At 39.5% G+C, this 72,089-nt stretch overlaps 1 protein-coding gene and 1 gene segment (V, D, J or C); both read right to left on the minus strand.

The window, feature by feature from the left end:
* Positions 1-40,283: 40,283 nt before the first annotated feature.
* Positions 40,284-41,510, minus strand: LOC128514875 (T cell receptor beta variable 7-9-like; the record flags this gene model as incomplete). The annotated part of the segment is given in 4 exon segments: positions 40,284-40,387; positions 40,778-40,870; positions 41,022-41,360; positions 41,459-41,510. Coding segments are annotated over 4 exon segments (588 nt in total), but the record flags the coding sequence as incomplete, so codon positions are not given.
* A 15,325-nt stretch (positions 41,511-56,835) lies between these two features.
* LOC128514854 (uncharacterized) lies at positions 56,836-58,345 on the minus strand. Its single transcript, XM_053488749.1, has 5 exons — positions 58,294-58,345; positions 57,855-58,199; positions 57,611-57,703; positions 57,121-57,158; positions 56,836-56,955 (listed from the first exon to the last, which is right to left on the minus strand). Exons 1-5 carry the CDS (start codon positions 58,343-58,345, stop codon positions 56,836-56,838), a joined length of 648 nt encoding a protein of 215 aa, XP_053344724.1.
* Between the last annotated feature and the right edge of the window lie 13,744 nt (positions 58,346-72,089).

Below are 72,089 nucleotides of genomic sequence, written 5' to 3' on the forward strand. Positions count from 1 at the left end.
TAGATCACTTAAAGGAAAACGCTCTCCTGGCACAAGGATTATTTTGTAGAATCGAATCTTTATCTTTTTTAGATCTATAAGTCTTAAATGTCCAGTGACAATGAGCTTAAGCAACAGAAGAGAGGCGCATCAGAGATAGTCAGGAAACCCTGAGAGATTGCTATAACAAAATGGCTTTACAACAATAAAGGTCCTTTGGCATCTTCCATCCATTGAATAGAGCCTCAGGATATCTGCCCAAGTCAACAAAAGACAAGCGCCTTGTTACTGCATCTATACCTGTTGTTGTATCAAAGTTTAATAAAAACATGGGCGGAGTGGACCACATGTTCAGCCTCTATCCAAGGTCAAGCCACACAAGGAAATAGACCATCCGCACCATCCTATGCTGCTTTGATCTGCCTGCCACAAACAGTTGGATCCATAGCAGATCAGACCACCAGGCCTCTGCTAAACTAGCAAAAGACAAGCTTTTTTGTATACATAAGTATCTTATTAGGGCCCAAGCACTATGACATCAGCACTATTTACATTTAGTCATTAGGCAGATGCCCTTATCCAGAGTGACTTACATTTTTTAAATCTGATTATACATCTAAGCAGTTGACGGTTAAGGGCCTTGCTCAAGGGCCCAACAGGAACAACTTGGTGGTCGTTGGATTTGAACTCGGGACCTTCTGAACTGTACTTCAATGCCTTAACCACTGAGCTACCCCTGGCCTTCATAGTGTGTGAAGAGCCCTAATTTTTTTTCTAGGAATAATTATTTTTTACCATTTTGGGCTAATTGGGGGTATCAACATGCTCAAAAACATATGAAAATTGGCAGACGTTAAAATCTGCTGCTACTAGGATGGCAAAAAGTCTGGGCCCTGGTCGTGGCTCGGGGCCCTCACACGAGATTTTGCTGCATACAAGATGGCGCTGGTGAGGTCGGCTGCCATCACGACTGCTCCGACCACCTTTTCTTTGTGTTTTAAGTTAGTTTTCAGCGTTTTAAAACCAGTCAAATCACCACCATTGAGTACATTAGGTATAATAGAGACACTCTTGTTTCTATTGGTATACAATGTACTCACAATTTAGCGTTTTTAACTCTGGATCAAAGCTGGCTGAGTGAGATCCTGAGGGAGAACAAAGGACCGAGGGAAAAGAGCCGGCATCAGGAACAGGCTGAGAGCCCGTGCACACCGCACACCTCTACCTAGCATCCTGCTCGCCAATGTCCAGTCACTGGAGAACAAGCTTGATGACCTCAGGGCCAGGGTAAAGTTCCAAAGAGACATTTAGGACTGCTATCTCCTCTGCTTCTCCAAGAAATGGCTGAACCCAGAGGTGCCGGACACGCCATCCAGCCGGCCGAGCTCTTCTCGGTTCACCGCATGGACAGGACACGGAACTCGGAAAAGTCAAGGGGAGGCGGCACACTGCCTTATGCGAGCTGCATGAGGCATTCACACAGCAGGGTTAGGGTTAGGCCCACTAAGACAGTGTCGTCAGCAAACTTGACGACGGCGGTGGAGTTGGTAGTGGCCACGCAGTCGTCAAGTGCGTGGCCACTACCAACTCCACTGCCGTCGTCAAGTTTGCTGACAACACTGTCTTAGTGGGCCTCATCACAAACAACGATGACACGGCCTACCTAGAGGCCTACCCAGAATCTCCGATCTGGAGATTGGAAATCTGGAGAAATGGTGCCAGAGGAACAATCTCCTCCTGAACGTCAGCAAGACAAAGAAGCTGATAGTGGACTTTTGTAAAAAGCAGAAGAGGAACTAACAGACCCCATCAACAGGAGCCCAGTGGAGAGAGGACAGCTTTCGATACCTCGGTGTTCACATCAGGCAGGACCTGTCATGGTCCTGTCACATCAACACCGTGGTGAAAAAGGCCCGGCAGCATCTCTACCACCTCAGACACTTGAGAGACTTCAGACTGTCCTCCAAGGTGCTCTGGAATTTCTACTCCTGCAAAATAGAGAGCATCCTGACGGAAACATCGCGACCTGGTTTGGTAACAGCACCATGCAGGACAGCAAGTGGTGCTGGACCAAGGCCAGGAAGATCGTGAAGGACCTCAGCCATCCCAACAATGGTCTGTTCTCTCTGTTGCGGTCTGGGAAGCGATTCCGCTCCCTGAAGGCCAACACAGAGAGACTGAGAAGGAGCTTCTTCCTGCAGGCGATAAGGTCTTTTAACCACAAGATAACACAGGACTAATACCATATTTTTTAAATCCAACACTGACTGGGCATTCATGACCACTATGGACACATTTATGCACACTTGCACTACATATTTATATTTGCATTTATGGACCACTGCACAAATCACTTTAATAAGACACTTAAAAAAAGTTACTTTTTATGCATATTTGCACACCCCAGCCAGACAAATTTCTATTTTCTTCTTCTATATTTGCTATATTGATATTTTGTCCTTATTTGTTCAGTATATTTTACTTTGTACAGTATATTTTACTAGTTAATTTTTTTTTTTTTTTTTTTTTATAAATTTAGTCCTGTCCAATTCTTTTTTCCCCGATTTTCTCCCCAATCTAGTCGTGGCCAATTACTCCCCGTCACTAGGGGGCTCCCACACACATCGAGGCTACTACAACCACTCAGTCGGGAGGACGAAAGCTATCCCGTGTTTCCTCCGAACCACGTGACGCGAGCCGACCGCATCTTTTCGAACTGCTCGCTCATGCACCGTTAGGGGCGGAGTAACACACTCGGAGGAAAGCGCTAGCCGCTCCTTCCGTGTGCGCGAGCTCACAGACGCCCCTGATTGGCTGTAGCGCCGTGACTAATGTGGGAGCGCAAGTACCTCTCATCCCTCCCCCCTGAGAGAGCTCGGCCAATCAGCTCTCTCTGTGCCTCCGGCTGTGAGAGGAAAACAGCATCACCCGGGGTTCGAACCAGCGACCTCCGGATGATAGGGCGAGCGCTTTACCACTGCGCCACTCGGAGGCGTGTTAATTTTTTTTTCTAACATTTCTTTTATTCTAGTTAATTTCTTATGTACATTTATTTGTTAAGGTCACTGGCAGTCCTATAAGTCCTATATATATTTCACTGCATATCGTACTGTGTATGACTGTGTATGTGACAAATAAAATATGAATTTGAATTTGCATAGCTCATTTAGACTCACACGAATGCACGCAAAACCTGGTACACATTAGCAGCTCATTGATCTTAACAAATTTCACATGCATGTCATAGGCTCAACTTAACAGGAAGTCATGTTGAGAGACGTAATAAATAAATGACAGTTTAAAAAAAAAATCTGTGTTTCTGACATCTCACAGACTTTTGTTATATTAAAGAAATGTAAATATGAAAACCTTTTTACTTTCAGGTCTCAGGAGGATATTTAGCTGACTTCAACATCAATCACAGTATTCAACACACTATTCAATCTGCTGACCGTTAATAAGACTCGTTGAGAATGATTCCAAATGAGCCCAAATATTTAAAAACAATATTGATTTGCTAATAACAAAAGTGGGAGGGTTCGGGGCGCACAGTGCTGCACCCCAAGGATGATTAGAAAAAATCCGATTAGTGCTCAGCCTCAAGTTACATGCTTTTCAAAAATGTACATGCCTACATAGACATTCATTTGTCTGGTGCCCCGCATACACGAAAAACAAATAAACGTAATACAGTTTAGATTTTTTTTTATTAGTGTAAATAAATTATATTAAGAAATACAGCGGTATATTGTGACTAAATGACTTTATTTCATTATTAAAATAAATAATTATAATGGTAAATAATTACATGTTAAAGTAGCCTTCTTCCCTGCCTAACTTTAAGGGGGCCGCATCCCAGCGCCCCTTATTGATCAGTCTCTACTGATCCCCAGGCATCTGGAGATTGTGCCAACTCTAGTATTCAGAGGCCAATCTTGTGAGGATCTTGAGAATTCCTAGAAAGAGAATTCATAGAAAGACCACCTCCAGCTGGATTCTGCTTCATGATGGTTTAGATCTACACATGCTGCTCCTGAGCATCTCCAGGACATTACGAACCATCTGACTTGCGGTAAGTCATACCTCAGATTCTTTAGATATCAGCCACAATACAACTCACCATACTAATAGACGCACACACATAGCTTGTACTATAGAAACTGTGTCTATTCCCCGATTAGTAAGAAAAAAGAATAAATTCGTTAAATCCAGCCGAAACAATCTGGTAACCATTAAACCAGAAAAAGGCCAAATAAGTAATCGAAGTCTACCTCTAAAGTTTGGACTTCTCAACATTAGATCCCTTACGCCTAAAGCACTTATCGTTAATGAAATGGTATCAGATTATTGCCTTGACGCACTCTGCCTCACTGAAACCTGGCTTAAACCAAATGAATATATTGGTCTGAATGAGTCTACTCCGTCAGGATATTTTTATAAGCACGAGCCCCGTCTAATTGGTCGCGGTGGTGGTGTCGCCACTATCTACAAAGATGTACTCACTGTTACTCAGAAAATAAGGCCCAGGTTTAACTCATTTGAAGTGCTCGTCATTAATGTTGCACTTAATGAAATACATAATAAACCCGCGCTATATTTTACTCTGGCCACCGTGTACAGACCCCCAGGGCCATATGCCGATTTTCTAAAAGAATTTGGACATCTGCTATCAGACCTAATTGTTAACTCTGACAAAGTGTTGATAGTAGGTGACTTTAACATTCATGTAGATGATGCTAATGACACTTTAGCCCTCGCATTTATGGACTTACTAAATTCCTTTGGGGTTAAACAAAATATAAATAGATCAACTCACCGCTGTAATCATACACTAGATTTAATTATATCTCATGGTATAGATGTCACTAATATAGAGATTTTAACTCAAAGTGATGATATAACTGATCATCACCTCCTGATATATACTCTACCCGTAGAACAGATTAGCTGTGTCTCTCCACGTCGATTTGTTAGAAATATGAATCCGACTACTAAAGACAGATTCACAAGTAATCTACCGGATCTGTCCCAAATTCTTATTAGACCCCTAAATGCAGACGATCTAGACGAAGTGACCAGCAGCATGGGTACTATTTTTACCAGTACATTAGACACTGTTGCTCCCATCAGATTAAAAAAAGTCAGAGATAAAACACTTGCTCCTTGGTACAATAGTCATACTCGCGCCCTAAAGAGAGCAACCCGTAACCTTGAGCGAAAATGGAGAAAAACTAAATTAGAAGTTTTTCGAATTGCGTTTAAAGACAGTATGTGCAGCTATAGACGGGCTCTAAAAACCGCTAGGACCGAGCATCTTAGCCAACTGATAGCAAGAAACCAAAACAATCCCAAGTTCTTATTTAGTACAGTAGCCTGCCTAACAAAACCTAAGATGCCTGCAGAGAGTACTCCACAACATTTTAGTAGTGAAGATTTTATGGACTTCTTTAATGAAAAAATCGATAGCATAAGGAAGAAAATAACAGAGGTTCAACCTCTAATAGCATCTCATGATCTAGTTCAGCCAAGAGCTTCACATTTAGATTTTCAGTGCTTTACAGGTATAGGACAGGAAGAGCTGTATAAACTTATCACCTCAGCTAAATCAACAACGTGCCTGTTAGACCCAATACCAACCAGATTTTTAAAAGAAGTGATGCTTACAGTTGGAGAGCCAATTCTAAACATTATTAATTCTTCATTATATCTAGGTCACGTCCCTAAACCTTTGAAGCTGGCAGTTATTAAGCCGCTTCTTAAAAAATCTAATTTGGACGCGAATGAAATAACAAATTATAGACCGATTTCAAACCTTCCGTTCATATAAAAAATATTAGAAAAAGTAGTATCAGCTCAAATATGCACATTCTTGCAGGAAAACAACATCCTAGAAGAATTTCAGTCAGGTTTCAGGCCACATCATAGTACAGAAACTGCATTAGTTAAGATTGCAAACGACTTGTTTTTAGCTTCAGACCAAGGCTGCATCTCAATATTAGTCTTACTTGATCTAAGTGCTGCATTCGACACCATAGATCATAATATTCTCATAGACCGCCTACAAAATCATATAGGTATTCAGGGGCAGGCATTAAAATGGTTTAGATCATACCTGTCTGATCGATACCATTTTGTAGATCTAAATGGAGTACCGTCTGATGTAATGCCAGTGAAATATGGTGTCCCACAAGGGTCAGTTTTAGGACCTCTCCTGTTCTCAATTTACATGCTTCCCCTGGGAAACATCATTAGAAGGCATGGGATTAGTTTCCATTGTTATGCTGATGATACCCAATTATACATCTCAACAAAACCAGATGAAATACCCAAGTTGTCTAGATTAACAGAGTGTGTCCAGGACATAAAAGATTGGATGACCAATAACTTTCTTTTACTAAATTCAGATAAGACAGAGATATTGCTCATCGGCCCAAAAACCAGCACACAACAGCTTTCACAATTCAGCCTGCGTTTAGAAGGATGTACTGTTACTACTAGCTCAACAGTAAAAGACCTGGGCGTGATATTAGACAGCAACTTGTCTTTTGAAAATCATATTTCCAATATCACAAAAACTGCCTTTTTCCATCTTAGAAATATTGCCAAACTTAGGAGTATCCTATCCGTATCTGATGCAGAAAAGCTAGTTCATGCATTCATGACCTCCAGACTGGACTATTGTAATGCATTACTAGGTGGTTGTCCTGCATCCTCAATAAACAAGCTACAGTTAGTCCAAAATGCAGCCGCCAGGGTTCTCACTAGATCCAGAAAATATGATCATATAACACCTATATTATCATCCTTGCACTGGCTACCTGTTCAATTTAGAATTAATTACAAAATAGTACTACTTACATACAAGGCTTTAAATGGTTTAGCTCCCTCATACCTAACCAGTCTTTTGATACGCTATAATCCACCACGTCCCTTAAGATCACAAAACTCCGGACTTCTGGTAATTCCCAGAATTTTAAAATCTACAAAAGGGGGCAGGGCATTTTCATATTTGGCTCCAAAGCTTTGGCATAGCCTTCCAGACACTGTTCGGGGAGCAGACACGGTTTCCCAATTCAAAAGTAGGCTCAAGACGCATCTCTTTAATCTGGCATACGCGTAACTCAACCCATAACCTCATACTCCATTACACTTATCCTGAATGGCAACTACGCTAATTCTCTCCATCTTTTCTGTATTTTTCTACCCATCCTGAGACATCTGGAGATTGTGCCAGCTTCAGTAGACAAAGGCCAACCCTGCGAGGTTTCTAAAGCATCTTGAGAAGGACCTGCTCCAGCTAGATTCTGCTTTATGATGGCTGGAGCTACACATCCTGCTCCTGTGCTTCCATTGATCTGACCCCATCTGCCCTCTGCACCTACTGCTGAACTGAATCTACACAACTTCTGATATATTGAACTTTCACCTGCACAACACACTTGATGTTATTTCTATCTGTTATCACCCAGATGAGGATGGGTTCCCTGTTGAGTCTGGTTCCTCTCAAGGTTTCTTCCTATTGCCATCTCAGGGAGTTTTTCCTTGCCACTGTCGCCGTCACCCTTGGCTTGCTCATCAGAGACATTTCATTCATCATTCATTCATTTAATTATTATCTAGACACATTTTTCTCACACATACACACTTCCAAATATTTTCTTTTCTTTTCTTTCTTAAAAAAAAAAAAAAAAAATCTTTCATTTTTTTCTTGTGAAGCTGCTTTGGGACAATGACCATTGTTAAAAGCGCTATATAAATAAAATTGAATTGAAAAATTGAATTGAATTGAGCTCCCAGTGATCCAAACCCCCTCTTTCCTTTGCACCTGCTGACTCATCCCTGTGCTGAACTTGACTTCATGTTAACTTCTGTTATATTGAACTTCTAACAGCCTAACACACATGATAATGTTCCTGTTATCTGTTACTGTATCACCCAAATGAGGATGGGTTCCCTGTTGAGTCTGATTCCTCTCAAGGTTTCTTTCTATTGTTATTTCAGGGAGTTTTTCCTTGCCACCATTGCCGGAACCCTTGGTTTGTTTATCAAGCACAATCTCATTATTATCTAAACACATTTTTTTCTCACTCACACATTTTTTCACACTCTTTTCATACACACTTCCATTTTTTTTTTCATTTTGTGAAGCTGCTTTAAAACAATGACCGTTGTTAAAAGAGATATAAATAAAATGAAATTGAATTGAAAGGGGCTGAGACTTGAATAAGAGTGGCAGTGCATGTGTAAGCTGGCACACCAACCGCGTAGCATGCATAACGAGCACTGACTGGTGCATAACAGCATAGCGAGCCCTGACTGGTGCATAACAGTGTTACTGTACATGTGTAGCTTGCTTAGGAAAGCCCTTTCCCCGTCATTAGGTCACGATGTGACCACCCTCATTAATTAGTCAAATAATATATCATCTCACTATCCTCACTATCCCTACAGTGGATAGCGAGGACAGCTGAGAAGATCATCGGGGTCTCCTCCCCTCTATCACAGACATCTACACCACACGCTGCATCCGCAAAGCCACCAGCATTGTGGCTGATCAGACACCCCCAGACATCCCCCCACACCCCCCCACACCTCTCACACTCACTCTTCACCCTCCTGCCATCTGGATAAAGGTACCGAAGCATTCGGGCCTCACATCCGTCTCCTCAATACATAGGGACTGGACTGATAAACACACACACACACACACACACACACACACACACACACACACATCACTCAAACAATCTAAAAACCATTAGGACTAAACTGATAAACACACATATGCACAAACACTCTGATCTACAACCATCTCACAATTTGTTCATACATACTTACCTACCTACCTGATCTTCTCGTTTTGTACTATATTGCACAATATTTATTTTCTTGCTATTTGCACAAAGTATTTTTTAATTATTGCTGCTACTCAGGAATGTCGAATGTTACTGTTTCTCCTCCCACTACCTCAACTCATACCTCATTACTACAGTACAAAAGTACTGAAACGTGTTACGTTGTTGTGTTTGTGACTCTGTAGCTCTTTGTTTGCACATTTTGCATGTGCACTTTGTTGTCTGTTGTCTATTGTCGTCTCTTTTTTGTATAGAAATAGTTTTAGGTTAACTTAAAAAATGTAAATCTGTCATATCTAAACTAGTCAGCTAATTAGGTTTCTTAGTTACCTAGCTGGTTCCAGTAGAGTTGTGTTAATTTATGTTGTTGCATTTATGTAGCACCTTGGTCCTGAAGGAACATTGTTTCATTACACTGTGTACTGAACTGTATACAATAAAAACCTACTTGACTTCACGTGAATATCTCAACACAATACTAGAGACTGATAAGTGAGTTGGATCAACAATAAAGAGAAGTTAGAAATAGAATCTTCCACTTATTCAAATTCTTTTTAAATGTGAACTATTGTCACTGTTTTGTCACAACTATTGTATGATGTCACTGTTCATGGGCCCTTAGCTCTTAATTTACTGTGGCTTCTTCACCAGTTTTATATGCAACATGCCCTGTCAGATAACCATTAATTACCTTCAATTACTTATTCACAGTCATGATTGGGTCATAATTCATTGAATCTAACAATTCATGGATGTAAATATATCCTAGGAGACGTAGGGCACAAGGCGGGCTACGCACACACACATACTACGGGCAATTTGGGAACGTTAATTTACCTAACCTATGTCTTTGGAATGTGGGAGGAAACCGGAGTACTGGGAGGAAACCCACTAAGCACAGGGAGAACATGCAAACTCCATGCACACAGAGACGGGAATCGAACCCGGACCCTGGAGGTCTTCTTATAGTCATGTGACAATTTGTAAAAATGTAAATGCAGATTTGCAGTGCATACTGGAGAGGACAGGATCACAGGAATATTGTATGTCTCTGTGTGTGAAACAGGGAAAGAGTGTCATTTCATCTATCTGTCACCTTGTCTGTCCCTGTGGGTTTAATCATTATGCACACTATTTTTACCTGTTTTCCACCATTTATTACCAGTCTTTCAAATTGACCCAAACGGTGTCAAATTGACCCTAAAGGGTGTGCAAATAGTTAGGTGGTGTAGGATGAGGCAAGGTCATTAACACAGTAATGCTTTCATCCAAGATATTCAGCAAAGGACACCAGGAAATATATTTAGGCTGCCAATCCATTGCAGGGCACGCGCACACACACACACACACACACCTACACACACACACACACACAAACACAGACGAATACTACAGGCAATTTGGGGAATCCAGAGTAACTTAATCTGCATGTCTTTGGACTGTGGAAGAAAACCAGAGTACTTGGAGGAAACCCACCAAACACTAACACATAGGCAGCTATATCACAAACGAACATGGATGTTTGCTTTCTACTTAAATAAAGCCTGATGTTCTGGTAATCCTCCAAAAAAGTGTTTAACTGATTGGTAGTAACCTGGATTATTGTAAATTGCTCTGGGTAAGAGTACCCTAAATGTTAGCTATAAAGAAATTAACTTCCACGTGTTTGTAATATCAGACATGAGAAATGCTAATGTGGGTGTTAGCTTCTTTTAAACATGTGTCAGGAGCTGCCAGCTATGTTCTTGAGCTTGCTTCATTTAGGTTGTGATAAATACTGCACCATACAGGTACGGGTAAAATGGTGGCGCCTCAAAATATCTATGCACAGCTCTGTCTAAAAGCTAGCCCTGTTCAAAAGATACATTGTTAACCATAACATTAAAATCACATTTAAAATGTACTTTTATTATTAGCAGATGTCATGCTTTGAATACATTTTACTTGCACTTTGTTACATGTATGGTTGTTCTTTACATAATGCAGTGTCATTAAAAAAAAAAAAAAATGAATAAAGCACATGTATCCTGCAGCTATACAGAGCTGTTATTAAATGCACAGTACTTAAATGTTATAATAAACAGTAAAGTGGAACCTCAGATTACGAGTAACGCGGTTTACGAGTGTTCCGCAAGACGAGCAAAGAAATTTAATACATTTTAACTTGAAAAACAAGTATTGTCCTGGTTTAAGAGCACCGAGTAACATGTTTCACGCATGCACTTCTTGTTTTGACGCAGAGCGTCACGTGATCACAACTGAGCCAACGGTTTTTATTTCTCTTGAGCTGCGGAATTGTGGGTAAGCGTCTCCCCTGCTGGGTCTTAGTGCGTGTCTCTCACTGGTATAATTAACATCCGTGCACGCGTACTGTTACTGTTTACTATAACACTGTGACCCCTTGTGTGTGTAAAACATATTTAATTTTGTGTTTGGAAGCACGTGTACTGTTTCTTATAACACACGTGTGTGCGCGCAAGTAAAGCAAAAGAAATACTTTGACCCCGATTCGCAGTATCTCATGCAAACTGTGTGTGTGCTTGTGAGCACTTATGCGTATACAGATTTTGGACAAGAGTTTTTTGCTGGCACGTGCAGGCATTCACTCTCTGCCGGATTAACGCTCCAAACGCTCTTTTGGAGATCCCCTCTCGCGCTCTATTTGAGCCCTGTCTCGTCACAGGGGATTCTCCTATTTAGCCTGTTTACTCACACGCCCAGCTTTTCTTCTCCGCACCTACACACTGAAACTCCTTTGTGCCTTTTTTTTTTTTTTAAAGCTGTCTGTCAGCAATTGGGTTCACTCCCGTTCAGTCCCGCCCCATGACACCATAAATGAATGTGGAATGAAATATAATTGTGTAACTTTAACAACTTACTGATGCCTTGGTATCTATTTTTCAGTTTCACTCCTTTCCTGCAAATTAAACACGTCAACATCACATTGTGGTTCAGGGGTCACTGTGTGGAGGAGTTGGACTTACTCGATAGCTGAGTGAAGTAGCCAGTGAAACCAGTACACTTCCAGTTTTCTGATGTTGGAAAGGGTTGTTACTGGCAGTGGAGGACATAGAATGCCTTAATGATAAATAAAACTATTGCACTTTGCTAAGAATGGAGCAATTTTAATTTCAGACATCATGTTAGTCTCTTAGGCTTATATCTTCTTACACAGCCCTTTATTTGTAGGTATTCCCCCAAGATGACATGCTGCTTCATCAAACTTAAATCAACCTTAAAAAATAATTCGAATTAAAAATAAACAATAAGAATAACAAAATGATAAAACCCCAGCAATGCTACATACACATAAGTGATGTATGGAATTGCAGAAATGACCCATGGCTCAGGATTAACTCAGTTATTATAAGCCTCGCCCCCAAACAAGCCTAGAAGCAGGTATGAGAGTGGACTCACATGTTCAGGCCAAGTGTAAAAAACACTCTTAACACATATGTAGATATGCGCTCTCTCACATTATGCAGTTGTTTTAGTTAAACAGAAATAGACAATAAAAAAGTGTTTAAACAGCAGCTCACACTGACTTATCTTGGGTCACTTCACCCTCTGAATGTTTTAAAATACAAAAAGAGAATAATAATTGACTAAAATACAAAAGGAGCATTAATAAAACTGTCTCTGTACCTTCCGATAGAATGTTAAGAGCACAGTGTGAGTCCTGTTATCCACCCACAGAGACAGAACTATTATCAAAGTATATTCTCACTCTTTAGCTATGAATTATTTAATAATTAACCTGTATAAAACATATTCAACATTATTTATATAAAGTGTTTATACAAAGTGCTGCTGCAGTCTATGAGTCCGACAGTTTCAGCTCCTTTGATGTGGTAAAAACCTTAATGTCCTCACACTGCTGTTTGGTTTGAGACGTGTGTCCTCTAGTTTCCATCTCACCCCAGAGAGTGTGTGTCAGTGTTAATGGAAACAGCACTGTGGTTTAAAGTGAGAGATATAAACTAAAGAGTTTGATTCTTTCTTTATCAGGGCTGTAAGTAATGTTACACATTTATATAATCCAGTGATTAGATAATTTCTGGTAAAAGGTGAAGTGTGTTTAAGTTTAATGATGCTTCAGAATTAATGAAATTTATCACCTCATAATAATAAATGTTCATATCAAGATTTGAAATTGTCAGTTTGGAGTTAAAGCACAGATAGTGTCTGTCGATTTCTCTTTTACAACATCAGAAGAATTTGCCCTATTCTTCCAACATGCGCTACTCAGGTGCTTCCTCAGACTTTTGATATTTTAAGACAGATATTTGAGTTAATCCCTCCCATACACACAAAAAAAACCCTTCCCAACAGTGTTTGACTGATGGCACTAAGGATCAATCCAATGACGGAAACTTCACAGCACTTTTGTAAGTCGCCTCTGGATAAGAGTGTTTGCCAAATGCCTAAATGTAAATGGAATGCCCTGCACAAGTCTAATTCAGGACAGAACACATTCTCTTGCACATTTTACTGTATATTAATCTTTTATTTATTTCTGTCTTGATTAAATTTCTTATAACCTGCACAAGAAGATGATGTCTGGATTTTGCAGAATGTCCTGCAGCAGTTCCTGGTCCAGACAGGTTTGGCTTTTAGACAGAAATGTGCACAGACATTTCGAGGCCCCACCCACCTGTGCCTGTCCCCGAATCATGTCAAATATTGTCATGTAACTAAACACAAATAAATTATAAATGAGCAGGTACTACATTAGATTGAGGAAAAAACTTCATTCCAAACATTGATTGGTGCATTGCAGATTAACTTTAATCTTTCAAGACAATGACTTTTATTTTTGTTAAAATTAAAATTTTAACAAAAAAATTAAACATTTTTGATAAAATTAATCATTATAAAGTTAATAATTTAAAAAGTGGCAGATTCATACTTATATATATTTTTTGAATATGTGTGGTTATCACACAAGTATAACATCTCTGGGCAAAGATCAATGATGAGCAATTAATTAATTAATAAGCAAGTAGAGAACGATCAGTGCATTACACCAACAGCAGAGAGAACTTAGACGTACAATCTAACACTCCTTATGATAAGTCTGCAACTCACTCCTGGCAGGTCTGCCTCTGTCCACGATTCATCCTCTGCAACTGATCCAGAATGCGGCACGTCTCGTTTTTAACCTTCCCAAGACCGAGCCCCAAAGCCTGCACAGGCTTCCTGTAGCTGCCCATGTCAAATTCAAAACGCCAATGCTTGCCCAGCACACACTAACCTCTCTGCTCTAATCACACCATGCACTGCACCACGTTCCCTCCGATCCTCCAGCACTGCTCGCTTCCTCCCACCATCTCTCAGGGATCGAGGACGACATTTATTCAGGCTCTTTTCTGTTCTGGCACCAAGGTGGTGGAACAAACTTCCTCAAGATGTCTGTACAGCAGAGACTTTGGCGATCTTTAAATGACGACTCAAGACGTATCTGTTTAGTTATTAACCTAGTTAACCTAGTGTAAGTATGTATTCAGTGTTGTAAACTTTAAAGCACTTTTTGTATGTTGTAAATGTAAACTACTTGTATGATGTCACTGTGCATGGGAGCTTTGCCCCTTCTTCCACTGTGGCTTTTCACTACTGTTGTATACAACACATGTAATTATTCCTAACAATATCAGATAAAAGCAGGTTAAACCGGTCATAATAATATCTAAATAGGACATCATATCAATATTATTTATTGTTAAATGTTCAGAGATGTTTTCCAGACAGTTCACAGCTGAAAATTAAAAGGTATATGAGCATTTCCTAGCAATTGAATCCTGTCGTGGCAAATTTGTTGTATTTTCAAAACAAAATCAATAACTACTCAAGCACTGAAATAGCAAAAGAGTTTATTGCAGCCAAAAGTAAATGGACAGCACTGGACCAGCCAGACAAAAGACAAACCGACAAACTGCGAAGCTGTCTATCTCTCACCTCCTCTAACTTCCCTAATTTTACATGGTTTATATACCTTCATTTAACACTTACATCATTGTTTGCTCCTCCTTAAGTCAAGAAATCACTTAATATTTATTAGATGTAAGCCAATTTTGCCTAGGTTAGGTTGGTTAGGTTGATGTAGCGCCTCCCAATTGCATAATCTCCTTTTTTCCTTTTTTTCATCTCATATTTATTTAAGTCTGGGCCTACGAAGTCTTATGCTTTCCCTTTTTTGGAGAAAATTTGGTTTGTTCCTGTTTCTTGACCAGAGCATTGACCACCGCTGGTGACTTGAGGTTTTGTTGAAGCCGCAATCAATTTTTCTGAAATTTCCTCATCAAGATGTGTAAGTGTTTTATTTTCATAATTACATTTAATTTTTTATTATTCTCATTACAGTATATTTTGTCTTATTTATTTTTAACTGTCCATTATATATTTTTGAGATTTTAGCTATTCTAGAGACATTTATAGAAATTATTTGTCTATTGGTACTTTAACATATGTTCTGGTTATTCATTTAGATTATGCTTATACTAATTAATTTAACAGATTATTTTAATGATTTTTTCCCTTATATTTTAACTGAGATAAGCATTGAGGTATATTTAATCAGCTTAAATCTGATTAAAGTATTGAAATGACTTTAATCAGATTAATTCAATCAATTGATCATGTTTGTTAGTTAGTATTTAATTTTTGTTTACTTACTATTCCCATATTACGTGGGAATATAAGGTTAGTTTAAACAATTACATTACTCTGATCATTGCATGATTCTTTGTGATTATTATTTGCCAGTTTTGAACTTACACTACTAAAATCAAGATTACGTGATTACATGTATACATATATGTAGATATTACAATATTAGTTTAATTTGGTTACTGGTTGGTAAAGAGATAATTAATTTTTTAGTTGTGCATGTTGCTTTCTTTCTGTATGCTTTGTTTTGTTATATTTCTTTTAATATGTGCAAAGTGCATTTGTTTCAGATTTTCTTATTTAATATATATATATTTTTATTATTTATTGTTCTAAAATATTTATTGTTCTAGTTCGCAGGCAGCGCTCTTCTCGTCCCTCTTCTCGTCTAAGATTCCTTCTGGGAGCAGGTGGCTACTCCTTCCCTTACCCAAATCGTCACAATTTGCGTCTGATTCGAGCTCTGATGGGCCTAGTTCGCCACCTGGAAATTGTGATTGCCGAGATTGAGGTCCTCTCTCCACCACGACATTCCCCAGTGGGACCTTACTACAGGTCCACCGGTGTCCCACCATCTGGTGATTTCACCCCTGCCTCTCCTCCATCTTCACCTACCGTCAGCCTCAATCCCACCTCTCCAGTTCGCTATCCTCATTCTTCTGAGGATGAGGATACCGCTGAAGATCATTAATTTACTTTTTACTTCACCTGATATACTTCTTATATTTTCTTAACAATTTGATAAATCTGATCTTGTTTATCTGTTTTTCAAAGCAGAAGTCTGGCTTTTTTGCACTTTGTCCCAATTAAAGCAGAACCGAAAGTTTATTTTTATATTTTGGATTACTGCCTGCACTTTCTGAATTTTCCATTCCAATAAAGTTGCACAACTTTTTTGCACTCTGTGTGTACGGGTTGTTCTTGGGTCACACTTTGCACATTTTCTTTAATTTACATTACCCAACCATCGTTAATCGTCTTAAGCGTAAACGTAGTAAATATTATTAGTATTATTATTAAAGATCACAGGTTATTATTTTTCCTGATGTTAGTTTTCTTATCTTATTGCTCTATTATCTAACTCCTGCCTTCTGCCTGCATGTTTTTCTCACTTCCTAAATTTGTCGTGCAGGCTGTGAGGATTAAGGCCTCTTGAACTAAGGCCTTCTGGGTATTTGGTACCTTCCACTCAACTTCAATTATAGTTCAATAATTTTTTTCCACATTCCCCCCTGAAAGCCATGAATATGGCTTTACTCAAATTTTCCACATTCCCGCCTATTCCATGATTAAGGAGGAGCTCTAGTGACAAGTTCTAGATTATAAACACATTTATGATAGAATTGATACCTTTAATAATTGCTACTTTTTCTTCCCTTTCTCGGATAGACCTTGTGGTCTCTACCTTGTAATCAGGAGAAATTATAGCTAATTTTAGGTTCTCTGCTCAGGGGTAGGCGAAAAAACCTCATGGGCTACATTTGAGGAAAAATTCCTACCCTGCCAGTGGCTTAGCACTCGACAATGCATTGGCATCTGGTCAGAGGACTCAACAGTAATAACCACTACAGATCAATCATTGTAGCACTTAATCATTTGTAAAACGAAATATCAGATATCAAATATTCAAAATAAAATATTAAGACAAAAATAAAACATTAAGACAAAAATCAAAATAAAGTATCTGACTAATGTGTTGCATAACAAAAATGTTAATCAATACTAGACAACTCTAAATTTTTAGAATATTTTAATATTTTAATAATATTTATAAAGATTTGAGTAGCTTAGCAACAGCTACAGAACAGGTGAGAAAGAACCATCATATACCTGGGGAAATCTAAGAGATGGCCTACAACATATTTAGTTAATTTTAATTACTTTACTCAACTGATTTAGTAATTTGAAATTATTATTATTATACATTATTTGATAAATTTATCATGGTAGCAGTCACCATGGAAACAACAAAACAGCAATAAAAGCTGGGCTGATTAAAATATAACAATTTGAGTAAATACATTTTTGATGTGTTTCGATTTTGACTTTATTCCTCTTTATCTATTTTATTTTAACTTGTGCATAAACGTCTTGATGGTTCTTCGTGTCTCTGGAAGTTCTGGAGGATGAAGGTTTCTTAGCAAAACTCACAGCTGCATAGTTCAAGACATTTTCATCATCAGCCTGATAAAGAACAAGAGACATTTATAAACCAGAGCGGATTAAAAGAGTAAATATAATGATAACATTGATATTTTGTAAATACTTTTCTATTAAAATTCTCTGTACATTGTGGATTGTAGGTCAGATGTGTTTTTATTTAACAGAACAGAATCACAATGAATAGAAGACTGGATTACCTGATTGGTGGGAGTTTGATGGTTGTTTGATGAAGAACCTGAACAATAATACACACAAGTAAAGTTTAAATGGAGAAAGGATTCACATTTTAGTGACAACTTTATAAAATAACTATTAATAATAATAATTTATTAAAAAAAAACCAACATCATCATCATCATTATTATCATAAGAGTAAACTGACCTTTTCTTAGATGTTTGAATAAAACTGTAACCAGAACCAGGATAACGATAACAGATAATATATTGGAGGCTATTAGGGGAATAATCGGAGATTTGGAATTTTCATTTCCTGAAACAATAAAAATGTACAACTTGTATGAATATTGGACGATTTATTAACGGAAAAAATGTTTCAAGTTCAGGAAATTCTGTTATAGAAAGTTGAAGGAAGTTATATTTTAAAACTCTGACCTTCTTCATCTCTGCTGTTTGAACCCTGGTGTGTAACAGAGTGTGTGTTCTTGTTAAGTGTTCCAGGTGTAGGACAGGGTTTCATCTTTTCACCTTTACAAATAAATTGGAAAAGCAGCAAAATAACAGAAATTATACTAAATATGAATAATGTGAAATATTCAACATTTAATCCACATGTACACATAATTCTGGTTAAAGTGTTGATCTGGAATTAGCAGGTTATCAGAGTAAAACTGTTTACCTTCAAACTGCAGACGTGTTCCAGACAGCTTTGGTGTATTTCCGTCAAGATTTACACAAAGATAGTCTCCTCTGTCACTTTCTTTTGTTCCATTAATATTGAGATCAAACCTTTTGTCATTTAAAGTAATACTGAAGCGTCTATCAGTAAATTCCCCAACAAATGTGTAGCCCAAAGTGTTACTGTATGTTCTTGCCATAAACTGAGGCATTTCTCCGAATCTCTGTCTGTACCAAAATACATTATCTTTATTCCCAGTAACGTTACACTCTATTGTTACATTTTCTCCCAGCTTTACTGTTTTTACGTGAGACTCCTTGATGTCAGAAGTGTTTCCTGTAATAAGGTGTTTCATATTCAATGTTTAGTGATGTCACTAATTATTAAAATATAAAAAAAAACTATTTAAATGAAAGTTTAAAATGTTCCTCACCAGTTGTGCAGAGACAAAGCAGAGAGTAAAGAGCCACAAAGAGTGTGATCATCGTTCCTGTTTAGACAAAGTGATAGTGAGGTAATGAACTTGTGTGTTCAGTAGAAAACCAGGTCCAGACTCACGCCTGATTGGATGTTTTGAAGCTGTGGACTGATTTGATTGGTCCATTAGCTGTAATGAGATGTGAAGCTCACAGTGAATTCTTGTCTATTCTGATGCTGTGATTAGTCACATGACTTTACAGATATGATCTACTGGAGCTCTATCAGTCCTGTGTGCTGGAACCTCTCTGATAGAAGAAGGTTAATGAAGTGCTTTTAGGTCAGCAGATCTAACAACCCCGAAGAGAAACAATTTTTATCTTGCTTTGGGTGAGGGGGACACATTATAGTTTCACTATGGTCATTTCAATGATCATTTGTTGGAGCATACTCAGATACAATGCAAACAAGAACTAAAACTAAACAGACAGGGAGACTAAACACACAAGGGACTTGACCTACAAAGGACTAAACACACGAGACAGACTTGGCTAGGCCTACTAGCTGTTATACACACTAGCTGCTTAGCTAGATGTTAGCTAAACAGACTAGGAGCCAGAGACCCAATGGAAAAACAGACTAGATGCACGGCAGACTAGGTATAAAAGACTAAGAACTTGACAGGTTAGTAACTAAACAAACTAGGAGACTAAACAGACTAAGATCTAAGCAGGGGTCCTTTCTTCGTACGTTGCTTGACACATCCGAGATGAAGTGACACATCTAAGATGAGATCATCGTGCTAATTCCGATCTGGCTAAGTTGGTTCTTTGAGCTCACCTGTTGTTGATGATTAGTATAGCTGGACTGAGTTGTCTAGGATTATTGTGCGTTGGTTTAAAAGGCGATATGCATTGACAGTAGAAACACTGATGACAAGCCCTCCGATTGGTTGACGAAATGGAAAAGAAGCGGCTCAACTTTTTTTTGTAACACGTGTTATGCGCTGAAATGCCCCCCCCCCCCCCTGCCATGGATTGCCCCCCTACATAATCGCTATCAAATATTATATTAGAACATAAATTCATAAGTTAATGGTTTACAAATTACATAAGACAATAAAATAAAATAAGCAATATGAAAATAAATATGTTGTATATGAAAAAATAGAAATATTATGTATACTTTTATATTGTTTATTTTATAATAAAATTTGTTTTGTTCATATATTTGCATATTTTTATGACAAACCCTTGAAAAATAAATGTGTTATAAAATAAACATTATACAAAAATTTGTATTAATGGTCTTGACGGCTGTCTCGTGCCTAGGGCTTAATATAATAGTAATATCATATTTGATAACAATAAACCTATGAATTTATGGTCATATATAATATTTGATAGCGATTATATGTGTGTGTGTGGGGGGGGGGGCATGGCAGGGGGCATATACTTTTCTTTTTCCATGTGAGTCAGTCGTGCTCTTTAACCAATTAGATGTGACCTCGACATTTTAACCAATCATAACCCGCCAGGACGCAGGCTTAATCCCGTTTACATGAAATAAACCTGCTCCCGAGCTTACGGATATGTTGCTATGACAACAAATGCGAGAAGCGCATCGAAAAACGAAACAATCCAAGATCAGGACAAATCCACAACAATTAAATCCAGCTAACTGTGAAAAACAGACCCCAGGTTAGCAGGGCAATGGTTAGTATTTATACAGACTAAGAACTAAACATCCAAGAGAGGTTACTTACACACAAGGGGAGACACACAAAAGGCTAATCCTTCTAGGAGACAAAGAGACATACTAACAATACATACCAAATTAAAACAGATGTTAACGTAACCCTTAGGAGTCTGACTTGCCGCTGGCGGCAAAAAGTGCATTTTTTTTCTGGTAACCGTGAAAAGAGTTTAAAATGCTCCGTCATGATTAATCATACACATTAGTGTAGTACATCATTTAAATCTGTAAAGAGTCTACTTTTTATCATGTATACTCACAATATCCACAAAACATTGTGCTTTTGTAAAATAAAGAAAATAAACAGGGTGCGCTTTCAGCCGTCTCAGTCTCCGCCAAAATCTTTTTGAAACACTTCACTAAAATGAACTGAAACTCCGTGAATACACACACAGTGACATGAGAAATATATCTATAGAGGGCTTAAAGGGTCTACTTTTAAATGATGCAATTTACATTGAAAACAAATATTCTCAGCTTATGTAATCCGTATAAAACCATGGAGAGGCACTGAATTTCTGTCGCACTTCGCTATCTGCTAATGACCCGAGGCAGGACACGCCCACACGTCAATCACACGAAAAACAGTCCTGGGGTAATCTACATATGAGGTCACGCCCCCCAGACAACGGCGTGAAAACACACACACAGACCGGCTTAAACACACTCAGATTCAGTGATTTTTATGCCCGGCTGGAAGATGGCACGCGCTGTACAGCCGAGGAAACTATTTTGGACGGTGAGGAGGAGTTTACATTTACCTCAGGAGAAGACTGTGTGACTCCGACGACGAACGGGAGCATTTTGAGGAGAGAACAGATCCAGCAGAGGACATTGAAGCAAACTGCCATGACACTGGGTAAGTTATTAAGTCTTTTATAACTCCTATTCTGATAATATTAAACTAATATTAGTAAATATTTCCCTAACTTCAGCTAGCTCGTGTCAGCTTGTGTGACACATTGGCTTTCAATACCATTTATATAGTTTAGTGTAGCATGTAGATAACACTGCTAACAGGCTGCCTTATGTAGCAAACATGTTATTTCCCGGTGGCTAAGCTAATATCTTATGGAGTTTACAGATGTTTGTAAATGTTCTAATGTATTTCACCTCGTTTTGGGTAGCTTTAGATTATGGTTGCTAATATATATTTGGATCCGTTTTGGTTAGCTTATAACACTGCTATGTTAATTAGCACAAACAAGCTAGCTCCAGTTGGCTAAAATACTGCCTTATGCAGCTAAGAGATGTTTATGAATATTTCTGTGGTGTAAATGTCTTTATAATGCCTTTTGTTTAGCTTGTATTTATAAATACCTGTTTAAGTGTAAATGTTTAGAATGTGTTAAATATGTGTGTAAATCATGTCCAGTGGATGGTGTTTGCTAATGACTCTGGTGTAAATGTTTGAAATGCACTACATGGTCTATGGGCCATCAACAGATATTTGTCCAGCCTATTGTCCATAAACAGACACAGAGGGGCACAAAATGTATACACTTCATACCTATTAATTGCATATGCATTTACTTTGAACAGTATAGGCTAACTTTTTTTATTTATTTATTTGTTTGTTTTTAGGAATGTGTCTGCATCACCCTTGCCTTCACCAGCACCTCACATCAGGACACGCAAGTGCCGTTCAGTTTTGAGCTCAATTGAGAATCATACTGAGTAAGTGCACATATGTGTCTATATCTATATGATGATAATGTACATTAGTTTATTTTGTGTTATCAGCATGCTAATTGTTTTTTTGTTTGCTTTTTTTTATAGTGAAAATGATCAGCCACTTGTCCCCAAAAAAAGCAAAGGCAAACGAGCAAACAAGATGCAGTCAACGTCTTGGAAAACGCAGATTGATGATGACACGGTTCCACAGACTCTGCGATTCATGCCCAAACGGAAACCTGGACCACAATTGCCATCTGCAAAATCACATTTTCATGTCCTGCACCTGTGACTCCATACAACCAGCACATGGGTGGCGTTGATCTCTCTGATCAGCTGTTACAGTACTACAATGCACAGCACAAAACAATGAAGTGGTACAGAAAGATTTTTCTACACTTCTTGAACATTGCTGCCACCAATGCTTTCATTGTGCATAAAGAACTATATGGTAACCTGTACCGTAAAGAGTTTATGGAACAACTCATCAAAGAGCTTTGTGATGTCTCTCAGGAAGTAGCACCAAAACGGACAAGTAGTGACCATGTACCAGTTCCAGGAGCTGAATTGACCAGAGATGTTGCCACTGCTGGTCGCAGGTTATGTGCTCATTGTAAAGCAGTGTGTGGCAAGTGGCAAAAAACACCTTGGAAATGCCAAGCATGCAACGTTCCAAAACAAAGAAATATGTTTCTGTCTTCTAATTATTTTCTTGTAATACTTTCCTCTGTGTAACACTTTCCACAAACCTGACTGAAAGGGGTAATTATACAGCTCATTATGCGGGTCTTTGTCTTCTCTGGTGTGAATTACAGCATTATTCAAGATCATTCACGCCTCCTCGCATACGGCCTTTCTAAACAAAAAGTGTCTTAGAACATTTAAATGAATGTAGTGTTTTCTGTAAATGAGTGAGGGAGGTGATTGTCACATCATTTTGAAGTAAAACCTCTACATTATAAGATCCAGGTCACAAAACTCTGACTCCTAAGGGTTAAATCGCTCCATAAAACAAATTGCCCACGTAACATACCCATAAATAATGCTCAACCCAGTTTCCCAAAACCAACAGCTATTTACAGTAGTTGATCAATTGGAATGGTTATTACCGTCGCGCTCACCGCCGCGTAAAAACGTCAGCGGCCAAAATAAATCAGTTGCATTTCAAAGTCATTCGTAAAATGGCCGCCAGGTGGCGCAAAGTGACATTTTCGCTCGTTGCCGTAAATACAACAGTGATCGTTATACAGCGTATCTCTGTATCGGTTTATTGTTATTTAAGTTCTGGATTATTTCAGGTACTTTAAACACATTGTTGGGTTGCTCATGTTGGCTCATATGAGATGTAGTTTACAAATAAACACCTGGTTGGGTTATTTTGACCCAACAACTGGTTTATTCATTATTCTTTCCTTTCTCCAAACATCAGCCTGCAGAATGTTTGAAATATTACTGTTATTGTGTCACAGGTGTAGTTTTAAGAGTTGTTTAGGCAGGAATGCGTGTGTATACAGCTCAAAACCTCCATCAGTTATTAAAGATAGCGGCTATTTAGAAAACATGCCCAGTGATTTCTGAGCTTCAGGAAATCTCCCGGCGCTCTGCGCATAACACCGGGCCAACTCATGTTGGAAAGAATTTATAAACGGTTTCTAAATGTGCGCTATTGTTTTTTTACTTATAATATTTGTTAAATTTAATTTAAATGAGGTTTGGGCTCAGGACTTTGATTCGGCATCGTGATTCTTCTCTTTAATTTACTCCATAGTTTTAATCAGCGCTCAGCCGCATGCATGAAGTTTTCCAGAGCGCACCAGCAGGAGTAAACTAATGATTATGAACGCGTCGGGAAAACAGCAAGCAGACTGACTCTGACCATTTAAAAAAACGTTTGCGTTCATTTTCTGACGCGCTCAAGTTCACCAAAAACAATACAGAACAGCGCAGCTTACAACACTTACAAAATCACAACACTTACAAAATCACATCGTTTTTTCGTTATTGTGAGTGCGCTTAAATAAAAGTTGAGTCTTATAAAGGCATGTAGTCTTATATAGTTTTATTATATAGTTTTTTCACATTAATCTGACACAGTTTTTTCAGCCTGTCACGGTGTGCGCCCAAATCAATATCGCTCCTCGCTCACTAGTTAGGCGGCCTCCCCTTCAGACATGCGAAGCAGCGGGACCGCAGAATTACACATGACTGGTGAGCTATCGTTGCTATCGTTGCCCAGGCTTGCACCCCGCGCTATAAAATACTCGGGGTTTGTTGGGCTACAGTGGATTTTACTACGCGCTGTGTATGCAGCGCGCGTGCAACAACGCGGAAGTGCGGCAAATGGAACGCGCCCCAGGGACTTCAAAGGAGCGAGAGGTGGGAGGGGGGCGGTACGGCCATCCGCGGAGAGCAGAGTCAGCGCGAGCAGACGGATGGCCATTGCACTCACACCGCGTAGTAAAATCCACTGTAACCCAACAAACCCCAATCATCACCAGCCGTGCCTTATTCCATCATGTCATGTGGGCATTATAAGCTTTGTATTGAAAACTTCCAACTAAAAAGTGGCAGCTGGCACGCCTAAAAATAGACGCAGGTTATTTTTTTAATAGTCTAAATAAAAACCCTCCGATTTAATTTCCTATAGTCTAACCAGCGCTCAACCGCACGCATAGTTTTCCCGAGCGTGAGGAATTTTTTTGTGCTAAATAATGTTTATGCAAGTATAAGAATTCCTATTAATCCTGGGTTGTTCTTTTAGTGTCACTATAGTGCTTTACAATGCCAGACAACATTCAAATACAAATTATTCACCCTCCCCAAGTGTGAATCGGCTGTTCTCACCTATACATTCAGAGGAACTGAAATGCACTTCACCCCACTTTAAAAACCTCTTGAATCTGAGGCTCTTCTGGAGACTTTCAGTGATTTCAATTTGTGTAATTTTAATCTCCTGGATTCTAGATTCTAAAGTTGACATTGTTACCTTTTTTAATCATTGGAATGAAATAACTTATTTTCCTTATGATAGCATAAATTGCATTGTTTTTAATCAGTCTATACACAATAATATTCTTTGGTATTTATTTATTTATTTATTTTTTAAACGGGTATGGGGGCTATCTTGGTTCATTAATCTCCGTGCCTGGTTTAGTATTCAGTGCGCATCTGTTATATTACAACTATCATAACACTCAAATACCTTTTATTGGGGGTTAAGTGACTGATGTGCCTAACATTTTTCAGCTGAGCCTTTGTTTCACTGAAAACGACCGCGACACCCCCCTCTCTCTCACACACACACACACACACACACAGAGCCGACCAAATCATTAGCACGTCCCTCCCCCAAACAGCACAGACATTTACTTTCTATCCATTAACTTAAACCTGAACTGAGTTGTTTGAGTAACATGGGTCGAACCCGTTACAAATCATAACAGTCTACTGCATTTCATTCTTATAATAACGCAAAAACACAAGCGGGGCTGAAAGACCGACATCTGCTGACGCAGTAGAACGTCCTAACACTGTTTTAATTTTATGGTCATTTATTTCAGTTAATAAATCTACTATAAATTTAAAGAACACAAGAAATAAGATGACACAAATCCATACACGCTTTTTTTTCTAATTACAAGTGATAAAATCTAAAGGCTCACTGTGTTAACATTTATTGTGCTTAAATTTGATCCTAATAAGATTTGATTTAATTTGAATTCTAGAACAGTGGCAGCTGGAACACCTAAAATAGATGCAGGATTATTTTTTTATAATCTAAATAAAAATGCTTTTTTAAACGTGGGCTATTGTTATTTACATGCAATATTTGTTAATTTAATTTAAATGGGGTTTGGTCTCCGGAATGTTGAGCATCAGGATCCTCTTCTTTACTTTCCTACGTAGAATCAGCGCTTAATCGCACGCATTAAGTTTTGTAAATTCGTTTAATGTTTAATAGTAAATAATGACCCCCGTTGCGCTGTACCACCGCTCGGAAAACCTTATGAAATACAAGTTTAGGACAATTATGATGATCTGCCACGGCATGCGCGTGTGATGAGTGTATGCCCAAATCTACTATAACTACTCCCTCACTCCGTTGGCTCCCTGAATAGGCAGCAAAGGGGACGGGAGCCGCCTATTTGTGCTGGCTGGCGATAATTAACGTTAATATGATCTCGGGCTTGCTCCGCATTATAAAAGCAAGGCGCGGAGGTTTGTCTGAGGTCTGGGAAGTACGTGATGTAATGGAGAATATAAAAAAAAAAGCATGTCAGTGGGGAGATGTGATGCGGCCCAGGCGCTTTAAACAAGGACACTAGAATTCCGCCCTTTGATCTCCGCGCTGAGGACAGCGCGAGAAAGAGCTGCGCGAGCTCCCGCGGCACCTTCACTCCCGCACCGTGCCCGCCCTCGCAGCCCCGCTGCCGAAGAGGAAAAGTGTGGTTAGGTTTTTGCGTCAGCGAGAACTCGCGCCGGCCATCGACAGCGGGAGAAGCGCCGTCACGAGAGAGCGTGCAGGAGCGCTGCCTCCGCGTGCTCAGTTCTGCCACTCGCACCAACACTTATCGTCAGCTGTGTGCCCGCATGCCAGTGTGGCACAGCCCCCGGAACTGCACATGCACAATCTTTATCCCTTTCTTTCCTTTCTCCCTCCTTTAACACTTTCCTTCCCCACTTTGCCTAAATAAATTACCCTTTTTCCGTAAGACCTCGCCTCGTGTCCGTGCTTTATGGTGCCGCCCGTGCAACATGGGTCGAACCCGTTTACAGGTCATAACAGTCTACTGCATTTCATTCTTCTAATAACGCACAAACACAAGCGGGGCTGAATGACCAACATCAGCTGACGTAGTAGAACGTCCTGACAATGTTATAATTTTTATGGTCATTTATTTTAGTTAATAAATCTACTATAAATTTAAAGAACACAAGATATAAGACGACACAAAACCCTACACGCGTCTTTTCTAATTACACGTGATAAAATTTAAAGGCTCACTGTGTTAACATTTATTTTGTTTAAATTTGATCCTAATAAGATTTAATTTAATTAAAATTCTACATTTGTATCGTCATTTTAGTTCTGTGATTATAAATTTGTTTAACTACAATGTTTTACTTGATTTTATCCGCTACTACGTGCAGTTCTAAAACTCTGTGTCTCATTAATCCAGCAGAGAATGAACTAAGGCACGAGGCGTCAGCCTGTAGTTATATAGCGCCACTCAACGGTAAAAGCCAGCAAACGCACAAAGCCAAACGGTACCGCCGAGCGCGGCGACGGTAGGACCTACAGTCCGATTGATTAACCACTGTAAAACGGAACTAACGAGCTACCTCGGCTCAGGTGCGCAATCTCATACTCTTACCTGACTGGTCGGTCTGGAGCGCGTCTTTAAATGCGCTCTTTCCTGTTGTTATAAGGCACATTGTCAAAAGTAGTAGCCAAAAGTCAACCATGACGAAATACACTTCCCTGCATTAACGCTGGCAGTTACAACGGGTGTTGCTGTTAGAAAATCATGCAGGTGTGCACTCCAGTGCGGCCATAACACACACACAGTTGTTAAAAACAGTGTATTGTATGATAGAAACAGAATTAACTCAGTGTTTGTGCATGAGATTGTATTTTGTAGGTATTTGTGTATTTGTAGAGCATTTCATGTATTGAGATGAATTTAAGTTACAGAATTAATACACTTCCTCATCTTTAACTAGAAAAGTGATGTCAGGTTCACCGTGCAATGTCTGCAATGTCTCTGTTTTGGGGAGAGTCAAGCATTCTCCTTGCTGCTAGCAAGCTATGATGTTGGCAGAGTAGCTGACTGGACTTGCAATGACATCGGCTCTCGCATGCTTCTCAAGGCTACATTTTGCTGTCACAGCTAGTAGGCTACATTCAGCTCTCTTTCAGCATGGCCACAGGCATGAGCCAATGGGACAATCCAAAGTCTGGGCGGCTACTGACTGGGAACAGGGGGCCGTAACATTAATGCAGCAGCCTTTTTCCTTTTTGTGGCAGTGTCTCCTCTTGCTTTCACTCCACTTAATGCCTGAGATGTATTGTTCAAGGCAAGACAAATGTAAATAAGAAAAGTCATGTGACTGATCTGCTTGTTTCTCCCTTGATGCAATAAATAGTTTATTTTTGCACCTGTTCGCTACATGCAGTGTTTATATAAGGTAATGAGTTTCCAAGAAGAAAATGTCGTTCCATCCCTGATTAGTAAGGTTGGTAAAAATCCTTTTGAAAGGATGTTAGGTTTGTAAAAGCCCACTTTTTTACAAACCGAATCCAGACCCCAATGGTGATCCAGGTTGCCATGTGGACAGGAAGCGAGTCTGTGTTTTCCATGACATAGTGATGTACTGGCTGTGTCTTGCCTGCTGGTGGCTGATCATTTTCATGGTCACCTTTATAACTGTTTATAAAAAAAAAAAACCACCATGAGCAAGATAACAAAAAAATTACTGTGTATTATAATCAATCACTATTGACCATGCATAAAGACAAGACAAGCTTTTGCAATGTTATACAACGATTTATACTTTTTGCATTACGATTTACATTTACACCTTAATATTACAAATATCTGTGAGCTACATAAGGCAGTATTTTAGACACCGGGATCTAAAGTGTTTGTGCTAAATAATATTATAGAAAGCAGTGTCATAAGCTAACCAAAAACTGAACCAAATAGCTACCATAACCTAAACCGGGGAAGAAGTACATTATAAACATTTACACCACAGCTGATACTGACAACCATCTGTAATCTACAAAAGACATTAGCTTAGCCACCATTAGCTAAGATGCTTGTGCTAAGCTACATAAGAAGTATGTTAGCATGATTTAGCAGCGATATCTACATGCTAACCTAAACTATGTAAGTGACATTAAATGACAATTGTTCTATATATGAGTTTTATATTATCAGAATTAGGATTAGATAAGATTCAATAACTATAATTCTCCTCCTCTATTCTCTGTCCAAGTCTCAGTGTGGTTCTGAGGTAAATCTAAACTCCTCCCACTGTCCAGAACATTCTGTAAAGCTTCGGAAACCTGTACAGCGCATAACATTTTCCGCACACGCAGGAAACATATTGGATCTCTTTGTGTGTGTGTGCGTGTGTGTGTGTTTAGGGGTGTGGCCTTGTATGTAGTTTACCCTGACTGTTTCCCTGTGAATAGCGTGTGGGCGTGTCCTGTCTCAGGTCATTATCAGATAATGAAGTGCATCAGAAAGACTGTACTTCTCCTTACATTCATACGAATTACATAAACTAAGAATATTTATATATGTTCTAATAAATTGATCATTTCTGTCTCTTGTATGTAAATGCACTTAAAGATAACACTTCATGGTCCATTTATTTACATAACACTCTATTTTCAGTACTAGCTATTAAAATACAAAATACTGAGCTAAAATGGTGGCCCAGTAAAAGTAGCTATACCTTGTTGGTAAACTTATCAGCACAGTTAGGTTGGTTCACCAGCCAAACCAGAACCAGATCTTCACTACCCAGCAAGACCAATGCTGGTGGTAAGGTTTCATTAGCGTAGATATGCTGGTCTTCCATCAGTTATGCTGGTTTACCAGCTAAACCAGCATCAGACCAGCACTAACCAGTATTAACCAACATAGACCAGCATATAAATATTCCCCAGAACCAGCATCTCAGTCAGTTTTGCCTTCTCTGGCTCTCCTCAGCTTACATCACTGAGATGTGTTTACCAATAGATTCACTTGGAGAATATTAGTCATTTAAATGCCTGATCTTATTGTTTCTCTCTTGTTCCTAGAAGCAGCCTATTTTTGCACCTGATTGCTCCGTGAGGAGCTTAAATAATGTAAAGAGTTTCCAAGAGGACAATGTTTCTTCCACTCCTGATGGGTAAACTTGGTGATAACAATTCTATTAGACTTCCATCCATTGGCTCCTGGTCTTTGGCAGAAGAAGTGGCACTGATTAGATCACATTTCATGCGCAGTGTTCTAACATTTTCTGGGCATCATTATTAAGTGCTAAATATGGCTAGGCTAGCAGGTGGTGGCTAGCTGTTAACCGCTAATGACTAACATAAACTCTTAATAATAGCTAATAACAGCTAAGTTAGCTAGTTGTTGTATGGTATAAAGAGAATAGTAAAACGATGCACATGAATGTTAGCAAGTAGTAGCTAACTGGTAACAGCTAACCTAGCTGTAATTAGTTTTTAAGAAGGGCTGGGTTAGTCCTTAGGGGTTATCAGCGAACATCTAAAAGCTAACATGTTGATCTTAAGCTGCTAAGAGCAGCTAGATTTGTTATTAGTGTTCAGCAGCTAAATATTAAAGAATAACCTACCTGTCTTTAGCTCTAAAGAAGGGGTAGTTTAGCTGTTAGTGGTAAGCAGGTAGCAGCCAACATCAAAACAATAACCTGGTAATCTTAAGTTATTAAAAAGGGCTAGCTTAGCTGATACTGATTACCAGTTAGGCCAAATAGCCTAACAATGGCCAACCAAGCCTTCTTTATTTCTTAATCCATTTAATAGAGGCAGTACCAACTTTTTGAAGATATCAACAGCCTGGTAGGAGCTAAAGAACAGCCAAGAGCCATCCTAGTTCTAGCCTGTGGGCAGCTGAGAGATACTACTGTTTCCTTACGATTACAAGACGTAAGTTTATCATCATTTACCAATACACATTTCTATTGTAAAATTTAATTTCAGGCAAATCTCATCAAATGCCCTCATTATTTCTTGAAAATTGTTAAAATGCAAAAAAAAAAAAAAAAATGCATTTGCAGATGTACTGAGCACAAAATATTTTATCTAGATAATAGTCATTGCAATACCCAACAGATTTAGTCTCCTTATAAAGTTATTTATTTAAAAATAAATTATATAACAGATGTTTAGGCAAAGTAATGAAGAATGACCTCAGCAGCAAATTGGTTCATTTCTGATGCTAGCAATCATCATCAAAACAGTAATAATTCTTACATCAATAAAGTCCTGGACCTTTGCAAGGCACTATATGTACACTCACAGATAGGGACAAGTTAAAAGTACCTGGAGGTTTTTGGCCAGCGGTAGGGATCTAAAAAACCTAAATGAAGCACACATGAACTAGGGATACTGGGAGAATTTTAATTTTAATTTTATGTAATTCAATTCAGTTTAATTCAATTTTATTTGTATAGCGCTTTTAGCAATTTTCATTGCCGCAAAGCAGCTTTACACAATCAAAAGAATTATTTAGGTTTGTATGAAATGTGAATTGGAATGAATCAAAATGGTCAGTTTGTCCCTGGTGAGCAAGCCGAGGGCGACAGTGGCAAGGAAAAACTCCGAGATGGTAATAGGAAAAAACCTTGAGAGGAACCAGACTCAACAGGGAACCCATCCTCATTTGGGTGAAACAGAAAGCAGTAAATGATCTGCATTTATACAGTGTTTAGGGTGGTAGGCAGTTCAGCTATAATAGCTGATGTTAATTGATGTTAATATGGAGTCCAGGGAGTTATTGAAGACCCAGGTAGACTTGTAAGAAGTTTCAGTGCTGAATTATCGAACTGTCAAGTCCCCAGAGAAACAGTTGTCAACACCAGTTAAGGCCAAAACCATTTTCTAGGTAGAGAGAATCATCCCCAGACACCAGACGCATCCCAGAGAGACACACGGGGCATTCATGTGACGAAATCTTCAGCCAGAAGTGGAGCACCAGGATGGGTCAGACAGGTCTGGAGGGCAGAGGGAGTCTGGATCACTGGCAGCTCAGGAACGACATGTGTAGCTCGACAGAGAGAGAGAGAGAAAGAGTGAAAGGGGGAGACAGGAGAAGAGAGGAAAGAGAAAGAGGGGGGGGAAAGAGAAGAAGAGGAGAGATGGCAGTTAGGTCTGGTCACAGTCACACAATGTATAATGTAAATGTATATTAACTGTAGAGTGCAAGCAGAGACTCTGGCAGGGCTAACTATGACAGCATAACTAAAAGGGAGAGCCAGAAGGAAACACAAACATGAGGGAGAACTGAGATGTAAAGCAAACAATCACCTCACCATCAGCAAACCTGAGTGATTAATGAGACTGAGGAAGACAGCATCTAAACATACCAGTTCACCATAATACTCTACGTCCATGAGTCCCCCAGATCTGCTCCTTTACCTAAGGCTAATCTATTTATAAAAATGCTTGGCTAAATAAATAGGTTTTTAGCCTGGACTTAAACACTGAGACTGTGTCTGAGTCCCAAACACTATTTGGAAGACTATTCCATAATTTTGGGGCTTTGTAAGAAAAAGCTCTGCCCCCAGCGGTATTTTTCATAATACGCGGTACTGACAAGCAGCCTGCATCCTTTGATCGAAGTAGGCGTGGCGGATTGTAAGACACTAGCAGTTCGCTCAGGTACTGCGGCGCGAGACCATTTAATGCTTTATATGTCAAGAGTAGTATTTTAAAATCAATGCGAAATTTCACAGGGAGCCAATGGAGTGAAGATAAGATAGGGGTGATGTGCTCATATCTTCTGGTTCTAGTGAGGACTCTCGCTGCTGCATTCTGGACTAGCTGAAGCTTATTTATGCATCTAGCCGAACAACCAGACAGTAAGGCGTTACAATAGTCCAACCTAGAGGTGATAAAAGCATGAACTAGTTTTTCTGCATCGTTTAGCGACAATAAATTACTTATCCTGGCAATATTTCTGAGGTGAAAGAATGCTATCCTGGTAATATTATCTACATTAACTTCAAATGAAAGGCTGAAATCAATAATCACACCAAGGTCTTTCACTGTTGTATTTGATGGAACAGAAAGGCCATCTAAAGTTACGGTGTGATCTAAAATTTTACTCCTAGCTGTATGCGGTCCTATGACTAGAACTTCTGTCATATCCGGATTTAGCAGAAGGAAGTTAATTAGCATCCAATTTCTTATGTCCTGCACACATTGCTCAATTTTAGTAAGCTGTTTTTTCTCATCAGGTTTTGCTGAGACATACAGTATAACTGTGTATCGTCAGCATAACTATGAAAACTAATACCATGCTTACGGATTATGTTTCCCAGAGGAAGCATGTAAAGGGAAAAAGCAGTGGGCCTAAAACTGAACCCTGCGGAACGCCAAACTCCACTAGAGAACATGCAGAATAATCACCATTTAAGTCTACATACTGATAACGATGGGTCAGATAGGATCTGAGCCAGGAGAGGGCTGTACCCTTAATTCCTACTACATTTTCTAATCTGTGAAGAAGAATAGCGTGATCAATGGTGTCAAAAGCTGCACTGAGGTCGAGTAATACAAGCATAGTTACACAGCCCTGATCAGAGGCCAATAGGATGTCATTTACTACTTTAACGAGTGCTGTCTCTGTACTGTGATGAGGCCTAAATCCTGAATTATACAGTTTGTGTATGCCATTTCTATGTAGATATGAGCATAGCTGCTCCGCTACTATCTTTTCCAGAATCTTAGAGATAAAGGGGAGGTTTGATATTGGCCTGTAACTGGACAGCTGACAGGGGTCGAGCTCAGGTTTCTTAATTATTGGTTTGATAACTGCTAATTTAAAAGATTTGGAAAACAGATGTAAGAAATGTAAGATGTAAGAAAACAGTATTTGGAGTGTAGCGCATGGGAAGAAAATAGTGGTCAGTTCAGCATTGCAAGTTCAGTGATGGTGTTGATGTGGTGCAGTGGTGTGGGAAGTGGTGACCACCTCTTAGGTGAAGACATCCTGGAAGAAACGCTGCTGTGTTGGAGAGTGACAAAGAGCACTGTCAGTAAAACAGACACAGCACTTTCTACCCGGCGAGATGTGTGTACAATGTCGTGTGTATTGCTCTGATACTCCCTGATAGGTGGTGACACTTCTTTGCGTTCACTCTACTGGCTGACCAATGCTGTGTGTCTGTGCGCATGTCAGAAAGTATCATTACTTTCCATGTGTGAATAACGTGAACAAGGACTGACATTGCTTTTGTTGAGGATTGCTAGCTATTTGTAAGTATAATTCTGTTTCCTAAATGTTGCCTATAGAACTATCCCAAATAGCAATACTTTATTGGCAGAAAAGTTTTACTAACCTTTTGTCAGTGCTCCGACATCACCCCAACGTTGGGCCAATAGCAGTGCATACATTGGGACCATATTGGGACCATCGTCATTTTGTCCATTGGCCCACTGTTGGCCTATTGGAGCCATAGAGAGGTTAGAACCATAGTGATTGTTGCCATAGTAAGTTAAAGGGCTAATATATAGTACATATTATATTGCAGATGAAGAGCCACCTGATATAAAAGACAGTCTGAGGCAATGGGTACTTTATTTTTATCCATTTATTATCATCCACCTTGCTGAGAGAAAATGATTTTGTATTATGTATTTATTTTACTGTATAGTTTATCTTCATTATGGTTACATATATTTTCTTGGTTTGTGATCATTTTATGAGATTGGGCCAACCATGACCGTGCATATGTTGATGCCAACATTGGCTCAACATATGCACTGCCTAACGTTGGCCTTTCTGTGGTGTGTTATGTGGGCTGCTGTGTCCATTCACATGTCTGTTGTTTTTGTTTAAATGATAATGTAAATGGTGATGCCTGGACAAAGTCCCTTGTGATACTCTCTTGTGATACCATCTCTTGTGGGGTGCAGGTTCCCCCGTTACTTAAATCTATATTGCATGTAGGAAATGTGCTAATGTGCTGCACAGTCTTCTATAACTATAATTTCATAAATTCAGTCAAAATTTGAATATAGAGTATATACACAAACACACTGTTACAGTAGCTGTTCACATCCTGCATTTCACTGGCTACGGCATGCACACTGCTGTGCAAGGACGTGTGCTCTGTGGTGTACTAACCCTGACTGTGTCATGTGCTTATATATTGTGTTAAACTCCCTTTCTTCAAGTAGAAAAAAAAATCCACCAATTCTTGGTCTAAATTACAGTAACCCATTACTAAATTTAGGAACTTGAAAAACAGCATCAAACATGAGATTTTACTGGGGCACAGTAGATTAATACTGGGTAATTGGGCCTAATAAGAGGATTTAGTGATGCCTGAATGTAGTACACAAATGCCCTTGTAGTATTACTAGATTACCACCACATTTTGCTCTTACTGTGTTTTGCTCTCCACTGTGTGTAGTGAGATCATCAAGTCCAGATCTCACTCCATATGAGGAGGAGGTTTACAGGACAAAGCCTCGCACACTAGAGGACTTAGATGCAAAGATCCAGGAGGTTGTCAGCAATATCCAAAACGACTTCCTTCAGAAGACCGTGAATTCCATCCTCAGCCATTTGAGGAAACTGGTTGATGCCACCGGTGCTTATTTTAAAATGTAAAGATTTGCTTTTATGTACAGATGTTTCCATTAAAAATGCACATTTTTTTCCTGCAAACACCATTTTAGAATTTAAATTTAAAGTGTTGTGATGGCGCATGGAAGGGCTTTATAAGTCATGCTTTAAAATTCATAATTCATACGTTTGTTATATGGTGTTTGTAATGTCTTAACAGGGACATGAAACATAAAAGACATCGCAATTGTCTAAAAATTTATTTCATTTTCTGATAGTAGGTGTTGGGAACGTTTTTCCCTTGTCAAAGCAGAGACCAGGAGACGTTGGGATTTCTTTCAAGCAGAAGTTACTCTTTATTGAGAACTCGTTGTGCGTTCCTGTAGGCATCCAAGTCTAACTAAAACTCAGCTCTGGAGAGTTTATGCTTTTCAAGGGGGAGGGATACAAAGAGGTTGAGACAATATAAACAAAGCATAGTCTAGTACCGGAATCAGCCTGGTAACGGAAGTTCCCCAGCCCTGAGCTCATCAGCATAACAGTGGCTTTTAAATGCATAGGTGCTAATCTAATCTTACAGTATCAGACCTTCACATTATTATAGAGACAAAGAGAGACTAGCATTCACATTTACCTTGGGACTCAACCTAGTGGTCAGAAAGTACAAAAAAGACATAAGGTTAATGTCTGAGATACCTGGGCTACCAGACTTGATCTTTTTAGAATGTCATCATCTTTACTTTAAAATGCAAAACCCAAATGTGCATTAATCAGTTTATATACCATTATGTTGGAAGCTAGATTCAACATTTTATAAATTTGTAGCCCTACATAGGCTATCTGATAGTGTTAACTATGCTAATATCATAATTCGTGAATCTCAAAAACAACATACATGTTAAAATATTAAAATGTGTCGATATTAAGCACCACCAGAAAACATGAATAAAAATTTTTTTTAAAAAGACTTAAAAAATTTTTAAACAATATTTTTGCACATAAGAATCTTTCCCAGTGAAAATGTAATCTATCTGAGTAAAAAAGAGATGCAATGTTATGGTTGCCTTAATTTTTTTGTCGGTTTTGTCATATTTGTATACTGACTGGGCAGGTCCACATTGGCCAGCAGCTCCCAGCGTCTTTGGATGGCGGGAGAAAACCAGAGTACCCAGAGGAAACCCATAAAGAACGGGGAAAACTTTATGCACACAGAGACGGGAATCGAGCCTGGCCGGGAATCGAACCTGATGATGAAAGTGCTAACCACTACACCACTGTGCTGCTTGAAGTTAAAATAAATAAACTAAAATATTATCTTCTTTGTCTTTCGGCTGTTCCCTTTCAGGGGTCGCCACAGCGAATCATCTGCCTCCATCTAACCCTATCCTCTGCATCCTCTTCTCTCACACCAACTAACTTCATGTCCTCTCTCACTGCATCCATAAATCTCCTCTTTGGTCTTCCTCTAGACCTCCTGCCTGGCAGTTCCAACCTCAGCATCCTTCTACCGATATATTCACAATCTCTCCTCTGAACATGCCCAAACCACCTCAATCTGGCCTCTCTGACTTTATCTCCAAAACATCTAACGTGGGTTGTCCCTCTGATGAACTCATTCTTAATCCTATCCATCCTTGTCATTCCCAAAGAGAACCTCAACATCTTCAGCTCTGCTACCTCCAACTCTGCCTCCTGTCTTTTCTTCAGCGCCACTGTCTCTAAGCCGTAGAGCATCGCTGGTCTCACCACTGTCCTGTACACCTTTCCTTTCATTCTCGCTGATGCTCTTTTATCGCACAAAACACCTGACACTTTTCTCCACCCATTCCAACCTGCCTGTACCCGCCTCTTCACCTCCTTTCCACACTCTCCGTTGCTCTGGACCGTTGACCCCAAGTACTTAAAATCCTGCACCTTCTTTACCTCTGCTCCCTGTAGCCTCACCGATCCTCCTGGGTCCCTCTCATTCACACACATGTATTCCGTCTTGCTGCGGCTAACCTTCATTCCTCTGCTTTCCAGAGCATACCTCCACCTCTCCAAATTTTCCTCCACCTGTTACCTGCTCTCGCTACAGAGCACAATGTCATCTGCAAACATCATAGTCCATGGGGACTCCTGTCTTACCTCATCTGTCATCCTGTCCATCACCAGAGCAAACAAAAAGGGGCTTAGAGCCGATCCTTGATGCAGACCCACCTCCACCTTAAACTCTTCAGTCACACCTACAGCACATCTTACCACTGTCTTACAGCTCTCATACATGTCCTGCACCACTCTAACATACTTCTCTGCCACTCCAGACTTCCTCATACAATACCACAGCTCCTCTCTTGGCACCCTGTCATACGCTTTCTCTAAATCTAAAAAGACACAATGCAACTCCCTGTTACCTTCTCTGTACTTCTCCGCCAGCATCCTCAAAGCAAATACTGCATCTGATGTACTCTTTCTAGGCATAAAACCATATTGCTGCTCACAAATGCTCACCTCTACCCTTAACCTAGCTTCCACTACTCTTTCCCACAGCTTCATTGTCTGGCTCATTAGCTTTATACCTCTATAGTTGCCACAGCTTTGCACATCTCCCTTGTTCTTAAAAATTGGCACCAATACACTTCTCCTCCATTCCTCTGGAATCCTCTCACTCTCCAAGATCTTGTTAAACAAACTTGTCAAAAACTCTACTGCCACCTCTCCTAAGCACTTCCAAACCTCCACAGGTATGTCATCAGGACCAACAGCCTTTTCACTCTTCATTCTCTTCAACGCCCTTCTCACCTCACTTCTACCAATATTTGCTACTTCCTGTTCCACAACAGTCACCTCTTCTACTCTTTGTTCTCTTTCGTTTTCCTCATTCATCAACTCCTTAAAGTACTCCTTCCATCTTCCCATCACCCTTCTGGCATCTGTCAGTACATTTCCATCTCTATCTTTAATCACTCTAACCTGCTGCACATCCTTCCCATCTCTATCTCTCTGCCTTGCCCACCTGTACAGATCCCCCTCTCCCTCCTTACTGTCTAGCCTAGCATACAAGTCCTCATATGCTTTTTGTTTGGCCTTTGCCACCTCTACCTTCACCTTACTCTGCATCTCCCTGTACTCCTGTCTCCTCTCTTGAGTCCTCTCAGTGTCCCACTTCTTCTTAGCTAGCCTCTTTCCCTGTATACACTCCTGGACTTCCTCATTCCACCACCAAGTCTCCTTGTCCACTTTCCCCTTACCTGATGATACACCAAGTACCCTCCTACCTGTCTCCCTGATCACATTGGCTGTAGTTGTCCAGTCAACTGGAAGCACCTCCTGACCACCCATAGCCTGTCTCAACTCCTCCCTAAAGACTTCACAACATTCTTCCTTTCTTAGCTTCCACCACTTTGTCCTCTGCTCTGCCTTTGTCCTCTTCGCCTTCCTCACCACCAGGGTTATTTTACACACCACCATTCTGTGTTGTCTGGCTACACTCTCCTCTACCAACACTTTGCAGTCACTGATCTCTTTCAGGTTACAACGTCGACACAAGATGTAGTCGACCTGAGTGCTTCTGCCTCCACTCTTATATGTCACCCTATGTTCCTGCCTCTTCTGGAAGAAAGTATTTACTACTGCCATTTCCATCCTCTTTGCAAAGTCCACCACCATCTGTCCTTCTACATTCCTGTCCTGAAGACCAAACCTGCCCATCACATTTTTATCACCTCTGTTCCCTTCCCCAACATGTCCATTGAAGTCTGCACCAATCACCACTCTTTCACCTCTGGGCATGCTCTGCATCACTTCATCTAACTCACTCCAGAATTTCTCCTTCTCTTTTAACTCACATCCTACCTGTGGGGCATAACCACTAACAACATTTAACATCACCCCTTCAATTTCCAGCTTCAGACTCATCACCCTATCTGATACTCTCTTCACCTCTAGAACATTCCTTACAAACTCCTCTTTTAGAATAACTCCTACTCCATTTCTTTTCCTATCCACACCATGGTAAAACAATTTGAACCCCGATCCTAAGCTTCTAGCCTTGCTACCTTTCCCCCTGGTCTCCTGTACACACAGTATATCCACCTTTCTTCTCTGCATCATATCAACTAACTCTCTTCCCTTCCCTGTCATGGTCCCAACATTCAAAGTCCCTACTATCACTCCTAAACTCTTGCCTTTCCTCCCCTTCCTCTGCTTACGAACACGCCTTCCTCCTCTCCTTCTTCGACCAACAGTAGCCCAATTTCCACCAGCACCCTGTAGGTCAACAGCACCAGTGGCGGTCGTTGTTAACCCGGGCCACGACCGATCCGGTATGGGAATTATATTCTTGATTCGCATCATTGATTTGGCAAATGTTTTACGTCTGATGCCCTTCCTGACACAACCCTCTGCATTTATCCAGACTTGGGACTGGCACAAGAAGACACTGGATTGCGCCCCCCCGTGGTTGCATTAAATAAACTAAAATATTATATTTTATAAAATATTATATCATAATTATTAATTCTATCAATTATGTAAAATTAAATCCAACACAGTTTTGTTTTTCTCATCAAATTAGCATTTATTCCATTTGCAATTTAATTTCTATTTCTGTCTTAATTTAAAAGAAATGATGATTGATGGAAAAATAATGAAGACAAGAACTCCAACTCTAGACACAGAGAGCCAGAACAGCACACGCATCTGATCAGTACAGCTGTAACCTGTATGGAAAAATAACATTGTTTAAATAAATGAATAAACAAACAAACATAAACAAATATAAAAAGAAATAAAAATAGAAGCTTAAATTAAATATGTAATGGAGTACACCTGTGGGGAGAAAAAAATTGATTTATTTAAAGCAAAGAGCTTTATCCATTTTAAAATCTGTTATAGAAAGTAAAAGGAACCAGGGCAACATTTGCAATAACAGATATTATATTCAAAGCTGTTAAGGCACTAAACTTATGAATAGCCCTTAATAGCCCTTTTATGAAATTATGAAAATGTATGCTGTATAAATATTGGACAATTTATTAACAGGACGATGTTTAAACCACAAAAATTATTTTCTAGAAATTGAAGAAGGTTTATTTGATTAACACTCCTACTTTTTCCATCACTGCTGTTTGAACCCTGGTGTGTAACAGAGTTTGTGTTCTTGTTAAGTGTTCCAGGTGTAGGACAGGGTTTCATCTCTTCACCTTTACAAATAAATTGGAAAAGCAGCAAAATAACAGAAATGATACTAAATATGAATAATGTAAAATATTCAACATTTAATGCACATGTACACATAATTCTGGTTAAAGTGTTGATCTGGAATTAGCAGGTTATCAGAGTAAAACTGTTTACCTTCAAACTGCAGACGTGTTCCAGATGTGAACTTTGGTGTAGTTCCGTCAAGATTTACACAGAGATAGTCTCCTCTGTCACTTTTATTTGTTCCATTAATGTTGAGATCAAATTTGCTGCCATTTACAGTAACACTGAAGCGTCTATCATTAAATTCCTCTGCAAATGTGTAGCCCTTAGCGTCCTTGTATGGTTTTGCTAAAAACTGAGGCATTTCTCCGAATCTCTGTCTGTACCAAAATACATTATCTTTATTTCCACTAACGTTACACTCCATTGTTACATTTTCTCCCAGCTTTACTGTTTTCACATGAGGCTCCTTGATGTCAGAAGTGTTTCCTGTAATAAAGTGTTTTATATTCAATATTTAATGATGTCACTAAATATGGAAATGTAAAAAATAACTATTTTACAACAAAGTTTAAAATGTTTCTCACCAGTTGTGCAGAGACAAAGCAGAGAGTAAAGAGCCACAAAGAGTGTGATCATCGTTCCTGTTTAGACAAAGTGATAGTGAGGTAATGAACTTGTGTGTTCAGTAGAAAAACAGGTCCAGACTCACGCCTGATTGGATGTTTTGAAGCTGTGGACTGATTTGATTGGTCCATTAGCTGTAATGAGATGTGAAGCTCACAGTGAATAAATGAATGAATGAATGAATGAATGATAGATAGATAGATAGATAGATAGATAGATAGATAGATAGATAGATATTTTATTGATCCCGAAGGAAATTACAGATATAAAGCAACCATAAAGACAGTAATACAAACACAGATTGTTGATTGCATGCTGTACAGTATATCTTACATATAGTCAGTGCACACAGGGTAATGTGACAACTGACCAGAAGTTACTAGTGCAATGAAAATCTCATAAGTAAAAAGAAAAACCCAATAAGTGAAATTAGGGTAATTGCAGCTCAGTCATGATGTGCAACTTTATACAGTATGTGGCAATGTGATAACAGTACAAACAGTATTGATTGTGCAAAAACCTAGATAATTGTGCAAGCATGAAAGTGCCAATGAAATTTAGTCTGTATGTAAATGGCAAAGTATGCAGTAGTTGGAGTAACTGAGCAGATCCTGAAGCTAACAGATGAAAGTTAGGCGTGTAGCAATGTGATGTAAATAACATACTAGCCTAGCCTAGATGGGCGAAGAAGGTTGAGTGAGCGCCGCGTTTTCTCGCCGAAGCTCCGCCACCTGGCGGCGCAGGGTCTAATCACGAACTAACCAAGGTAAAACAGAAGACTTAGCAGTTAGCCCGTGTAGCATGGATGGTAACTCCAAATGCGGAAGTAGCACGAGCAGGCAGGATAAGCACGCAAATTATTTTAAGGACTCTCTCACGTAGAGAGCAAAGGGTAAACACAAAATTGGTGAGTACTCACAAGAATCCCGGCGAAGCGTCGGAAACGGCATAGGCAGACTCAATGACTGAGCGATGTCTCCTTTTGCTTCCTATGCCGCAGCCGTACTACTTCCAGATCCTAGTGCCGGTCGCGGAGTGAGTGTGCATGACACCTTGTCCCCTCCTCTGTACTTCTTTTTCCATTGTTTACCAAATTATTAACCCATTATAATCTAACTTTTTCCAATAATTTTACTAATTATGTTTAAGTTTTTCTATCATATTATGTTACGTCATATACCTCGTCGTCTGTACCTCGTGATTATATTTTTCCCGTTATAATTAATTTTTCTTGCAAATTACTTTCCATTATCTTTACACTTTATTGGCTTAGTTTATAAAAAAAAATATTAGGGTGGTGCTTAATCTTACTATACATTTTAGGTTTTTCCTGGTGATACCAGGTGTGCTCTGCCAAGTCTGGCACCTGGTGCCGTGTCTCTGCCAAGTCTGCTATGATTAACGACCTGTCTAATAGTCGTCTGTTTTTCTTGGCTCACCTCTGAGTAAACCCATTATGTTTTACAACCTGTCATACTACCTGTCTGCTTTTTTATCTCACCTCTAAGTGAACTCAGTATGTTTTATGACTTTCACTAAGTATATTATATTATACACTCACCTAAAGGATTATTAGGAACACTTGTTCAATTTCTCATTAATGCAATTATCTAATCAACCAATCACATGGCAGTTGCTTCAGTGCATTTAGGGGTGTGGTCCTGGTCAAGATAATCTAAATTTCAAACTGAATGTCAGAATGGGAAAGAAAGGTGATTTAAGCTATTTTGAGCGTGGCATGGTTGTTGGTGCCAGACGGGCCGGTCTGAGTATTTCACAATCTGCTCAGTTACTGGGATTTTCACGCACAACCATTTCTAGGGTTTACAAGGAATGGTGTGAAAAGGGAAAAACATCCAGCATGTGGCAGTCCTATAGGCAAAAATGCCTTGTTGATGCTAGAGTTCAGAGGAGAATAGGCCGACTGATTCAAGCTGATAAAAGAGCAACTTTGACTGAAATAACCACTCGTTACAACCAAGGTATGCAGCAAAGCATTTGTGAAGCACGCACAACCTTGAGGCGGATGAGCTACAACAGCAGAAGACCCCACCCTTTAACTCTTTAAAGTACTCCTTCCATCTTCCCATTGCTCTTCTGGTACATTGCATTTGTCAGTACATTTTCATCTCTATCTTTAATCACTCTAACCTGCTGCACATCCTCCTCATCTCTATATTTCTGCCTTATCAACCTGTACAGATCAACCTCACCCTCCTTACTATGCAAGTCTAAACCGCCTTGAGGGCCAGAAACTCATCCTTTGCCCAAAGCAAAACTGGTGCGCTAGCTTATTCAAGCGGCGCGAGCACAGTTTGCCCCGGCGATTATGTACGAGACTACCCTAGTGTCGTCCACTCGCACTAGGGCATGATAGCCTCTTAACTGCTGGAGGAGGTGTTTCAGGGCCAAAATAAAGCCATCAGTTCGGGGCAATTGATGTGCCACGCGAGAAGATGGCCTCTCCAGCTCCCTTGGGCTGGACGGCCATCTAAGACCGCACCCCAGCCCGTGAGGAAAGCGTCTGTCGTTAGCATCTGTGGCGACAAAAGGACGCACGTAGACTGGGACCCAAAGTCAGAAACCGGGGTCTGAACCACATAGAAAGGGTATGAAGCCACCTGGCGCTTAACCCATATTTGCCTCCGGGGATTGGCCCTTGAGTAATCCCCTGGCTTTTAGCTATAATGTACATTGCCCTGCAGGACAGGAACTTGTCCTGTGCCCCCAAGAGGAACCTGGTGCGCTAGCTGTTCAAGCGGCGCGAGCACAGTCCGCCCTGGCGATTATGTACGAGACTACCGTAGTGTTGTCCACCCGCACTAGGACATGGTAGCCTCATCTGCTGGAGGAGGTGTTTCAGGGCAAAATAAAGCCATCAGTTGGGGCAATTAATGTGCCATGCGAGAAGATGGCCTCTCCAGCTCCCTTCGGGCTGGACAGTCATTCAAGACCGCAACCCGGCCCGTGAGGGAAACGTCTGTCGTTAGCATCTGCGACGACAAAAAGACGCACGTAGAGTGGGACCCAAAGACAAAAACCGGTGTCTGAACCACATAGAAAGGGTACGAAGCCCTTGGCGCGTAACCCTTATTTGCCTCGGGGGTATGGCCCTGAGTATAATCCCCTTGCTTTTAGCCACAACTGAAACAATCGCATGTGCAGAGGCCCAAAGGTTTCACCGTGGACACAGCTGCCATGAGACCTAAAATATCTGAAAGTAATGAACAGTCACTTTCTGGCCTAGCTTGGTTTCCTTTAGGGTCTTGGAATGGACTTGACACGCGCAGGAGATCCCTGTGCCCGCATTGCGATCGCATCATAGGTGACACCCAAAATGTTGTGTTCTGAGCAGGAAAGAGAACGCTTTTATGGCGTTGAGTCTCAATCCAGGAACAGAGATGAGCTAGGACGACATCCCGATGTCGAAGCGCTAGCTCCTGAGACTGAGCCAGCATAGCTAGTTGTCTAATGTGCGGGTTAGCTAGACCAAATGGAAGGACCCAATACTGGTAAGCTTCGCCCCCGAAAGCGAACCTCAGGAACTTCCTGTGTTGTGGCAATATTTCCGTGTAAAATATATGCGTCCTTCAGATCGATTGTCACAACCAATCCCTTGGTTGGATTGAGAGCAATCACTTTGACAGTCAACATTTTGAACCTGTCTTATTTTGGATAGCGGTTCAGCCCACAAAGATCCAAAATCGGACGCAGCACCCCCCGTTCCTTTTGGGAAAGAAGAAAAAAAACGACTGTAGTAGCCTGACTCTCTGCCTGGTAGGGGAACATGTTCTTGGCCCCTATTCCCAGGAACATCTTGTAACTCCAGAGTCAGCAGATGCGCCTTTTCCGGTTTGACGAAAATGGAGACCACGTCGTTGAAACGCGGAAGGTGATGTAAGAACTGGATCCTTTAGCTCTCACTACAATGCTCAGTACCCAAAGAGATATACTTGGCAGTAGCTTTCACGCTGCCCGTATCTCCGTCTTTGCGGTTAGACCGGGGGGGGGAGGGGTCTAATGTCTAATGAGGGGGTGCCGGGGTCATAACGCTCTATTCCTGCGTTTAGCACCTCGCGAGAGTCAGACCCGGTCGGGGCTGGGTGGCCGACAGTCCCGACTCTTGAGCATGGCGGGGAAGGACTTTCCCGAAGGCTTGTTCATATGATTTCGCCTCCCGAACCTAGTGACGACGTTAACAGGGCGAGATGGGGCATCAAGGAGGAATGCACGATCCTTATCCTTGATTATCCAGTGAGATTTAGCCACAGGTAACTCTGTGGAACACCATTGCAGCCATAAAAACAGCCGATAGGTCGGACTGTCTGCTTTGAGACAGGTTTGAGACAGGTTTGTGGCTCAGCGTAATTCCAGGAACGACGTTGTAGAGCCCCGCCAGTGCTCAAGTCTTTCAGCAGGTCAGCCTGGTAAGCCTGCAAAACCGCCATGGTGTGCAGTAGAGCACCAGCCTGATCTGTTGCCTGAAGCTCTTCCCCACCAGGGAAGATGTCAATCTACACTGCTTGGTGAGGAGTGTATGCTTCTTTTCAGGAAGGATGATGTCCCAGGAGAGATAGCCCAAGCGTCTCTTCTAACTGGGACATCATCCTATAACCACGCCTTCGCATTAACATCATTTGAATAATTTAAAAATGATGGCATGAAAACATGGGATAAATAAGGCTATTCCATGGAAGGGTTAACTCGTCATGAAGGGAGAGAGGGCGCCGTTTATCCGAGGCTCCAGCCAGATTGCACTATTTAACCCAGGAATGCGCCGAAACAACGGTGTGGAGATCACGCTCCGAAAGAGCGGAGGCATGGAGCTCCTAACAAACTTCACCATATCGGTGAGTTAACATTTTTAAATTCGCTTGCACACATCACACGCAAACACAATATTCGGTCCTTTGAAGACAAAAAGATCTGAGGAATGTTTCCGGTTCACTCCTATTTATAACCTGCAGGTGCGCTTCATCAGATGACGTCACCTAAACGAGGTTATATATGCCAAAAATTTGGCGTGTTTGGCACACACATGTTTCACAACCGGCAACACAAAAAGATGTTCCCATAGCGTTTTCACGCAGCATCGAGTGTAGCCTTTGAAAGGGAACAGTGGCGGCTGCTAGCTTTTGAAACAGGGGAAGCTTATATTTCTCTCTTCTAGTAAGGAAGACTACTAAATGGTTTTGCCAAAAGCAGGTCAACAATATTAGCACCGTCTGTGTCTGCCATTATGCACAGCTTGCTAGCTGGCTAGTTTCCCCTTCCACGAGCTACTTTAATGAAATAAACGAACTAACTTTACAATGCTGAAACAAGGAGCAAAGTCAAGAACGCTTTAATATGTTTTTTTTAATCATTTAAAGAATGATTTGTACAAACAAAAATGGTTTATATCATCAGCAAACAATACAGAGTGCAGCAGTTCTTCGTACCACTTCACCTCAAATCCACATGGGACTGAACTCGAATCTCTGTAGCACTGATGTATACTTAAGACATGCTGTCAATCAAAAAAGGGGTTCCGCCCTTTAAACAGCTCCTCCAATCATCATGCAGCAGCCCAGCGTCCTGGCCCGCCCATTGCTCCATTCACTCCCAGAGAAGCTGAGCATCCCTGGAAGTGACGATTTTGGTGCATTTATCCAATTACCGTCCAGCTTTTCCGCAGTAACAAAAGCTCCTCTGTGCTGCCCATAGAGCTCCAGTGAAGCTGAGCTTCAGGAGGGTTCAACGCGCTGTGCTGCACGGAAATGTATGACAAGAAAATCACCTCAAACAATCTAAAATACCTAAATACCTAATTCTGAACGAGCTAGTCATGAAGTTGAAGTTCTAGCGCACTTTTATTAAAACCAATATAAATTCGGAAGTGCATATATGAGCATTTATTTTCTGACATAGTAGAGGAAGCAGAGCTTCCCTTGTCATTTTAGAGCAGCCACCACTGGTGGGGAAGTACAGAGAAGGTAATAAAGAGTTGCATTGTGTCTTTGTAGATTTAGAGAAAGCGTACGACAGGGTGCTGAGAGAGGAGCTGTGGTGTTCTATGAGGAAGTCTGGAGTGGCAGAAAAGTATGTTAGAGTGGTGCAGGACATGTATGAGAGCTGTAAGACAGTGGTGAGATGTGCTGTAGGTGTGACAGAAGAGTTCAAGGTGGAGGTGGGTCTGCATCAAGGATCGGCTCTAAGCTCCTTTTTGTTTGCTCTGGTGATGGACAGGATGACAGATGAGGTTAGACAGGAGTCTCCATGGACTTTGATGTTTGCAGATAACATTGTGCTTTGTAGCAAGGCAGGGAAGAGGGGGAAGAAAATTTGGAGAGGTGGAGGTATGCTCTGGAAAGCAGAGGAATGAAGGTTAGCCGCAGTAAGACGGAATCCATGTGTGTGAATGAGAGGAACCCAAGAAGAACGGTGAGGATACAGGGAGCAGTGGTAAAGAAGGTGCAGGACTTTAAGTACTTAGGGTCAACGGTCCAGAGCAACAGAGTGTGTGGGAAGGAGGTGAAGAGGTGGGTACAGGCAGGTTGGAATGGGTGGAAAAAAGTGTGTGTTGTGTGATAAAAGAGTATCCGAGTGAATGAAGGGAAAGGTGTACAGGACAGTGGCACTGAAGAAAAGACAGGAGGCAGAGTTGAAGGTAGCAGAGCTGAAGATGTTGAGGTTCTCTTTGGGAGTGACAAGGATGGATAGGATCAAGAATGAGTTCATCAGAGAGACATCCCAAGTTAGATCAAGTTTTGGTTATAAAGTCAGAGAGGCCAGATTGAGGTGGTTTGGACATGTTCAGATGAGAGATGGTGAATATATCGGTAGAAGGATGCTGAGGTTGGAACTGCCAGGCAGGGGGTCTAGAGGAAGCCCGAAAAGGAGATTTATGATTCGCTGTGGTGACCCCTAAAAGGGAACAGCCGAAAGACACAGAAGGAGTCCTTAGCTGTATTGTAATATTTTTTTATTACTGGAACTACAGCCAAAATTAGTGTATGTAGATGTATTGGGGGTCTTTTATTGAAAATGCAACATTTTATTTCATTTCTTATCAAAAGAATGAAATGAACTAAACGACTCAAAAAAAGATTTATTCATTTTGATGAATGAGATTTAAAGAACCAAGTCACTGAATTATTTAAACTTCCCATCACTAATGTCCTGACAGCAGGTAACCTTCTTTACAGTAATATGGCTCTCAGTAATATGTAATGTCTTGTCTGTTCTGATGCTGTGATGAGTCACATGACTTTACAGATATGATCTACTGGAGCTCTATCAGTCCTGTGTGCTGGAACCTCTCTGATAGAAGAAGTTTAATGAAGTGCTTTTAGGTCAGCAGATCTAACAACCCCAAAGAGGAATAATGTGGAATTCTGCTGTGGGGGAGGGGCGCTGTACAGTTTCAGTACCGACCTTTCACTAATCATTTGTCTAAAGTAAAACCTGGAGTGAGTGTATATTAACCGGCTGGGGGATTGGTGGTTACAATAAGATTTGTTGGAACAGTTGTGTTCATTTTTTAATATTTCTTCTTAAAATGTTAAAATCCCACCCAATGCCCAAACCCCAGCACTGGATGCAGTGATGGGCTGAAGCCTGGATAAAATGGGAGGATTGCACCAGGAAGGGCATATGACGTGTACCTGTCTAAGGTTTTGTGTGTGGACCTGATAGCTTACTGAAAATCCTGTATACATCCGCCTGAGTTCTTACATAAGGTGCGTGGCTGTTAACTGAAGTGAGATATTTAATGTCTAATTCTTACCATCTATCAAATCCACATGTGTAATGTGTTAATTAACACATTAAACATGTGTCCTTTCTAAGGACTTCAGTGCACTTTTGTGTGATTAATGTTCAGTGTTATTTCATTAACAATGCAATTAGTCACAGTAGTTCAGTGCTTTGCATGTTTAGTTAAGTCTCAGTATTTCTAACATAAGTATGAATGAATGTAGTGTGTGATTTATGATTGTGTAACTCTGATTACTTACTAATGGCTTTGTATATACAGCATGTTTCAGTTTCACGTCTTTCAAGCAAATTAAACACCTCAACATCACATTGTGTTCCAGGGATCACCGTGTTGAAGGAGTTGAAGTTACTGGATAGCTGAGTGCGGTAACCAGTAAGACCAGTACACCTCCAGTTCAAGTTTGCTGATGTTGGGGAAAGGGTTGTTATTCTTAGTGAAGGAGACTGATGAATAAATTCACACCTTGCTAGAAACAACGTTATTGTAATGAGCTCATCTTTGTGGTATGAGTGTTAATAAAATGAATAAAAGTTTGACCCTCCAGCAAAGTTACACACACAAAAGAGACATACAGAATTGCAGAAGTGACCTGTGGCTCAGGATTAATTCCTCTGTGTGTGAAAGCAAACCTGTGATTATAAGCCCTGCCTCAGAGCAGGCCTAGAAGCAGTCATGAGAGTGGACTGATGTATTCATGTCAAGTGTGAAAACAATCTTAACACATGTGTAGAAGTGTTACTGACTGCAGCAGCGCTCTCTCACATCATGCAGTTGTTTCAGTTGAACAGAAATAACATTGTGGTTTCTGAGTTTCTAAATGTTTAATCAGCAGCTCAGACTGACTTATCTTAGATCACTTTAATAGTCTGAATGTCTTTGCTAGAATCTCAGACTAAACCACAAAAGAGCTGCAGTTTATTAATAAAAAAATCTTAAAAATATCATGTAACATGTTAAGAACACTATTTATTTAAACTGTACTAGAGACTGTGCTCTGTGTGAGGCCTGTTATCCACCATAAAGGACACAACAACAGAAAGAAATGGTATTAGTTAAAGTATAATCTCACACCTTTTGGTAGATATGAATTATTTAATAATAAACTAACCTGTATAAAAACAGATCCAAAATTATTCATATAAATTGTTTAGACAAAGTGCTGCTGCAGTCTTAAGCAGAGTCCAGCAGTTTAAGAACTTTTGATGTGGTAAAAACCTTAATGTCCTCACACTGCTGTTTGGTTTAAGATGTTTGTTTCATAGTTTCGAATTCACACCACATACTGTGTGTCATAGTTAATGGAAACAGCACTGTGGTTTAAAGTGAGAGATATAAACTAAAGAGTTTGATGCTTTCATTATCAGAGCTGTAAGAGATGTTGGACATTTATAGAAATCAGTGATTAACATTTCAGATTAAAGGTTCAGTTACTGTGTTTAAATTTCATGTTGTGAAATTGAAGCTCAGAGACACATTTCACTATTGAGAAACATTTTAATGATTGTATTGAGATGTATTTAAGTTCCAAAATTAATACACTTTCTTATCTTTAACTAGAAAGTGATGTCAGGTTCAATGCTCCTCTGGCTTTTCTGATCACTGCAGTGTCAATGTTTTGGCGTGAGTCAAGCACTCTCCTTGCTGCTAACAAGCTATGATGTCGGCAGAGTAGCCGACTGGACTTGCAATGACAGCTGCTCTCGCATGGGGCGAAGGGCGCATTTTGCAGTCGCGGCTAGTTGGTTACATTCAGCTCTCTTTCAGCATGGCCACAGGCCTGAGTCAACATGACAATCCAATGGTCTGGGTGGCTACTGACTGGGTACGGGGGGCGGAACATTGATGCAGCAGCCTTTTTCCTTTCTGTGGCTGTCTCTCCTCTTGCTTTCCTCCACTTAATGACTGAGATGTATTGTCCAAGACAAATGTAAACAGGAAAATATAAGTCACGTAAACAACTGATCTGCTTGTTTCTCTCTTGATGCAATAAAATTATTTTTTGCATCTGTTTTCCCCATGTATGGTTTAAATAAGGTAATGAGTTTCCAAGAGAAAAATGTGGTTCCATTCCTCATCGGTAAGGTTGGTAAGAATTACACATTGCCAGAAGTCCTTGTCTCAGACAGACTGAGGACGCTCTGCTGTCGTTGCACCAGCATGAGCACACAATACCACCCTTTGACCAGTCTGAGCTCATTTCATCTTGCCATTGCACCTATTTGAGCTTGGTGAATAAAAGGCAGACGGACTAAAAGGCACAAAGGCAGACGGACTGAACACCGCTAATTTTACCTTTTTGAGCTTATAGGACAAAGGTGGACGGACTGAACACCTCTAATTAACCTCTTCAAGCTCCAGCACAAAAGTGAATGGATTGAACACTGCCGATTCACCTGTCAGAGCTCACAGCAGAAAGGTGGAAAGACGGGACACCATTAATGCATCTGCCTAAGCAGGAAAGCAGTATGTTAGAAGGGCGATGCCATGCCCCCTTTGAACTTCAAAGGCGGAAATGCTGAATGCCATCGTGTGGCATTGAACGAAGTTGAGGAAAGGCCTGCAAGACCCGCCGCAGCACTTTTTACTCTTGCCAACTGTCAAGAAAGGTAAATGCTGTTGTCATTGCCACTAAGGCCCCTGGTTCTAGCTGTAGTGTGAAATTTCCACAGCAGCAGCGACGGGTATCCGAGGTGGTTATGTTACCATGGTAACACACAGAGGAAGTGACGCCAGCACTGGTGACGTTGCAGGGTGTTCCAAATGGTGGAATTTTGTCAAGGGATGTTTCCTTCACCGACATTCTGGAATTCACATCTGTGCCATTCCAGCCCCAAGTCAGCAGATCCGGCTCCCCAGACTGACTCGTTGTCTTCCCCTGGTGTGTGTGTGTGTGTGTGTGTGTGTGTGTGTGTGTGTGTGAACCAGTAGCCCCTTGTCTGTTCACCGTTGTGTCACTTCCTGTTTGTATGAGTATAGCATGTTCTCTTGCAATATCGCTGTCTTCTCAGGACTGAGCCGCGTAACCGGAGCTGGGACCTTCTGATATGCTCATCATGTAGGTTGGGGAGGGCCTCGCAAAATAAACAAGCCCGTCCCCAGGGCTCCACAGTAATGATTGTTCAAAAAATGGGTCTGGGTAGGTTTACTTGAAAAGCAGTTGTCCAGTCAGGCAAGTGCAAATATGAAGATGTTCATAAGGTGACACAGTGGCATAGTAGTTAGCACTATCACCTTGCACCACTAGATTCCGGGTTCAATTCCTGCCTCAGGCTCTGTGCGCATGGGGTTTGCATGTTCTCCCCATGCTTGGTGGGTTTCCTGTCACAGTCCAAAACCATGCAGGTTAGGCTAACTGGCATTCCCAAATTACTCATAGTGTGTAAGTGAGTGTGTGTGCCCTGTGATGGATTGACACCCCATCCAGGGTATACCCTGTCTTGTGCCCTAAGTCTCCTAGGATAGGCTCTAGACCTGTGACCCTGAATACAGGAGTGAACATGTTCATTACTACTACTAACTGAATTCTTTACCAACAGTTTCCACTCACTGAACTGCTCTCTCTTTCTCTCACACTGAGTGCATGCTGGGCGTGAGTGGGCGTGGTGAGCATTTGCATGAGAGCGGTTGCATGAGTGCTTTTTCTAACTCTATATCTTTCTATCCTTTGTTTATGCAAATATTGTAAATAATTATAGCATAGTTGTTGTATAGTGTCACAGTCTGGTGTAACACAGGTTAAAGGGTTTTTGCGCGCAGTGTGTTTTTGGCATCCCGCCAGCACTTGATTGGCATTGTTTTTTTTTTTTTTTTTTTTTTTTAATTTAAAATGGGATACACCAGATTAACATGGAAACATGGCATTAAAATCTTGCCTGGGTTTCCATGTTTGGTAGAAGATGTTGCATTAGCGGTTGGAGAGGTTGTTGGTCATAGCAGCATTAAATCCGCAGCTCGAATGAACAGTGCTATTGTGATCGTTATTGACGAAATCGAAAAAGTGAACAAAGTTACTGAAAAAGACATTGTTGTTAACGACAAGCTTGTGATTGTGTCACGTCTCTTAACACCAGCAAAAAAAGTTACGATATTAAATATCCACCCATTTATAAGTGATGGTCTGTTACAGAAAGAACTTGCAAGATATTAAATGAAAATTATATCCCCTTTAAAAAAACATCCAGCAGAATGTAGATCACCCATACTGAAACATGTTGTCTCTCATAGACGCCAGGTTCTCATGGTGCTCAATAAAAATGATGAGGAGCTTAACTTAGTCTTTAACATAAAAGTGGAAGATTTTGAATATGCTATTTTTATAACCTTAGGAACTCTAAAGTGTTTCGGCTGTGGCGTAGAGGGACACTTAGTACGAGCTTGTCCTGAGAGACTTTCCACAGGTGAAGAAAACAGAAAAGAAGACACAGTGACTCAGGCAGAGCAGGACGGTGAGGATACAGCAGAGATGGACCAAGATGAAGGAAACACAGATAAAATAAAAAAACAAGACAAAATATCCACAGTACTCGGACAAAATAACAATAGAAATTAAAAACAGTAAGGAAAATGCTACAGCAGGACAATATGCCCTAGCAATTGCTAAAAACTATTTCTAGACAGTGATAAAGAAACTAACGCAAGAAGACGATAATATTTTTAAAACCCAGACACTAAAAAGGAAACAAGAATCTGACACAAAATGCTCCCAGGCCAGGAAGGAAGCAGTGGCAAGGAGCCCAAGGAGAAAACACTGGGCAAACGTCAGCATTTAGAGTCTGAATCCACATTTATCCATCAATCAATCAACCTTTCTCTGACATAGAGTTTTCTGGGAAAACAAAAGACGGAAAAATGTATACACTTAAAGATAAAAAAATTCTAAAAGTGACCAAACATAACAAAGGGGTTAGAATTGAAAACCATTTTATCTATAAATGTTGATAAATCTCACGCGTCTATCATCCTTTTGATTAAAATGCTGCCTTTTGTTAAGGCTGCGGGTTTATACACACTGATGAATGAATTTTGGATGAATTTTAAAGCATCTTTTTAGACCCAAATATTCATTTTTATTTATGGCCAGGTGTATTACGAAGTGAAGACCTGTTGTTCAGTTGTTCCCTGCACGGTGTATCTGCACGGAGAGTTTGTGTGTGTGTGTGTCACGTTATCTTCTCCTTCCAACGTGCTTCCAACCAACCAACCCTGGCCTCCAAACTCAGAAGGCTACGTGTCGTTGCCAATAACTGCTCCTTTGATCTGCTGGTTACAGCGGGGCGCCGCCTGCTGATCAGCGTAAAGTAGCCTGTACAAGCCAACATAAGAATTATTTAATACCTTTAGCGCACCACTGACATGTACAGATTGTTTAATGTTGTACAAGTACAACAAAATCAGAATGTCAAATAAAGTCAGTGGAAAAATCAGTAACTGAATAACTACTATATATTATTAAAAGGCTTTCTTACTTTTTTTTTTTGCCCGCACAAACAGCAACATTTTTCCTGGAATAAAACGTCTTTGTCTCCATTTCTGTTGCTACTAATATCTGTTAGAACTGCAAATGCCTACAGTTGTTTTGTTCAATTTCTTTTATAGCTTAGGGCCCTCCCTCCCCCCAAAATAGTGTGAATGTCTGCATTAATCACTAACCATGTGTGTGTATATATACACACACACACACACACACACACACACACACATTAAAGGCGAGAGAGAGGAAGAAAGAGAGAGTGAACCGGCGGATTGTTGTACTTCGTCTTTTTTCACACACGCGGGTGCATTACAATAATAATAATAATTATAATAAATTCAGAGCACTACTTCTACTAATAATAATGAATGGAGAAGCCGTGGCAAGTCGCGGGATCACTTGTTTCGAAATGTGCGTTCTTAATGGCCAGATCTGTGTATGTATAGACAATAAACTTGGATTCATAGCAGGAAGAATTTTATGTCACTAGCTAGGTTAGACAGATTTCAATGTTCTTAAAGAATGTAAGACTCTTCCTGTTGTTTTTTCTGACCACTCAATGGTACTATGTAATTTATTTACTTTTGGACAATGTATAGAACCCGAATAAAATACTTTGTCACTAAAACAGTGGTGGAATTGTAAAAAAGAAAAAAAAAAAAAGAAATAAAGCATAGTCTATCAACAGTATACTCTGAATGTCTCTTGGGACAAATCTCCAAATCTATGAATGATTTTGAGATGGAAATTGTGGAATTGCAGAGCTCTTCAGAGTCTACTGGAAATCGAGATTGCTCTGAAAATCCCAAATTCTAAAAAGCCATTTTGGCAGATGCCAGGCACCAAAGCACAAAGGGCATTAGTTTGGTCCAGGTTTAAAAGCACTGCTTTAATTGACTTACCGTCTAAATATTTCTTTAATCTGGGAAAGAAAAATGGACTTAGTAAGCTGATTCATGCTCTTCGTTCACCTGAAGGTCACCTACTCACTGAAAACGGATAGATCCGACAAAGGGCGATGCTTTTCCACTCATGCCTATATAACACCAAGTACAATGAAGATGGAGAAGAATTCAACTCTTTGTGCAGCAAACTTCCTAGAGTCTCTGAGGACACTAACACAGAACTAGAGAACCCCCTGACTTCAGAGGAGCTCTATGGTAACTTTTACTATGTAATGAACAATACAAATAAATTCAATCATCAGTGGTCAGTAATTGACTGTATTGTTAAGGAGGCTGTGCTTCTCCTTTAGCATTTTACTTAGTAACCATGTCATGTTAAGGATTTCCTTTATTCAGTGATCAAGTAAAAGGTAAAAGTGATCAACCAAAAACATCTCTCTCTCACCATTGCATGTGGGTTGCCTGATAACTTCAAATTATGCATAAGTTGCTAGATAATGCTGAAACCCCAAACACTTTCATAAAAGGCCAAATAATGTTAGTACTACAACTCCAAAGTACACCAAAGCAATTCTGTACAATACCAAAGTGGGGTATTTGGGATATTTCACAGTGAGCATGTTTGGAAGAAATGTATGTATCTATATGTATGATTGCAGGTGTTGGAGAAGTACTGTGGATTTAGAAAAATCTCCAACCTTGTCTCCTTCATAAATACTGAAATGCATTTCAGGAAAGTCTGCTGCCAACTTAGAAGAGATTTCCTCAGCCTGTTGGAAGCTATGGAAAAAAGGCAAAAGCAATCCTAGTTTTTTTTGGGGGGGAGCTAAAAGACAGTGCTGTTTTCTGACATTTTTCAAATGAACTGGCTATAAAATATTATCTAATTTAAATGATTCACCATATTTATTTACCATATTTATTTTATTATATTTTTTTTTACAAAAATTGCTTGTAAATAATAATAATATCAATAATAATAATAATAATAATAATAATAATAATAAACCATCAAGCAAAGTTGAGAACAAGGTGGTATTCCATTTTAATCAAATATATATATATATAAATTTTCAGTATGGTAGCAGTCACCATGGAAATACTGTAGCAATAACATTCACAGCAATAATAATTACCTAATTAAAATATACACATTTTTACTTGGCTAAAGTACTCTGTTTTGGCTCTGCTTAGATTCTGAATTTATTTTATTTTAACTTGTGCATAAACGTCTTGATGGCTCGTGTCTCTGGATGTTCTGGAGGATGAAGGTTTCTTAGCAAAACTTACAGCTGCATAGTTCAAGACATCTTCATCATCAGCCTGATAAAGAACAAGAGATGTTTATAAACCAGAGCGGATTAAAAGAATAAAAATAGTAATAAAATGTATAGTTATCTATTAAAATTCTTTGTACATTGTGGATTGTAGGTCAGATGTGTATTTATTTAACAGAACAGAATCACAATGAATAGAAGACTGGATTACCTGATTGGTGGGAGTTTGATGGTTGTTTGATGAAGCACCTGAACAATAATACACACAAGTAAAGATTAAATGGAGAAAGGACTCATATTTCAGTGACAAATTATACAAAAACTGTATAATTAATAATAATAATAATAATAATAATAATAATAATAATAAAACAGACCTTTTCTTTGATGTTTCAATAAAACTCCAACCAGAACCACAATTATAACAACAGATATTATACTGCAGGCTGTTAAGGCAATGGTGAGGGAGAGGTCGTCTGGAAAATGCACAACTTAAATAAATACTGGAAGATTTATTAACAGGAAAGTACAGACAATTATAGTAGAGTGGAAAAAAAACACAGGATACTGAATTGTGTAATATAATAATTCTATGGTAAAGAAACCCTTAACATTTTGATGATTTATAGACAGCAAAAATTTTAACCATGGCAAATTCTGTTTTAGAAAGTGAAAAGATTTTATTTGATTAAAACTCTGACCTTCTCCATCTCTGCTGTTTGAACCCTGGTGTGTAACAGAGTGTGTGTTCTTGTTAAGTGTTCCAGGTGTAGGACAGGGTTTCATCTCTTCACCTTTACAAATAAATTGGAAAAGCAGCAAATAAACAGAAATGATACTAAATATGAATAATGTGAAATATTCAACATTTAATGCACATGTACACATAATTCTGGTTAAAGTGTTGATCTGGAATTAGCAGGTTATCAGAGTAAAACTGTTTACCTTCAAACTGCAGACGTGTTCCAGATGTGAACTTTAGTACAGTCCCCTCCAATTCTCCACAGAAATATTCTCCTCCATCATCCTCTCTTATTTCATTAATGCTGAGATCAAACTTTTGATCATTTAAAGTAATATTGAAGCGACTATCTTCAAATCCTTCAGCAAAAGTGTAGCCCAGAGAGCCACTGTACGTTTTTGCCATAAACTGAGGCACTTGTCCAAATATCTGTTTGTACCAAACTAAATTATCCTTCTTTTTGTCCCCAGTAATTTTACACTCCATAGTTACATTTTCACCATGTTTTAATATTTTCACCTGAAGCTCCTTGATGGCAGAAGTTTTTCCTTTAAAAAGGGGGATAAATTTTAAGGATATCTTAAAATTTGTTATATATGTACAATGACTATTTTAAATAAAAGTGTTTAAAATGTTCCTCACCAGTTGTGCAGAGACAAAGCAGAGAGTAAAGAGCCACAAAGAGTGTGATCATCGTTCCTGTTTAGACAAAGTGATAGTGAGGTAATGAACTTGTGTGTTCAGTAGAAAACCAGGTCCAGACTCACGCCTGATTGGATGTTTTGAAGCTGTGGACTGATTTGATTGGTCCATTAGCTGTAATGAGATGTGAAGCTCACAGTGAATAGTTTCACTATGGTCCTTTCAATTATGATTTGTTGAAGGTAGAAATGAGAGTGAGTGTCTATACAGTATTTTATGGTAAACATCAGACATCTTGGGGGGGGGGAGGCTCATCTGTATTACTGACGTAGACACTAGAAACGTTTACATCAGTGAAGGTTATGTTTGTACTTTATTTCATTTAAAAATGTTACATACAACAGTTAGTAAGGAAGTAGGAATATAATTGTATATTGATAATGTTTAACTATGAAGAGAAGAGTGGAACAGTTTCCATAGTGATTATCACTGTGTCATTGCATCCCCAGGGTTTGAAGTGCTTGGTGGTTACCATAAAATCCCCCCCCCCCCACCCCACGAACACACACACACACACACCAGAGACTCTAAAAAGTGGCCATTATCGTTGATTTAAATTATATATTTAATGTTAAATTTTTACAAAGCCACAAATTTACCTGTTAATAAACCTTCTAAAGACAGCAATGCACTTTTCCTATAAGTATCATGTTCAGTGTTTAAAGACATTAAGGGATTTTTCACAGCAAATACAATAGTGCATACAAAAGTGAAATCACAAATGTTAAGTAAATGCACTGCAAATATAAAACCACATCCAAATGTCAAACTGCATACAAAAAGGAAAATGCGGAAATAGAAAAACACATAAAAGGGGGAGGGGGTGTCACAAAGGAGATTTGCTGCAGGATATGTTATAATATGAGATTGATCTGAAACATCTGTTAATTTATAATGTTAATCTGGTTTGTCTCAGCCAGCCATTTCTTAGTTGTTAGCTAGTTAGTTTTTTGTTAATTTATGTTGTTAATTTATGTTGTAAATTTATGTTGTATGTAGCACCTTGGTCCTGGAGGAACATTGTTTCGTTTCATCGTGTACTAAACTGTATATGGTTCAAATGACAATAAAAGCCTACTTGACTTGACTTGAGTGTTTCCCTGGGATAAACAAAATTTACACATTTCCTTGAAGTTATTAAAACCATTGTATTTTATTATTAGAGAAAGAGAATAAAGAGAATGAACTCACAAAGTAAATATTAGCAGCATAGTCATAGCCATTTTTGGACCTGAAGTGTTTATTTTTTATTTTTTTTATTTTTTTTGCATGTCCTTTAATTTTGTAGATGTTTGTGTATTTGCGTAATGTTTGTACGTTGACTTTTGTAGGTAGGGGCAGTAGGGTCCACCATACCTTATTGATAAATAAAACCACAACTTACTACTAAAGCAACATTACTATACTGAGGTCACCCGTGTGGTGCAAATATATGTACAGAAAACATCGAAAAATACATGCGTCATATCAGCCTCCATGGTTAAAATCTATTTATACCAGAGCAAATCCTCATTTGTAGGTATTCCTTTATAATAGAATGATTTGCTGCTTAAATGCTAGAATTAAGTAAATTAAATAAATAAAATAAAAGGTTGAACGCTCAACAAATTTGCAAACATATAAGTGATGTATGGACTTACTAAAGTGACCCATGGCTCAAAATTAATTCCTCTGTGTAAAAGCAAACATGGTATTATAAGCTGCGCCACGCAAACGAGCCTAAAAGCAGTCATGAGAGTGGACTCAAGTGTTCAGGCCAAATGTAAAAACACTTTTAATACACGTGTAGAAGTGTAACTGACTGCAGCAGCGCTCTCTCACATCATGCAGTTGTTTCAGATGAACATAAATAATATTGTGGTTTCTGAGACTGAGTGTTTAATTAGCAGCTCACACTGACTTATTTTGGGTTTAACAGTGAAAATATATTTATGGTAGCCTGAAAGTGTTAAACCAATTTCAGTTCTCAGCTAGACTGTCCACTTGGTCCTTTCCTGGGACAGTGCTCATACACAGCCTAGTAAATATAGCACATACAATAATAACACTACCACAAGCAAGAAAACAATATACATGATGCTGTATAAACTCTCACCAAAAGACCTACCAGCTGTTGCTCAGGGTGATAGCTGGTGGTCCTGGGGCATCAGGAGTTAAGCTGTCGACATACTGGCTAGGAGTTTGGTGGAGAAAAGAGGGGCCAGAGGTGAGGAGGATGTGGCAGTTGCTGACACAGAAAATAGTGGAAGTGACATGAGAGACAGTCTAAATATACACTACCGTCCAAAAGTTTGGGGTCACGGCCTCCGAGTGGCGCAATGGTAAAGCGCTCACCCTATCATCTGGAGATTGCTGGTTCAAACCCCGGGTGATGCTGTTTTCCTCTCACAGCCGGAGGCACAGAGAGAGCTGATTGGCCGAGCTCTCTCAGGGGGAAGGGATGAGTGGTACTTGCGCTCCCACATTAATCACGACTCTATAGCTAATCAGGGGCGTCTGTAAGCTCGCGCACGCGGAAGGAGCGGCTAGCGCTTTCCTCCGAGTGTGTTACTCCGCCCCTAATGGTGCGTGAGCAAGCAGTTTGAAAAGCACCATAATAACCTGTCTGACCCGAGATCTCCAGCCAGAAGCGAACACCAGGACGAGTCATGCGTCAAACATACCATAATACTCTACGTCCATGAGTCCCCCAGATCTGCTCTGTTATTTAAGGCAAATCTATTTAGAAAAAAATGCTTGGCTAAATAACTTGTTTTTTTTAGCCTATACTTAAACACTGAGACTGTTACTGGAGGACTATTCCATACCTTTGGGTCTTTGTAAGAAAAAGCTCTGCCCCCTGCTGTAGTTTTCATAATACACGGATTATGACCAGCAGCCTGCATCCTTTGATCGAAATAGACGTGGAGGATCGTAAGACACTAGCATTTTACTCAGATACTGCGGCACGAGACCATTTAATGCTTTATACTTCAATAGTAGGATTTTAAAATCTATTTAAAATCTACTAAAATTTCTCAGGGAGTCAATGCAGTGTGGATAAGATAGGAGTGATGTGCTCATATCTTCTGGTTCTAGTGAGGACCCTCGCTGATGCATTCTGGACTAGCTCTAGTTTGTTTATGCCCCTAGTTGAACAACCAGACAGTAAGGCATTACAGTAGTCCAACGTAGAGGTGATAAAATCATGAACTAGTTTTTCTGCATCATTTAGTGACTATATTCCTTGTCTTGGCAATAATTTCTGACGTGAAAGAACGCTTTCCTGGTAATATTATCTACATGAGCTTCAAATGAAAGGCCGGGATCTATGATCACACTGAGGTCTTTCACTGTTGCACTTGATGGAACAGAAAGGCCATCTAAAGTTAGTGTAATCTAAAATCTTGCTTCTAACTGCTTGTTGTCCTATGACTAGAACTTCTGTCTTATCCGGATTAAGCAGAAGAAGGTTAGAACATTCAATTTCCTGCACACATTGCTCAACTTAAGTAAGCTGTTTTTTCTTCTCATCTGGTTTTGCTGAGACATATAACTGTGTGTCATTAGCATAAGAATGAAAACTAATACCATGCTCACGGATTATGTTGTCCAGAGGAGGCATGTAGAGAAAAACTGAACCACAGGTTTCAGTTTTAGGCCCCCAGGAAAAAGTGGGCCTAAAACTGAACCCTGTGGAACACTAAACTCTACTTAATAACATGCAGAATGGTCACTATTTAGATCTACAATCTATAGATTAGTCAAATAAGATCTGAGCCAAAAGAGAGCCTTTTCCTACTACATTTTCTAATCTGTGAATCAGAATACTATGATCATTGGTGTCAAAAGCTGCACTGAGGTCGAGTAATACAAGCATAGTGATGAACTCTGATCAGAGGCCAAAGGGAGGTCATTTACTACTTCAACAAGTGCTGTCTCTGTACTGTGCTGAGGCCTAAATTCTGACTGATAGTTTGTGTATGCTATTTCTATGTATATACAGTGGTTTGAAAAACTATTTGCCCCCTTCCTGATTTCTTATTCTTTTGCATGTTTGTCACACTTAAATGTTTCTGCTCATCAAAAACCGTTAACTATTAGTCAAAGATAACATAATTGAACACAAAATAAAGTTTTTAAATGAAGATTATGTTATTAAGGGAGAAAAAAAACTCCAAATCTACATGGCCCTGTGTGAAAAAGTAATTGCCCCCCTTGTTAAAAAATAACTTAACTGTGGTTTATCACAGTTAAAAGTTCAATTTCTGTAGTCACCCCCAGGCCTGATTACTGCCACACCTGTTTCAATCAAAAAATCACTTAAATAGGAGCTACCTGACACAGAGAAGTAGACCAAAAGCACCTCAAAAGCTAGACATTATGCCAAGATCCAAAGAAATTCAGAAAAAAATGAGAACAAAAGTAATTGAGATCTATCAGGCTGGTAAAGGTTATAAAGCCATTTCCAAAGCCTTGGGACTCCAGCGAACCACAGTGAGAGCCATTATCCACAAATGGCAAAAACATGGAACAGTGGTGAATCTTCCCAGGAGTGGCCGGCCGACCAAAATTACCCCAAGAGCGCAGAGACAACTTATCCGAGAGGCCACAAAAGACCCCAGGACAACATCTAAAGAACTGCAGGCCTCACTTGCCTCAATTAAGGTCAGTGTTCACGACTCCACCAAAAGAAAGAGACTGGGCAAAAACAGCCTGCATGGCAGATTTCCAAGGCGCAAACCACTTAAGCAAAAAGAACATTAAGGCTCGTCTCAATTTTGCTAAAAAACATCTCAATGATTGCCAAGACTTTTGGGAAAATACCTTGTGGACCGACGAGACAAAAGTTGAACTTTTTGGAAGGTGCGTGTCCCGTTACATCTGGCGTAAAAGTAACACAGCATTTCAGAAAAAGAACACCATACCAACAGTAAAATATGGGGGTGGTAGTGTGATGGTTTGGGGTTGTTTTGCTGCTTCAGGACCTGGAAGGCTTGCTGTGATAGATGGAACCATGAATTCTACTGTCTACCAAAAAATCCTGAAGGAGAATGTCCGGCCATCTGTTCGTCAACTCAAGCTGAAGCGATCTTGGGTGCTGCAGCAGGACAATGACCCAAAACACACCAGCAAATCCACCTCTGAATGGCTGAAGAAAAACAAAATGAAGACTTTGGAGTGGCCCAGTCAAAGTCCTGACCTGAATCCTATTGAGATGTTGTGGCATGACCTTAAAAAGGCGGTTCATGCTAGAAAACCCTCAAATAAAGCTGAATTACAACAATTCTGCAAAGATGAGTGGGCCAAAATTCCTCCAGAGCTCTGTAAAAGACTCGTTGCAAGTTATCGCAAACACTTGATTGCAGTTATTGCTGCTAAGGGTGGCCCAATCAGTTATTAGGTTCAGGGGGCAATTACTTTTTCACACAGGGCCATGTAAGTTTGGATTTTTTTTCTCCCTAAATAATAAAAACCATCATTTAAAAACTGCATTTTGTGTTTACTTGTGTTATCTTTGACTAATAGTTAAATGTGTTTGATGATCAGAAACATTTAAGTGTGACAAATATGCAAAAGAATAAGAAATCAGGAAGGGGGCAAATAGTTTTTCACACTACTGTATGAACATAGCTGCTGCGCTACCTTTCCAGAATCTTAGAGATAAAGGGGAGGTTTAATATCAGCCGGTAATTTGGCAGCTGACAAGCGTCAAGGTCAGGTTTCCTAATTAGCGGTTTAATAACTGCTAGTTTAAAGGATTTAGGAACATACCCACTTCTGAGTGAAGAATTCACAGGTTGACAATTTTGAAAAAGGTTTGAGTGAAATTAGTTTATTTTCTTCAAGAGGAGTAAAGTATTGTAGGTTCTGATGTGACGTGGTTAGTTTATCATCTGTATCACAGATGTCTGGTTTTAAAGCCTGAATTGTTGTCTAATGTTTACAATTTTGTTATTAAAAAGTTCATAAATATAAATGTTTAATCAGCTGCTCACATTGACTTATTTTAGGTCACTTCAACAGTGTCCATGTTAGAATCTTAAACTAAAACACGCAAGAGCTGGAGTTTATTAATAAAATGTCTCTAAAAATATTATGTAGAATGTTGAGAGCACTATTTATTTAAACTGTACTAGAGACTGTGCTCTATTTGTGTGAGGCCTGTTATCCGCCCCAAAGGACATAACAACAGAGAAAGAATTGGTATTAATAAAAGTGTAACCTCGCACGTGTTGGAAGATATAAAACTTTTTTGATTAGCCTGTATAAAACAGATCCAGAATTATTTATATAAATGGTTTAGACAAAGTGCTGCTGCAGTCTATGAGTCCGACAGTTTCAGCTCCTTTGATGTGGTAAAAACCTTAATGTCCTCACACTGCTGTTTGGTTTGAGACATTTGAACTCTAGTTTCTATCTGTTAGGAACTTTTTCAGAGACCAGGAGACGTTATATATAGATGAACGGATATTATTCAAGCAGAAGTTACTCTTTATTGAGAACACGCCAAGCGTCGCTGTAGTCATCCAAGTCTTGACTTAAAAACTTAGCTCTGGAGAGTTTATACTTTACAAGAGGGAGGGGTACAAAGAGGTGGAGACGATCTAAACAAAGCATAGTTTAGTACAGGAAACAGTCTGGTGACAAACGTCCCCCCCCCCGGGGGGGTTAGTCCAAGTACTGGAGAAACAGATGCGTCTTAAGTCGTCGTTTAAAGATAGTCAAAGTCTCTGCTGTACGGACATCTAGAGGAAGTTCATTCCACCACCTAGATGCCAGAACAGAAAAGAGCCTGGATGAATACCGCCCTCGAACCCTGAGAGATAGTGGGATGAGGCGAGCAGTGCTGGAGGATCGGAGGGAACGTGGTGCAGAGCATGGTGTGATTAGAGCAGAGAGGTAAGTGGGTGCTGGGCCATTTTTAGCTTTGTAGGCAAGCATTAGCGTTTTGAATTTCAGTATCACCCAAACCTTTACATTATCATAGAAACAAAGGCACAGCCTGGCCTTGAGATTAGCATTCACATTGACTTTGAGACCCCACCCAGTGGTCAGGAAGTACAGAAAGACAAAAGGTTAATGTCTCTGACACTAAGCTATTGATCTTCTTAGAATGTCACCATCTTTACCTTAAAATGTAAAACCCAATGTACATAACTTGTTCAGTTATTATGTTGGAAGCTAGATTTAACATTTTATAAATTTGTAATCCTACACATCTCACACCAGAAAGTGTGTGTCAATGCTAATGAAAACAGAAAAGTGGTTTAAAGTGAGAGATAAACTTAAAAGTTCAATATAATTTTTTTATCTGGGTTAAAATAGATGTTTAATAAATCCAGTGCAGCACAAATCACTAAAAAGAGTTAATTTATAAGCCAGGTGCATTTCATGCATGGAACCCAGCAGGTGAACAGACTAATGCTGCCAGCTGAGAGTCAAACCTCTCCAGATCCCAATTTCATTGAACACCCTGGGATTCATGAGACAAGATTTTAGGACTTCAAAATTTTTACTTGTTACATAGATGATTCTACAAGTACAACAGTAGTAAAATGCAATGATAAGTCTGATCCATTAAGGCCCCACAGCACCATATGGATCTGCTGGAAGATACCACAGCACACCCACACAGGGTCAAGCGGAGCCACATCCTGAGGGGCCAGAGCTGCCAAGGTGGCACATGGTGACCCCAAAACCTAGGTAGTTTGAAGGTTAATGGTTTTAAATGTTCTGGTTCATCTGTGTGTATATTTTCTATATAACTATGCTTTTCAGATGCATCCATTGTTTGTGATGGCTAAAATGTGGTATGGACTTTACTAGCCCTCTTTTACTTGGGCACCTGTCCCAGTACTCATAAGCTGTGCCCCAGTAGAATCTCACAATTTTTATTCTCATGAGAGGCATGGCTACAGAACTTGGCATGGCTTGCAGCTCATGAGTGCTCACCCCTGCCATAAAACCAGTGGGGTTAGTAGGAAGTGATGTGTTGGTTTTATTGACAGTGCTCTCTGCGTGCATTTGCAGATTCTAATACAGCACTATGACGAGTCGCGGCTGCAGTGAACTCTAGTGCAGATGAGGAGCAAGAAATGATCCCTTAAAGTTAAGACGAGACTCGCTTGAGTCCGTGCATAAGGCAGACATGACAGTTCATTTAGAAGCCTGCTCATGCTGGCTTTTGTATTTTAAACTTAAACTTAATGCTGAAGTCTTTGAGCTTCAACTGCATAGCATTAAACTTAAACACATACTTTAGTAACTCTTCTAAGTAAAGAGTTTTTAACCATGCTCTAATAACTGGATTTAAAAAAAGTCTCTTTCTGAAACAGCTACATGATGTGAGAGAGCACTGCTCTCTCCATTTATTTTCAGCCTTTCAAACTGACCCAAACACCATGTAAAAGATGCAAATAGTTTGGTGGTGTATTCAGGTCTATTCTGATGCTGTGATGAGTCACATGACTTTACAGATATGATCTACTGGAGCTCTATCAGTCCTGTGTGCTGGAACCTCTCTTATAGAAGTAGTTTAATGGCATGTAATCTAACAACCACAAAGAGAAATATTTTTATATATATTTTTTATTCTCCTGCGTGAGAACGCTATGGGAACATCTTTCTGTGTTGCCAAATTTTGGCATATATAACCTCGGTCAGGTGACGTCACTTGATGAAGTGCACCTGCAGGTTATAAATAGGAGTGAACCGGAAACATTCCTCAGACCTTTTTGACTTCAGCACGTATTGTGATTCGCGTGTGTGTGCAAGCGAAACAAAGGACAAAGAGTGTTTGACTCACCAATGAGATGGCTGAGTTTCAAACGAGATGTGCCTCCGTATGATATAATCCTATCGGAGGGCGTTCTCCATACTTTTTGTTTCCATTGTTTGGGTGAAGATTACTCTGTTCAAGGAGAGTGTGAGCACTGTGACCCCTCCCGATAAAAGTGCTTTACGCGCGTCTCACTTTCCATAAAAAGAAAACACGACCCGTGGCGAATTCCTGGGGTTCACGTGCGGTTTTGAAAGAGGCGCACGAGATGGAGCTTCCCCTCCTTTCTCTTGCGTTTTCTCCCAATCTGGGAGTTTTTCCCTCCGCCTCGCGAGCGCACCTCGGCGCTTCTCGTGATTGCGCAGGAAAGACCTCCTCCCTTGCTTTTGCAGAAACGGAAGTAGATCCCTCAGAACCCTCCTCTATTAATGACAGAGAGTTGTAGGAGCTGCTTGAAGTAATAAACGCCGCAGGAGCAAATTTTCCCAAACGCTCTAAATTAAATGTAGAAAGAGCCAAAATTTGGTGTGTTTTGATACACACATGCTTCACAACTGGCAACACAGAAAGATGTTCCCATAGCTTTCTCACGCAGCATCTCGTTCCCGCTTTGCTGAAAACCCAAACAGGGTTACAGCAAAGTAACCCAAGACGTTTCACTATGGTCCATTTAATTATTTGTTGAAGGTAGAAACTAGAGTAAGTGTATATGAGTAAGTATAACCATCCGGCCTCCTTGAGAAAATAAAAATCTTTATTATTTAAGATGTGGACACTAAAGACTAAAGACTAAAGTTTAAACTAAAGAAGATTATGTTTATTAAGGATGTTTGTTTTTAAATCTTACATACAACAGTTAATAAGAAAGTAGGAATGTGATTTCATAATGATGATGTTTAACTATGAAGAGAAGGGTGGAACATTTTCCATAGTGGTTAACCCACTTTGGGTCTGTGTGTGCGTGGAGTTTGCATGTTCCCACTGTGCTTGGTGGGTTTCCTCTGAGTACTTCGGTTTTCTCTCACATTCCAAAAAATGTTAGTTGGCATTTACAAATTGTCGATAGTATAGTAGAAGATAGAAGTATCATGTTCAGTGTTTAATAACATTAGCAGGATTTGTCACTGCAAATACTAAAATGCATATGAAAATGAAATCAAAAACATTAAGGAAACACACTGCAAATATAAGACCAAATCCACATGTCAAAGCGAATACAAAAAGAAAAATTAAAACACACACAAAAAAAACAAATTTGAATGAAAAATAAAAGGAAAAAAAGGATGAACGCTCAACAAAGTTGCAAGTATATAAGTGATGTATGGAATTACAGAAGAAACCCATGGCTCAGAATTAATTCCTCACACATCGACATGAGAAATATTTCTATAAAAAAGGGTGTTATAAAAAGAGGTTAAATAATCTATTTTTAAATAAAGCCATTTAAACTAAATATTCAAAAATATATATTCTCACTTCATGTAATCCGTATGAATCTAAGGAGAGGCACAGTCTTTTTGTCTCTCCTCATTATCTGATAATGACCTCAGGCAGGACACGCCCACACGCTATTCACAGGGAAAACACTCTAAGTAATCTACATTACTACTACTACTACTACTACTACTACTCAGATTTAGTGTAGTGATGAGAAACACAGATTAATTAACGAATTTGACTCCTTCTAAATCACTCACTAAACAGACCCAGGTCTCATGAGTCCTTTGAGTTACTTGCGTCAGTAGATTCTGACCTAATTTTCCTACGGTGCCTTTACTAGAGGGCGCTTACCAAATCCCTATTAACCACTGAATCGTACTCAGAAACGCACTCAGTCACAAAATTCAGCTCTTTCGGAATCCCCCGGTTTAGATAAATCAGCAAGGACATGTATGTTACCATAAAATGTAAATGACAGAGAATCAAAAATTAATGTCAAATGTTTATTTTAATGACAAATGCACATAGAAATACACTTACCTAAAGGATTATTAGGAACACCATACTAATACGGTGGTTGACCCCCTTTCGCCTTCAGAACTGCCTTAATTCTACGTGGCATTGATTCAACAAGGTGCTGAAAGCATTCTTTAGAAATGTTGGCCCATATTGATAGGATAGCATCTTGCAGTTGATGGAGATTTGTGGGATGCACATCCAGGGCACGAAGCTCCCGTTCCACCACATCCCAAAGATGCTCTATTGGGTTGAGATCTGGTGACTGTGGGGGCCATTTTAGTACAGTGAACTCATTGTCATTTTCAAGAAACCAATTTGAAATGATTCGAGCTTTGTGACATGGTGCATTATCCTGCTGGAAGTAGCCATCAGAGGATGGGTACATGGTGGTCATACAGGGATGGACATGGTCAGAAACAATGCTCAGGTAGCCTGTGGCATTTAAACGATGCCCAATTGGCACTAAGGGGCCTAAAGTGTGTCACGAAAACATCCCCCACACCATTACACCACCACCACCAGCCTGCACAGTGGTAATGAGGCATGATGGATCCATGTTCTCATTCTGTTTACGCCAAATTCTGACTCTACCATTTGAATGTCTCAACAGAAATCGAGACTCATCAGACCAGGCAACATTTTTCCAGTCTTCAACTGTCTAATTTTGGTGAGCTCGTGCAAATTGTAGTTGTGTGCGTGTTGTAGCTTTAAAAAAGCTTTTCTGCATACTTCGGTTGTAACGAGTGCATATTTCAGTCAAAGTTGCTCTTCTATCAGCTTGAATCAGTCGGCCCATTCTCCTCTGACCTCTAGCATCAACAATGCATTTTCGCCCACAGGACTGCCGCATACTGGATGTTTTTCCCTTTTCACACCATTCTTTGTAAACCCTAGAAATGGTTGTGCGTGAAAATCCCAGTAACTGAACAGATTGTGAAATACTCAGACCGGCCCGTCTGGCACCAACAACCATGCCACGCTCAAAATTGCTTAAATCACCTTTCTTTCCCATTCTGACATTCAGTTTGGAGTTCAGGAGATTGTCTTGACCAGGACCACACCCCTAAATGCATTGAAGCAACTGCCCTGTGATTGGTTGATTAGATAATTGCATTAATGAGAAATTGAAAAGGTGTTCCTAATAATCCTTTAGGTGAGTGTTAAACAAATATAACGAATGAATAAAATAATTGTAAATATATTATGTTTTTTTTTTTTTTAGTTTTATGGGTTAAAATTGATAGACTATCTGGAATAGTTAGTTTTTAAAGTTTTTCATGGTTAAAAAATGTCCAGGTGTTAAAGCCAGGATTTGAGTTTTCCTGCATATGATACAATCAATGTATACATTGAGCTAAAGCATTACACTGTTAGCATTGTTCTGGTGAATTTGTGTTGTGTTGGAAACCGGCCTGATGTGATACAAATGCCAGATCTGTTTTTTCATCCCAGTTTTTCATAATATACATGTACATCACACCAACATGTAACAAATGTGTTTGATCAGATTATCGAGCACTGAGTCCAATCACACAATATTATAAAAGTGAAACGACTGCGGTTTGTTATATCATTGTGATACGAATTCTGTCCGTTTTTGCCAAGGTCCTCCACTAGGGGCGCTGTGGAAACTCTAAGAAAGCCAATGTCCAGTTTAAAGTAAGTTTAATGTCACATACCCAGAAGGCCTCTGTAAAGGAACTATATAATAAAAGAACAGGGTCTGCAGGCACTCAAATTGGGGAAGTAAAAATACATGGCCAGGAGGCAGAGACAGATTTAAAACAAAATGTCAATAAGTAAAAATATAACCTAATATAATATCTAAACTAACAATATACTAATATTACTAAGGTTCATATTTAATATTATACTTTTTTTCTTAATCTAGTAGAAAACTATAGAAAACTTAGAGTGTGACCAAGGCGCATGACCAAAGAATGACCCGATGACATAAAGTGCAAAAAATAAAAACCTTGTAATGCAGCAAACGTGGAATGTAAAAGTAAAATAATTTTCGGGTCCATTTTTTTGCCATAATACAGAACATAAATGGTCAGACTTCATTTTCTAAGAGCTAAGAACAAACAAAGAACAAGCGAAGAACAAACAAAGGAAACAAAAACTAATAATCAATGATAAAATAATTTACTGATTATCATCAAAATCTGATGTAATCTGACGATATCTGTGCTGTCCATGGGCTATGATAAAGAACAGAGTGGCTACAAAATAACTGAATCAATTTAAAATTAAACAATGATTTGCTTAAAGTAAGAATTTATGCTGCGGTACCATATATTAAGGGAAATACAACAGCAATAATCAAACAAAAAATAAACCTAAGATAATATAATACTTACTTAATAGTGATATTAAAACTAAACCATATTACTACAGCTAACTTTGCTACATTATATTAAACTACAAACCCAAAATTTATTAAAAATAGTTGTGTTTATAATTACCTTATCTATACAAATGTAAATGTATATTATCAAACATAAATGTTTAAAATCAAATAGGTTAATGAGCAAATTATGATTTAAGAATGGAATTTTAATGATCAGGCTTTTAAATTAGGAAAAAAAATAATCATTAAAATAATATTATTTTATGTAATCAAGCTTTAACAAAATTAATTATATTAAATCTAACTGTAATTAAGTTTAATAATTAATCATTATATGACATGTAAGCTTGAGATCATAAAAGAAAAAAATGTAATAAAATTATAAATGAATCAATAACTTGAAGCATACTAAGGACAGGTGAGACATGACTGTTGGGAAAGGAATAGGAAAATAGGAAAATAAGAATAAGATTATTGGAAATCTTGGAAAAATCTCACCTTTCTCTGATGGAAAAATTAAGCCGTCAGCACTAGTGGTCAATATTCTGATTAGGAAAAAAGTAACAAACCGACCCTATATGAGAATAGGGAAAAAGGAGAATAAAATTTTTAAAGGCCCATTAAACCAACCCAGACATGACTAAATAATAAATAAAAGATTAG

The sequence above is a fragment of the Clarias gariepinus genome, chromosome 27, assembly GCF_024256425.1.
Source record: "Clarias gariepinus isolate MV-2021 ecotype Netherlands chromosome 27, CGAR_prim_01v2, whole genome shotgun sequence".
NCBI classification, from domain to species: Eukaryota; Metazoa; Chordata; class Actinopteri; order Siluriformes; family Clariidae; genus Clarias; species Clarias gariepinus.

What these genes read in the sequence shown, in the direction of transcription:
- LOC128514854 (XM_053488749.1), bottom strand. Translation starts at nt 58,345, where the DNA reads ATGATCACACTCTTTGTGGCTCTTTACTCTCTGCTTTGTCTCTGCACA. An exon ending in AACACGTCTGCAGTTTGAAG is followed by an intron (nt 57,704 to 57,854) that starts GTAAACAGTTTT and finishes TTATTTGTAAAG; the next exon opens with GTGAAGAGATGAAACCCTGT. An exon ending in ATCAAACTCCCACCAATCAG is followed by an intron (nt 56,956 to 57,120) that starts GTAATCCAGTCT and finishes GTTCTTTATCAG; the next exon opens with GCTGATGATGAAGATGTCTT.